Below are 70,258 nucleotides of genomic sequence, written 5' to 3'. Positions count from 1 at the left end.
GGCTTACAGGGTGATAGATATTGAAGAAACCTTTGCATGTTGGGAACTTGTAGTTGGGATCAATTCTTTTCAGTCCTCTGACAGTAAGAAACATGCCAATAGGAGATCCGAAGGCAAAGAATATTTCTGGCTTATAGATGAGGCGGGGGTATTTTACTGACACCTGCAGAGGAGGAAGTCAAAGTTTCTCTCACTGCTCAGTCCCATCTCTTGCTGCCACGCCAAGGACAGACAGTAGAGCCCCCTGCCCCGAGGATGTGCGGGTACCTGCCCAATGCTGACGTCCGGACAGTCGCGGGCTCTGTGGTCAGCAGTGGCACTGCAGGACGCCGCCTCTGCGGGGCTGCTCGGCCCGCAGGCTGCTGACTGTGCAGCGGACCCACTGACACCCTGGAGAATGAGAGAGGTGAGTGAAGTCAATGTGCCGTAAAACAAGCCGAAGACTGCAGCTCGCTACAGGTTTAAAAGAATGCTTAGAAAAGTTTTGTAACGGTAGTCAATTATTCTAAGAGTACCTCGAAAACAAGATAAAGCCAGTAAAAATAAGTTAAACTACTGGCATCCCCGCACACGCTAAAATGACGCAAGTTGTACTAGCAATGGAAACCAGAGAGCCCTTCATGAGAAACCACCCTCACAGGGCAGTCTGGGAAGACGTGTGGGGGAGGCGAAGGTCCTGGGAGTGCTGTGTGCTTGTAACTGAGCAGCCCGGCCCTCCAGAAAGATCTGAGCACATGCTGGGAAGCTGGCACGGGCGCTGTGAGCACAGAGGGAGCGTCGGCGCCCTGCTCCGGCTGGCAGACCTTAAGGACACGGTGCCCATCCTCAGAAGCCGCTGTTCCCTGGGCACAATGCTGCACACCGAGAGGAAATGTGCGAAGCCGCCAGCTCCATAGAGCCAGAAGCAGGGAGTGTGTCACAGGCTGGGAGATGTGAACTGACCACAAGCTGATCTGGGGATCCTCTTGTGGGTGATGGGAAAGTTCGAGAATCTGACCGTGGGAATGCAATGGTTACAAAACTCTATGACTATAAAAACCAGCCAACTGTATATTTTGAATGGGTGAATTTTAAGGTACATGATATGAGTTCTGTTCTAAATAACTGTAACTACTGTTTAAAAAGGGGAAGACTAAAGCTAAGAAAGATTTAAAGAATGTGGGTAGGGCCCGGCAGCGTGCCCTAGTGACTAAAGTCCTCGCCTTGAAAGCCCCAGGATCCCATATGGGCGCCGGTTCTAATCCCGGCAGCTCCACTTCCCATCCAGCTCCCTGCTTGTGGCCTGGGAAAGCAGTCGAGGACGGCCCAATGCTTTGGGACACTGCACCCGGGTGGGAGACCCAGAAGAGGTCCCTGGTTCCCGGCTTCGGATCGGCACAGTACCAGCCGTTGCGCTCACTTGGGGAGTGAATCATCGGACGGAAGATCTTCCTCTCTGTCTCTCCTCCTCTCTGTATATCTGTATTACTTTGTAATAAAATAAATAAATCTTTAAAAAAAAAAACAATGTGGGTAAAGTAAGTGTAGTAAATTTCTACCACATGAGCCCAAGATGAATCGGCCCTGCTCAGCAGCCCCGGAGCAGACATGCACCCAGCACGAGGCGGCGCTGGCCGCTGAGGACCAATATGTGCCAGAACATACCGCCGAGTCGCTCCTGAAATAGTTCAGTATCTTCTTCCTTGGTCCTAAAGGAATTCCCATTTCCTGAAGATCTTTCTCTGTACACAAAGCCTGGGCACAGGAAACCAAGTATCATTTTTAGGTAAAATACAATCCAACATTCCGCCCCCAAGAAGATGACGACTGAAGCACACTGTTCTTTGCTTTATATTGTTGTGGCTTCAACAAAGAATTCAGAAAGCAGTAACCGGAGTGCCAGCGTGACAGTCACCGAGAGAACAGCTCCATCGGAAGCAGGGGTGGGGGCGCAGAGCCATGGCGACGCCCGCTGGACACCTGTGGTCCAGCCCCCGTGGAAGCAGCGGGTGAGGCTCGGGCAGCTGGAGCCCTCGACCCATGGGAGACACTCAGACACTGCGCACCCAATCCCGCCGCTGAGCGCGTTCGGGGAAGGAAACGACATGGGAGTCCTCTTGACTCTACATTTCAAACAAGTTGAATTCACTGTTTTAAAAAGGAGTGCCAGGTGTTGTGACCTAGAGTGTTTAGATGCCACCTGGGCACAGTCCACACGAGCTCTGCTTCAAACCCCAGCTTCTCGCTCAAGGTCCCCGGAGACATACTCGCCCAAATGCTAGAGTTCCTGCCACCCTGCAGGAGACCCGCATGGAACTCCTGGCTCCTGGCTTCCGCTTGGCCCTGCCCTGGCTTTTGGGAGCCTTGTGGAGGTAAATCATGATGGAAATCTGCCCCTCAAATAAATAAATCTTTTAAAAAGAGAAAGGGAACAATGTTGGTATCCAATGACATCATGCCAGAGACAAGCTTTGACTGCCATGCTCGCTTGGCCACCATGGTCCTAGGAGAGCTTACAGCAGGGCAGAGCATAAAGCACCCACAGACACCAGCGACGACTCCAGCACCGGGACTCCGGGAACTGCCTTCGCCTCTGACCAGGCTCGCCCTGCACACGGGTCGCCACCTCCATGTACCTCTCCTATGGCAGTCGTACCGTGACTGTATGACAGCTGTGACACTTCATGTGTCGTGCAGGTGGAAAGAGGCCCAGGACCACATGTCTCCCCGGGACCACTCATTCCAGGGCATGGCACAGGTTCCTCCTCATCTAAGCATTTGCTAAACGTGTCAAATGAATCAGCGCATCACAAATCCGAAAAAGCAGCAACCAAAAATGGGACAGCAGCCATGAACAACCAGCAAGAGCAGAGCTCTTCCACGTGTAACACAAACGGATGCGCATAACCGTCCGTGGTCACTGAGGCCGCCGGAGCCGCGCTGCACGGGGCCAGTGTGACCCTCCCAGGCCCTCCAAGCAAACACTAGTGACATCAAAGCAACACGCAGGCGGGCTCATGGGTATTAATTATGGTGACCGAGTAGCACTGCAGAGCTCTTAGCAAGCGGGCTGACAGCACGCAGCAGGAGACATGAGGCTTGGCACAGCACTTTAAGACTTGTGTCTTTACCAGAGCTTCCTTATCTACTTTCTCCTTCTCAAAGACAGGAAACCATTCAGAAAGGTGAAGTTTCTTCAAGTCCTCCTCCAGTGTTGGTGCATCTCCTTGCTCCATGGTAACATTTAGCACATCCTAAAAAATAGAATCACAAAACTTGCATCTTTAATATCAACCACATTTCTCCAAGTACTATGTTGTGCTGCAATTTCTTCAGAAGTATACCATAGGATGTCTAATGTTGTATAAGTCAATATTACAGCAATTCATACAGAATATAAATTAAGCTTGCGCTCCCAGTGTTTCCGGCCTCACTGAGGCTGCGTTTTGAAGATAAATAAGTAAATTGACGGTGTCCATGTGCCCACCAGCCGCCTCAGCTCTTACCAGGGCAGCAGTGCCCAGGACACCAACCTCCTGTGGCACCTCCCCTGCCCTGGAAGGACTCCTGGCCCAACAGGAGCAACAGGACAGCCAGTGGAAGACACAGTACAACAGAGGATGCTCTGCCTCACGTCAACACTACACAATCTGTGCTCGCAGGAAGGCTGTCCACCTAGACACACCGGAAACATCCTCCCCGCTTCTCCCCTCGGGAGATTCTATAAAGCATATCAATGTGTTCCAACTGCTTCGTTTTCTTACATATCAACCCCAGTGAGCTCCATGATTCTGTGAGTCTACTAACAAACAGGACGTGTATAAACCAGGTAAGACATCCACGGTTGCTTCAGAATATGCGGTTGGCCTTGGGGGCCTATTATTCTACCCTGCTTTTGCCAACTAAGACAGGCAGTACATCAGCACTCTACGAAAACTAACACACGTGCACACGGAATCTCATGAGCCGAAGCTCAGCGGACACCAAAATCCTTGCTGAGGAGCACTACAAACACCCCTGTCTAGATATCTAAATTACCTTGTCACTGTCAATAGCCCCCACAGAATCTTTCTGATTTGTTAGGATATCAAACAATATAAGCGAACCTACAAGTAAAATAGAAGAAAGAGGGATAATTTCTGAGCATTAGCACTAAATGGCCATCTTTTATACAAAAACAAGCTGATCATCTAATTAAGCATATCTACACAGCAGGAAAACCGGGTTCACAATTCACCACCGTCCTCCCAGGCCCTCCCCGATTCTCCACAGACCTCTGAACCTGCTACTGGTAAAAGACACTGTTGTCCTTAAGATGCCACAGTTTTCTCTGGTCCCAGAGAATTCATTTGTTACCTAAACTATGACCAGCAATGGATACACCCCCTTTGAAATCAGGGTTCCTCTGAAGAAAAAGTGTGTAGATGCGGTTCATTTCCGAGGCCACGGTGTCCACGATCGTCTGGCAGTAGGTGGGGCTGTTGTAGAAGAAAACGTCCAGAATCGTGTCGTTGGTGAAGTGGCGGAGCCGGTTGATGCTGGGCAGGGTTATCCGCTGCAGATCCCTGAGGGCAAAGAGGGCAAAGTCAGCAAGCAAGGCCCCTGGAAGCTCTCCCAGCTTCGCCCACAGGCTGAGCCAGCCAGCGCATCAATGCACAACCACCGCTCTGGGGAAAATCAGCGGATAAAAACCATGTTTACAATCTTGTCCTTTTAAGATTTCTTTATTTTTATTGGAAAGGCAGAATTAGAGAGAGAAATCATCTGCTGGTTCACTCCACCAATGGCCAGAATGACTGGAGCTGAGCCAACCTGAAGCAAGCAGGTGCAGTGTCCCAAGGGTTTGGGCCATGCTCTGCTGCTCTCCCGCTCTCCCAGGCCATTAAGAAAGAGCTGGATAGGAAGCAGAACAGCCAGGACACAAACAGGTGCCCATACGGGATGCTGGCACTTGCAGGCAGAGGATTAGCCAGTGGACTCATCAAGCCAGCCCCAAATAACATATTTAATGAAGTCAAAGGTATATGATTAGCAAAATTAAGAATGTTAAGAAACCCTACAAGACAACTCATTTCGTCAATTTGTTAAACTTCAAGAAAATAATGGATAGTGACAGATTGGTGATTGTGAGCCTCGAATAAAAGACATAATGGACTTTACTTGGATCCCTGTCTACTGTGTGTGCTGGGGAACTGGCACTGTGGTACAGTGTGTTAATCCTCAAGCTGTGGTGCTGGCATCCCATAGGTACACTTGAGTCCCATGGGCTCCCTTTTGATCCAGCTCTCTGCTAATTGCCTGGGAAAGCACAGTAAGATGGCCCAAGTGCTCTGGCCTCTGCACACACCTGGGAACCCTGGATGAAATGCTCCTGACCCTGGGGAGTGAACCAGCACTGTGTGTGTGTGTATCTCCTCTAAATCCTTCAAACAAATTTTACAAAGTGTGTATTTGCATGTACGTATAAGCAAATAACTTATTAAAATACAAATCTGGATAGTTGATACTACCAGGAAGCAAAGAGGAGCGAGGACTCAGTGCAGGCCCTCCCTCTTAGCTTTTAGGCCAAACACGGCCTTGTCTGTCGTACCGGAGAGAAGTAGCAGGGTTATCATTGTAACCCTTAAGTACAAAGGCCTAGGCCCAGCACGTCAAGCCACCACTTGCAACACCAACACCCTGTATCTGTTCAAGTCCTGGCTATTCAACTTCCCATCCGGCTCCCTGCCAATGCACCTGGGCAGACAGCCGAGGGCGGCTCAGTGCATGGCCCTGCCACCCAAATGGGGACCAGGAAGAGCTGGTGGCTCCTGCCTTCGATCAGGCCCAGGGCTGGCTCTTGAAGCCGTGGGAGTAGCGAACAAGCAGATGGAAGGTTTCTTTCTCTCTCTCCCCTCACTTTGTCATCCCACCTTTCATATAAATAAATGACTCTTTAAAATACTTCAAAATACACAAACCAGAACATTTATAGATTAAATCATGTCTAATATTTGATTCAAACTAGCATGGGGGTGTGCAATAGGCAAACGCACAGTGAGACACATGTGGTAGAAACTGGCCATTGCAAGGGGCTGGGTAATCAAACAGGAGTCACCATCATTCAACAGGTACAATCTAACATGTGCGAAATTCTAATGGAAAGGTTTAAAGAAAAGATAAAGCAAGGCCCAGTGGCACAGCAAGCTAATCTTATCTGCCTATAGCAACGGCAACCCGTGGGGGTACCAGTTTGTGCCCCAGCTCTCCCACTGCTCCTGGGAAAGCAGCAGAGGACAGATGCTGCCTGGAGGAAGGGAGCTGATCACTTTGTCACCTGACTTGTGATGAGAAAACTTGGGAATTCTAGAAAAAAAAAACCCTGATATGATCTGCTGTCTTTTAAGAAGTATTTATTTATTTAGTTACTTATTTGTTTTAGATTTACTTATTTTATTTGAAAATCAGAGGTAACAGAAAGAGAGAAAGGCAGAGAGAGAGAGAGAATCTTCCATCCTCTGATTCACTCCCCAAGACAGCCATTATGGCCAGAGCTGAGCTAATCCCAAGCCAGAAGTCAGGAGCATCCTCTGGGTCTCCCTGGTGGATGCAGGGGCCCAAGGCCCTGGGCCATCTTCCACTGCTTCCTGCCAGCTGGTGCCCTCAGCTATCCACATGGGAGACCTGGGAGGAACTGCCAACTCCTGGCTTTGGCCAGGCCCACCCCGGCTGTTCTGCGAGTAAGTTAGTAGATGACAGATCCCTGTCCGTCTCTGTCTCCACCTTTCAGTTAAATCAAGTCAACGCCACCTTTTTTGCAGAGGGAAAAGGATGCACTCCTTTCTAGAAAGCTCATAAGTAAACATGCTCCATAAAAATCAACCTGCTCTAGGGGCCCGGCAGCGTGCCCTAGTGGCTAAAGTCCTCACCTTGAACGCCCCAGGATCCCATATGGGCGCCGGTTCTAATCCCAGCAGCTCCACTTCCCATCCTGCTCCCTGCTTGTGGCCTGGGAAAGCAGTCGAGGATGGCCAATGCTTTGGGACCCTGCACCCATGTGGGAGACCCAGAGGAGGTTCCTGGTTCCTGGTTTCGGATTGGCACAGAACCGGCCGTTGCGCTCACTTGGGGAGTCAATCATCGGATGGAAGATCTTCCTCTCTGTCTCTCCTCCTCTCTGTATATCTGACTTTGTACTAAAAATAAATAAATCTTTAAAAAAAAATCAACCTGCTCTCATCATTGTAAAATTTACGAATTACACAGCTTGAAACTTACAAAAGTCATCACTCAGTCATTGTACCAATCACACTTTATGTTAAAAATGCTCATGATTCAATTTTCAGAGATTTCGTCCTTTTTAAACTTTGAAGAAATGTTTAAATGCAATCATAAAAGGAAACCCCACGGTATTTTATACTTCTGGAGTACGGCTGGCTTTTGCCATCTGAGCCACCGTCTGACCTGCAGGCTACAGGAAGCAGGAAGCTGCAGCGAATCCCAACGCCACAGAAACACCCCCGGAAGCTCCCCCACAACGCTGGGTAACACAAGGGACTCCTTAGCACTTAACACAGCTCTAAGTCGTAGTTTCTACATTTCCAATTTTGCCTATTTGGTGTTGTTTGAGAAGCAGCAGGGAAAGCTTTCATTTTCTGGTTCTCTCCCCAAAATACCTACAAAGGCCAGGGGAGGCCAAGCGGAAGCAGGAGGCTGAGAGTTCAACCCAGGGCCCCTGCGCACCACAGGACGGAGCCACGTGGAGCAGCACGCACTGCCTCCTGCAGCTCTCACCAGCACGACGCTGCAACGCGGAACAGCTGGACTTAAACTCAGTCACTCTGACCCAGGACGCAGTGGGGCAAATGCCTGCCCTCTAAAATGTTAAATTCACAATCACCGAATGCAGAAACAGCCATGTACATATTGATCTTACTGGGCAGGCATCTGGCAGTTAAGCTGCAGCTTGGGACACCTGAGCATCACCTCAGAGTGCCAGTGGTTCGAGTCCCAGCTCCGCGGCTGATTCTCGCAGTGTGCTGAGGGGCACCTTAGAGGCACAGGCGATGGCGCAAGCAGCTTCGGCCCAGCCAGGACCTCACTGCTACAGCCTTCGGAGGAGTGAGGTACAGCAGAGAGGATCACACTCTGTCACTCTTGCCTTCAATTAAATTTAAAACAAAATTACAATCACACATCACAGTTCAAAGGTGTAAAGTGCAACTCACACATCCACACCAGTGGAATGCAAAGGACTGTGCCAGTTGACGGGCAGAAATTCCACTCTCCCAATCTGCTGGTTTTCCTGGGCTTTCTTAAAATGTGTCTGTAGCAAGTTCAAGGAAACACTTCGAAAATCATTAACTGGAAGAGAAAACTGATTTAAGCATCAAAATGAAGCAATGAATCTCTATAATTAAAATATAACAAATCATGTCATTATACTCTGACCATATTCGCTTAGAACACACATTGACTTGTGTTAAGCAGCAAATCCGTACTCAGGAAAAGTAAATTATGAGAGCACGGGGGTGCAGATGACCCTTTACCACGAACCTGCTGGGCCTGCCGCTGGGCATGGCAGGGCGGAGCTGCTGCCCGCAGCACTGACACGCCGCGGCAGGGCACCAGCTGCAGTCCCAGATGCCCCGCTTCCAATCGAGCTCCCTGCTAATGCACCTGGGAAGGCAGCAGAGCATACCTAGGTGCTCAGGTCCCTGTTCCTCACACCAGGGACTGGAATGGAGCTCCTGGCTCCTGGCCCGCCCAGCCTCGGCTGTCAGCAATCAACTGGGAAGTCAATCAGAGGACAAAAGATTGATTTCCTCTCTGTCACTCTTTCAAAATACATAGAATAAATATTTAAAAAAAAAAAAAATACATGTAGGCCTGGGATTGTAGCCTACTGGCAAAAGTCATTGCCTGGCATATACCGGGATCCCATATGGGCACCAGTTCGTATCCCAGCTGCTCCACCTTCTATCCAGCTCCTTGCTATAGCCTGGGAAAATAGTGGAGGAGGGCCAAGGCCTTGGGACCCGATGCCCGCATGGGAGACCCGGAAGAAGTTCCTGGCTCCTGGCTTCGGATTGGCACAGCTCCAGCCATTGCAGCTGTTTGGGGAGTGATACATGCAACTTGCTTTTCTACACAAAACATTTCATCAGAAGAAAAATTAACTTCAAAACTGTCATAGCAACTGTCTCCATCAAAAATAAAATAGCACCATTAAAAAAAAACAAAAAACAAAAAACAAAAACAGTACCGTACTCCTCATGAAATCACCTTGCAGCCTGGTTCCTATCCTGACTGCGCCAGCAAACGCATTAAGGAAAAAGGGGCCAGCACTGTGCTACAGTGGGTTAAGGTGTCATCTCTGATGCCAACATCACATATGGGCACATGTTCGTGTCCCAGCTGCTCTGCTTTCAATAGAGCTTGCAGATAATGAGCTTGGAAAGGCAGAAGATGGCCCAAGAACAAGGGGCGGCTGCCCTGCCGGAGACCCAGCCACAACTCCTGTCTCCGGCTTCCCTGGCCAGCAGTCGTGGCCATCTGGGGAGTGAACCAGTGTGTGAAAGATCTCTCTCTTGGTCCTTCCTTCTCTCTGTAACTTTGCCTTTCAAATAAATTAAAATTCTTAAATATTTACTTATTTTTTATTGGAAAGTCAGATATACAGAGAAAAAGATCTTCCATCTGCTGGTTCCCTCAAGTGGTCGCAATGGCCAGAGTTGTGCCAATCTAAAGCCAGGAGCCAGGAGCTTCTTTCAGGTCTCCTATGCAAGTCCAGGGTCCCAAGGCTTTGGGCTGTCTTCGACTGCTTTTCCAGGCCACAAGCAGGGAGCTGGATGGGAAGTGGAACAACCAGGACACAAACTGACATCCTTATGGGATCCTGGCGCAGGCAAGGCAAGGACTTCAGCCACTAGGCAACAGTGCCAGGTGCTCAAATAAATTATTTTCAGAAATAAAAAAAAGTGTTTGAAATTCATACCACACTAATCTTAGGCTTCCGAAATCTAATTTGAACTTAAAACTATGATCCAATAGAACAAGACTCCCTAATCAGACAAATTTGACTTTCAATATGATCAAGTTATAGATAACTAATTTCATTCTTTAATATTTATTTGTATTTATTTGGAAAGCAAAATTATAGAGAGGGAAAGAGAGGTGCTCCTTTTGCTGGTTCTCTCCTCAAATGGCTACAACGACAAGGACTGAGTCAGGTCAGAGCCAGGAGCCAGAAGCTTCTCCCGGGTCTCCCACGTGGGTGCAGGGACCCAAGCACTTGGGACATCTTCCACTGCTTCTCCAAGCACAGTAGCAGACAACCAGACAGGAAGTGGAGCAGCCAGGACTTGAACCAGCACCCATAAGGGCCACCACCATCACAGACAGTGACTTTACCCACTACACCAGAGAAGCCTGCCCTGATGACTTTAACTTTATAAATCAACTTATACCTGTGACTTAAAACTTTAATTATAACATCAAGAGGTGTAATACAGTGTGATCAACCTTCTGCTATCCAATTTAACTCTATCATCTTTATGAGAGTCTCTGAATTTGAAATGGTTAGAAATAAGACAACCACTTCATAAATCACAGAAGGGCCAGCATGCTGGCACAGCCTCTTAGTCCCCCCTCTGCAGCACCAGCATCCCACATGGGTGCTAGTTTGATTCTGGTTGCCCCACTTCTGATCCACTCCCTGCTAATGGGCTGGGAAAGCAGCAGAGGATGGCGCTTGAGCTCCTGAACCGTGTGGGAGACCCACAGGAAACTCTGGCTCCTAGCTTCACACTGGCCCACCCCGACCATGGCAGCCATTTGGGGGAATGAACCAGTAGATGAAAGATTATTCTCTCTCTCTCTCTCTCTCTCTCTCTCTGTAATTCCAATTTTCATCTAAAAAAATTGTCCTCCTCAGTGAAAAAGAAAGAGTAGTGGACAACTGGCCCAGATCCACATGGAGGTATGGCAGCACACTAAGCCCTGCAAGGCACATCCGTATCATTCCAGAGGAAGGACAGAACAAATTGGGCAACGACCCTAGCCAAATGATGACAGCAAATATCTGGGCGACTGGAGACTCAGGTCGACTATGTCAGCCAATGGACACCGCAAGCATTCCCTCATCCTCAGATCAGTGAGAGTGATAACATTTCAGGACTATCGAAGCCAGCTGGGCAGAACCCTCGGGGTATGAGCCACATTGGGACCCTGAGCTCATACGGGGTGGCCGTTCTCTATCCCTGGATACTGGGGTGGTTGGCAGCTGGGTATGGCTTCTCCCCTTATCCCCATCCTACTCTCTCCTGAAACAGGAAGGAGAAACAGAGCATTTGGAAACAATGATCACACCCATTTTTCCCTAATCCTTGATCCATCCCACTCTGATCAGCTATGTTAACATCATCTAAAATAAAAATACATATAAAAAATCTTTAAAACTACTACTACCAATAGAAATAGACAAAACAACAACAACAACAACAAAAAACCACAAAAATAATAGAAAAAAAAATACTACTACCATTAGAGAGACTATTCACTCAGGACACACCAGCCCCTCAGACATCTGGCACAGGGCTAACCCACAGCTGCTGCTGCCCCTGTCCCATCCACGCGGCCGGCTGAGGCCCAGCTTCCCACTGCAGCTCCTGACCCCCCGCACTCCAGAGGCAGCACATAATGCTCAAGAAGCTGAGCTGCTGCTGCCCACACGGGAGGCCCACAAGGAGGCCCACACGGAGGCCCACAAGGAGGCCCACACGAGAGGCCCACACGGAGGCCCACAAGGAGGCCCACATGGAGACCCACACGGGAGGTCCCAGCTCTGGCTACCGCAGGCATCCAAGGAGTAAACCAGCAGATGGCAGATCAGTTTCTGTTCATCTCCACGTCCAATAAATAAAATCAATAAAAAAAAAAACTAAGAAAAGAATTATTAGTTAAGAATTTACTGAACTAGTCTAAGCAGGGAAGCTTTACTGCCTGCCACCTGGCCTAACTCTTTAAATGCAATTACACAACTAAGATAGCAGACCAACGGCCCGGCTTTATCTAAGCCCACAGGAGCGCAAACATCTGCCTCCTGTTATCTGCCATGCTTTGCCAACCTACCGCACTGCACGATGCTCCGGAAGCGGAGATCACAGGCTGGCCCGATTCCGTGCACCACAAAAACCAAGTGGTCGATTTGTGAAGGCTCCCCTGTCACAGAGAAAAGTATGACACAGACTTACTCACGAGTCCCGAGACCAGACACAAGGAGCAGACTTTCAACAAGGAGGAGTTAGAAAGAAACAGCAAATTACAAACAACACTGAAGTCCTGTACTGACTCGGCTTTATTCCACAGAATTAAACCTGTGGAAAAAAAAATCTGGGAGTAATTGAAAATGCACAGAAGAGGGAGCCTCTTGCTCGGATCCCGATCCCAGCCACCATGTGCTCATGATGAGCTGGGCCCGGGCAGCCAGGGCGCCATTTTGCGCCAGGCTATGCCTGCTGGCCACCCAGCAGGGGAGCTCTGGGTATTGGTTGTCCGAATAGCTGCTTTGGTAGCTCCAGGCTGATCCCACTGTTTCTGGGATCTGAGTCAATCCTAAAGATCCCCAATGCCAGTAACTCTTCCTTTGAAGAACTTCTAATCACTTAACAATGCTGAGCTGTGAACACCTATCATGCAAAAGATAAGGCTCAGGGCTTGTCTAGCAGGTTATTGTTTCGCCTGACATGATGATGGTTCAGGAGACTGGTCACATTAGGCAGGGCCATAATATTAACTAGCACTCTAGAACCTATCCTGGGGTAGATTCTGTGCAGGATGTGTGGGCCACACCCTGTAGAAAGTTTAGCCTCACTGGTAAACCTAAAAGTTTGGGTGGTTATGGATTAAGCTAGGTGTGACCAAGGAGCCTGCCATCAATCACAGGTAAAGGGACCCGCAACAGTCTGGACTGGACAAGGCAGCAGCACCCAAATGTGCATCCTGAATAGGGTGTGGGGTGGGCTGGGCTGCAACATTCACCAGCTCATACAAGGCCAAATGGAAGGCCAGAGTACGCCGGGCACTGGCCTAAAACCCAATGGCATGTATGTGAATTGGATCTGGGAGTGGATCAAGTGGAAGAACTTGGGAAACTCCCCTGGCGAGTCATAGCTCTCACTGGTGAACACGTGGTCCAGATCTGGGGGTCGGACAAGCAGGGCATAGTAGCTCCAAGATGTGTAAATTGGTAATGGAACGGAATGTACTGGGCAGGACTGAGCAAGCCTTAGCCTACAAGCAAAACTAGAAACCAGCATGGAGCACATACCGAGCTAGGCTCTTGCACCTACTGGTCCTCAGAGCAACCACGTGCAGGTGCGTGATTTATGGCTAGGAACAGGTCCAATTGGGGAGGTAAGGGGACACCCTAACTGGGTTGAGGTTCCCACCAAGGGGCACATGTGCTGGAATGGGGGCTGCGTTCTATCTAGGAAACAGTTGCAGTCACCCGAGGCACTGGTGTGGGCTGGGATTGAATACACCAGGCCAGTTCAGACCCCAACACCATCTGGTGTCATGGAGAACCAGGGGGTAGATGTGGGACTGACTAGGCTAGGTCTCAATCCCCTACTGAGCCATGTGTGAGCTGTATGTGGGTATGGACGAGCCATGGCTAGGCTGAAACATCCAACAAGAACCAGAATGGGGTGAAAGCCAGCTGGGAAAAGCCACTGTTCCTGCTAGGACAGGAGGTGAACTGAGTAGGGTTGGCTCAAGGACCCCCTGGTATGCGCAAAATCTGGCATTGGGAGGGGTTCTGATGGAGGAGCCTGGGCAACTCCTCTGGCAGGACACAGTCCCTGCAGGTAAGCGCAAGAAGCATGATAGGAAACAGCCCAGAATAGGCCATGGAAAGTTTCCCACTGGCACACATTTGGCATGGGTCGGGGGCAGACCAGACTGAATCAGTTCATGTCATCCACTGGCAAATCCGAACACCAGAACAGAGTGTGGGTTGAGCCGGGTTTGGTTGCGACGAAACCAGTACACATTATGGAATGCCAGGGTGTGGTTGCCTGTACTGGATTTGACTGCAGCACCCAACCAGCACAAGTGAGATCCAGGAAGGGAGGGGCAGAGCTGGCAGGGGGAATAAGGGGCTGGTCCCATCGCCAGACAGCTACTCCCACTGGAGAGTGTGGGCTGGGATGGGGACAGACCAGACTAAGCAAGGCTGTAACACCTGTGCGCTGCATGTGGACTAGATCAGGGAAAAGCCAGGCTGGGCTGACTATTCCTACTGGTGCAGCAAGCATAAATTAGAGTGGGTGAGGGATGTTTGGGCTTAGCCGCAGCATCAGCTGGCAGAAGCTGGCACTGGGGACTAATTCTGTCAAGTCAAATCACAGAACCACCCGAAGAGTGCATAAACCGGGACTGAGAGAGACCTGGGAGGGAAAAAGTGGGTTCCCCCTTCCTGGGTCACTAGTCCCGCGGAAGGGCATGAAAACTAGGATGGGGGCTGGGGTGGCTAGATAGAGAGGCACTCAACAACACCCGTGAGGGCTGGATGGTTGAGTTGGTTAGATGCAACTAAGCTTTAATACCCATTGACAAGTACAAGAGCCAAATGGGATGGGGGACAGACTGGTCTACTGCTACACATACTGGCAAATCAGGGTAGGGGGCGGGCCTGGTGGGAGTTATTGTGGGTCGCCCCGACTAGGCTGCAGCTCCCACTGGTTGATGTAAGGGCCGAGTATGTGCTGGGCAGAACCAGACTGCACTGCAACACCCATTGGTTCCAGTGCAACTCGGGACTGAAAACAGAAGCAACCCAGCTATTGAAACCACCAGCTGATCGGGGTGATGGACTGTGCCGGGCCCTGTGCTTGCTAGAACATACAAGAATCTGGTTTGGGAATACCTCAAGGTTTCTTTGGAGATCTCCCCAATCGAACTACTGGACTCAGAACTCTAACCAAGAAAAGAAAGAAGACAGAACAGGTCAATCATTCATCTCAGCTATATGTTGGCAGCGAAATATGGGGCAAACGGAGACTTTATGATGGACCATATCAATCAGTGGACGACCTCATCGAGCGAAACTGGCAGTGATTCATAACTGGAGAACTATTAAAACCACTTGAGCAAATATCTCAGAGCATGCCCCACATCCGGGACTTGGGGGAGGTGGGAAACCGGGTGGGGCTTCTCCCTCAATATCCCCCTTTACCTCAGATACATAATGGAAACAATATGGACATAATAGTATTACCCACTTCCCTATACCCCCTGAACCCTTTTTTTTAAACCGTAATTAACTATGTAAAGATTGTCAACAACAATACAATAAAATATATTTAAAAAAAAAAAAAAAAGAAAATGCACAGAAAACTAGAAGGAAACTGCAGAAGTTCCCATGTGCCTTTTACAGATACAGGTTCTGCAATAGCTACATTTTCTCTATTGTCCTCTGCCACCACATTTTTCCAAACCAGCTCAAAAAATGGAGCACACACTTGACCTCTTCAGCGTTTGAAAATACGACTACACTCTTCTAAGAGCGTTTCTTTACATAATGAAAAGCCAGGAACTTCTTTCAATCCTCCCACGTGGGTACAGGGTTCCAAGGCTGTGTTCACTGCTTTCCCAGGTCCTAAGCAGGGAGCTGGCTGGGAACTGGAGCAGCTAATACACAAACAGGCACCCATACAGACACTTGCAGGCAGAGTATTTAGCCACTGAGCCTTTACTCCAGCCTTTGAAATGTAATCATCTTTTTAAATTACAGTAAATTGGGCCAGGCACGATGGCTCAGTGGCTAAATCCTCGCCTTGAAAGCACTAGGATTGTATGTAGGTACCAGTTCATATCCAGACTGCTCCACTTCCCATCCAGCTCCCTGCTTATGGCCCGGGAAAGCAGTAGAGGGATGGCCAAGAGTCTTGGGACCCTGCATCCATTTGGGAGACCCAGAACAGGTTCAGGGCTCCTCACTCCTGGGTTCGGATTGGCTTAGCTCCAACCACTGCGGCCACTTGGGAGTGAACCAGTAGATGGAAGATCTTTATCTCTGTTTCTCTTTCCCTCCATAAATCTGATCTGCCTTTCCAATAAAAATAAATCTTTAAAAAAATTACAGTGAGAGCTCAGCGCGATAGCGTAATGGTTAAAGTCCTTGCCTTGCACGCACCGGGATCCCATATGGTCGCTGGTTCTAATCCTGGTGGCCCTACTTCCCTTCTAGCTCCCTCCTTGTAGCCTGGGACAGCAGTTGAGGACGGCCCAAAGCTTTGGGACCCTGCACCTGTGTGGGGGACTTAGAAGAGCTCCTGGCTCCTGGCTCCGGATTGGCTCAGTTCTGGCCTGTTGCGGCTCACTTGGGGAGTGAATCATCGGATGGAAGATCTTCCTCTCTGTCTCTCCTCCTCTCTGTATATCTGCCTTTTCAATAACAATAAATAAATCTTTAAAAAAAATACAGTGACTCTAAGGCTTTCCAATAGTCATCTTCTCTGTAAAAGGAATGTTGTAATCCAGTTAAATATATCGTAAAACCAATCACAAGCGACCTAAACTAGACAGCAGGGGACTAACCACACAGTTCTTTCTGAAACTCTCCAAGGGCAGGAAAACAACCAGGAAGCGATGTCTAGTCAGGCAGGTACAGTCACATTGGTTAGAATTTGGACTAAATCAAACCACCTGCACTTTGCTCCTTCTAATCAGCAATGCCAAACCTTTCCCAGCCTACCACATACTTAGCACTTAATTTAAAAGAGATTTTCACACTCTTAGTACATGAAGTAATTCTAACCCTAACTCAGAATAAAGCCATACAGTTAAAGACGATTTTTTTAAGACCTCAGGTGAACAAAATTCATACAAAAGGCCACCATTTAAGGAAGAAACAAGCATATCAAAAAAGAAAATATAAATGATTAACATTACCACAATGAATGTCTACTGAGATGTTCTCCACCCCTCTCTTCACTGTCCTTGGTCGCCCCTGCTCCACAGGCGTTGCGCCCCATTCATCAGAGCCCGCCACTGGCTGGTAATGGACCATGAGCTAAAACACAGGAGACCGAAGCTGGAGCCACCGCGTCCTGCAGGCGCCTCTCCACACACCATGAACAGCATTAGCGTGTCTTGCAAAGCAGTCTCTTCTCCACGGGAGTTTTCCCAAGCAGCTTCCACAGTGTGAGACACAAGCCCTGACCACTCAAGACAGTAGACATCTCAACACTGCCTCCCCGACCCGCGCGCCCGTGGGACCTGTGTGGATGGAGCATGCTGCTGCTTTCCCTCACCTGAGATGCACAGTCTTCATGAACACTCGGCTGCAGCAGCAGCTGGGACCGAGAGCGGGTAAGCTGAGGGCTCCTGCCTGCAAGCTGAGCCCCGCAAAGGCCGCCGGAACAGCTCAGCCAGCCCAGCCCCCGGGCCCCTCACCTTGGGATTGTGTAATATGATGATTTCTCTGTTGGGAGACTCCAGCTTCTTCTTCCACTCGTCCAGAGTGACAGCGAGCATGTACGTCTCCTGCCAGAAAGCGCACTGCATTAGACTGCCCCAACAGTTCCACTGAACACTGCACGTTTACAAAAACACTGTTGAATTTAGCAATTTCCCAGAAGATCATGTACTCCAATCAATCTATCACATTTATTTTAAAAATCTTTTCAAATTACAAAAGATAAACAGCACAGGACAATGAAAAAAAAATCACTTGTAAATTCTATCATCTAAACCAATTAGCATTCACATTTCTATGTATTTCTGTCAATAAAATATTCTACTTCAATTTAAAACACATTCCAATTTTGCAGTAAGAAAAATTAAGTTTTTAAAAAGACCACGGTCTTTTTTTTTTTCAGCAGTCAGATCCCCAGACTGGGGCTCACAGTCTACATAGTGACAATAATTTGCTCATTAAAGGAAAAAGTCTTGATTTACATTCAAAGGGAGCAGCATGGTGGCAGCGCAGGGTACGTGCAAGCAGGTACCCCGTGTTTGAGTGCTGCTGAGTCCAGCTGCTCCAAGCTCCCCACTGATGCACCAGGGAGGGCAGACGGCAGCCCAGCGCGTGGAGCCGGCCACCCAGGGAGGGCAGACGGCAGCCCAGCGCGTGAAGCCCACCACCCAGAAAGGAGACCAACACACAGTCCTGGCTTCAGGCTTGGGCCTGGCCCAGATCTGGCTGTCTGGCCATTTGGAGACCAAACTGGCTGATGCCACATTTTCCTTTCTGTCACTCTTTCAAATAAAAAACTTATGTTTTTTCTTTTTAAAGATTTATCTATTTTTATTGGAAAAACGGATATACAGAGAGGAGGAGAGACAGAGAGGAAGAGCTTCCACCCGATGGTTCACTTCCCAAGTGACCACAATGGCTGGAGCTGAGCCAACTGAAGCCAGGAGCCTGAGTCTCTGCCAGGTCCCCCATGCAGGTGCAGAGTCCCAAAGCTTTGGGCCGTCCTCAACTGGTTTCCCAGGCCACAAGCAGGGAGCTGGATGGGAAGTGGGACCACCGGGATTAGAACTGGCACCCATATGGGATCCTGGCAAGGACTTTAACTGCTACGCTATCACGCCAGGCCCAACTTCAGTTTTTTCAAAGCATAATACAATTTTCACTGTCTCTTAAAATCTGAAAATAACTTGGGGGAAAAAAAACCCTCTCTCTGATGTGATGCAGATAGAACCACCCCCTGGGGCTATCTGTGAGAGGAGAGGAGGGCGTGAGGAGCGGAGGGGATGGGGATACCTCTAGCTCCTGGCTGAAGCTCTCCGAGTAGGGGACGTACTTGCTGTCCTTGTCGCCCTTGTAGAACCAGGTGCAGCGCCTCACCTCCGACGCCGGCTCGTCCCAGTACACGGCGTAGCGCGTCCTCTCGCCCAGGTGCACGTCGTAGCGGCCCCCGTCGGTGGGCACGATGCCCCCACCGTGGTCCTTCCCTGGCAGCCAAGGGCACGCGAGACCATGTATTTCCAACCTCCATGGCACACGTGAAACAATACCATGGGCCACAAAAAAACGCAGTTTTAACTGCCATCTTTCCTACCAACTACAAACTCAAAACCATTGGAGAGTTTAGTGATACGGAAGACAAAACAAAACAAAACTACCATTGGATTTTTTTGTTTGTTTTTGGTTTTTTTTTTTTTTTTTTTTTTTGAGGAAACAGAGTAGTTCCTCTCTAAAAGATGAAAACCACAAGTGCCGTACGTAACGTCAGCTTTCTGAACTTGGTGCTTAAAGGACCAGAGAGTAAATGTTTCAGAAAAGCCAACAAGTAAATGCCTCATTTTCCAGCCACAGGCCATCTACCCCCCGCCCCACACACATACACACAGGTTAGAACATCAAAAATACTGCACCAACCATTCAGAGACCACAATGACTCTCTTTACTGAGGACTCGATGTCAAACTCCAGTTAAATTGCTGCAAGAAACTACTGGGCTGAAAACTCTAGCCCTCCGCACAAGCACTAAGGCAGGGGTGGAAGCCATGGCCTTCAACACCAGCATCCCACAAGGCCCTGCTCCAGTCCCAGCTGCTCCACTTCCCACCCAGCGCCCTGCTAACGCACCCGGGAGGGCAGCAGAGGACGGCTCAGGTGGTGGGGCTCACGTGTGGGCCAGCCCCGCCACTGTGGTCCCAGATGGAAGATCTCTCTTTCAAACACATGATTTTTTTTCTTTTTCAAGAAAAGTGTCTACTATGGTTTGAGCCATCCTTTTGACCTTACCAGAGCTGTATGCCTCTTCGAGCTGCTGGGAATCGTCCGAGGTGAAAGGGATCCATGTCTCTTTGACATCCACAATCTTACAGTAGAACCAGTGTGGGGAGACGGGCTCGTACAGGCCGCCGGCGTCCATGTCGAGCAGCTCGAAGGAGCTACATGAGTTTGGTGATGGGGACGGGTCCGACTGAGACGCCTGCTCCTGCTGGGATTCCACTGCTGACATTTCGCTCCCTGAAGCAAGATAAACTGTTCTGCTATCTGACAGTGCATCTCTCTCTCTCTCTTTCTCTCTCTCGCTCTCTCACACACACAGACACACACACACAGGCGCGCACGCACAACTGGACAACATAAGCTGCAGTTTCCGCCAAACAGTAAATAAACCCAAGGGGGGAGGGGCTCCCTAATTTATAATAAAAGTCACAGTTGGATCTGACAGAGAAGGGAGCTGGCAGAGTTTAACCAAAATGTAACCTAATGAGAAAATTGCATGGTTGCATTCAGCCAGTTATAAAACAAGCCCGGAGTCAGAGCAGAAATACCAGGTCGGGTTGGAACTGAGACATTTACCCCAATTTCCAATCTAATCCCGAGGTGGCCAAAACGTTAGCACCATCAGCTGACTGCTACCAGCTGGGCTCCCGGTCGGCCAGCACACCACAGCGCCCACACGAAGCTACTGCCAAGCCACCCTCGGTAAGACGCGACACCCCGTCACTGCGACGGAGCCCCAAGCCTGCTGCCTCGGGGATGTGGCACACGCTGCAGCCGCCCTGCGCACGCGCACACCCACTCACCCCGCCAAGGCCGGGGGCCGAAAGTCACCAAGTGACCTCAAAAGCCTGGGCGACCACGTCCCACCGTGCACGTCCCCCGGGGCAGCGCGCTCCGGCCGCCCTGGCCGCCCCCGGCCCCCGCGAGGCGCACGCACCGGGCTCTCCGCACACAGCTGGCGCGCGCCCCGCCAGGCTCGGCCCCAGCGTCCCTCCTGCTCGCAACCACCCCGGGCCGCCCCGAAAGTCATCCCCACCCCGCGACGCGCCGGGCCGCCTCGTCCAGCCCCCGACCCCAAACCCGCGGCCGGCCTCGTCCAGCCCGGCGCGCGGAGCCCCCGCACCTGGCCGCCCCGCCGCCGCTGGCACGCTGCTGGCCCCGCGGCCGAGGGCGCGGCATGTCCCCGCCGCCGGTGCCGCGGGCCGGGACGGAGCCTGCCGGGGCCTGCCGGGGACTGCAGCGAACTGCGGGGAACCCGCCCTGGCCGCCGGGCGCACGGAGGACGCCGGACACAGGTGAGGAGGCGGCGAAGGGGCGGAGCCCGCGGCAGCGGAAAGTGTCGCGAGAAGTGGCGGGCAAGTCGCGCGAGACGGGGCTCGGCCCGCCACCAAGATGTCGGGATGTCGGGCGCCTCGCCCGGGTCACGCGCCATCGTCTCAGGTGTGAGGCGAGGGAGAACGTGGAAACGCTGTTAGAGCTGCGGACGGAGCGGGAGGGGTCTTCGGAACCTCTAGACGGAGACCAAGCCGCCCTGCAACTAGGACCGGCCCCGGGCGGGGATGTCACGCCCCCTTGACCTTGGAAGAAGCCCCCTTGACCTTGGGAGAAGCCCCCTTGACCTTGGGAGAAGCCCCCTTGACCTTGGGAGAAGCCCCCTTGACCTTGGAAGAAGCCCCCTTGACCTTGGGAGCAGCCCCCTTGACCTTGGGAGAAGCCCACTTGACAGGCCCCTGATGCCGGAACGTTCCCAGTCAGGAGGCCACTGCCTCTCCTTGAGCCTGTGCTTCCTGCCTGACCACAATTCCTCTGCCAACAAGGAAACTTTCTGGAGAGTTCAGGGAATGTTTTTGTTTTCGAACTAGTCAAGCCCTCTTGGCGGCACACACACACACACACACACACACACACACACAAAACGCCATCCCCACCGATTTCTTGCAACCTTCCCGGAAGGTGTGCAACACCCGCACAATCCGGGTAAGATGATGAGTTAATACGATTCACTCCCCACTAATATTTCCTGAGCTCTAAGCGTTTTATAGGTCTAATCCCCTTTAATCTCATGGCGACCCGACGAAGGAGGCACACGGTTTATCCCTGTGTACACAGAGGTGAATGACTCCCGGAGCTCCCGCTGCCCTGACGCCACAGCGCACACCCCGCACCTGATCGGGAGTTCACAGAACCCCAGCTTGCCTGCAGGTTCTGTACCTGTGGATCCCACCGCAGCCTCACACAACGGAAGCCCTAAACAGGATGCCTTGCAAAGCTAAATATTTACCACTATCCTCTGTCCTCTCTCTTTACAACTCTGCCTTTAAAAAGAATGCTTAAAAAAAACAATCTTTTTTTTGGGGGGGGGGGCCGGCAGCGTGGCCTAGCGGCTAAAGTCCTCGCCTTGAAAGCCCCGGGATCCCATATGGACTCCGGTTCTAATCCCGGCAGCTCCACTTCCCATCCAGCTCCCTGCTTGTGGCCTGGGAAAGCAGTTGAGGACGGCCCAATGCATTGGGACCCTGCACCCGCGTGGGAGACCTGGAGGAGGTTCCGGGTTCCTGGCTTCGGATCGGCGCGCGTCTGCCCGTTGCGGCTCACTTGGGGAGTGAATCATCAGATGGAAGATCTTCCTCTCTGTCTCTCCTCCTCTGTGTATATCTGGCTGTAATAAAAATGAATAAATCTTTAAAAAAAATCCTTTTTTTTTTAATTAAAAAGTGAAAAAAATTTCTTTCAAAGAAACTTCCTTATTTAAAAGGCCAGATAAATATTTTAGGTTCTGTGACAACTAATCAACTGAAGCATTTGACAAAGGTTATGAGTTTGAGGACAAAATGTGTTATGAAAAACTAGGCATGCAGCTAGAAAATGTTTCGAGGGTCTTTTGTGGTGGGGTGCAGCCGGCTGATGGCGCCCCTAGGCAGTGAGCAGGTGTGGCATTTTAAAGAGGACCAGACGGGCAGGGCACGGTGGCCTAGTGGCTGAAGTCCTCGCCTTGCATAGAGAGGCCTGTTCGCATCTTGGCAGCCCCAATGCCCGTCCAGATCCCTGCTTGTGGCCTGGGAAAGTAGTCAAGGATGGTCCAGGGTCTTGGGACCCTGTACCCACATGGGAGACCGGGAAACAGGCTCTGAGCTCGTGGCTTCGGATCAGCACAGCTCTGGCCATTGCGGCCTTTTGGACAGAAGATCTTCCTCTCTGTCTCTGCTCCTGTCTGTATATCTGCCTTTCCAATAAAAATAAATAAATAAATAAAAATAAAAATTATTTTAAAAAGCAGTCCCAGTTAAACTTGAGTTCTACATAAACAACTTAGTTGAAATATGTTCTAAACATTCCACTGAGTCATACTACTATAGTAAAAAGTATTGCCTGCCTGTCATTTGAAAACTACTGATAATTCTGTACATTATCTGGCAATATAACCCTTGGCTTTGCCCCACTGGCTAAAGATAAAGCACATATTGCCAAACAGGCACATTTAAGGGTTGGCTGAGAAAAAAATGTGCCCAGACAGCAAAAGCCCCTGATTCCTATCAGCGTGTGCTACACAGTTCACCCCTGCAGAGGGGCCCACTACTCGACAGAGTCACACCGACTCTAACATCCACCTGCTTTCCTACCGAATGAAAAGCAATAGCCAGTCTCCCTTTCTCACAGTTCAAGTATCCATTCCGACCCAAAAATTGTGAGACAAATAAACCAGTCAGGGAGCATTTTGACAAGATTTACTTATTTGAAAGAATAACAAAGAGAAGGAAAAACAGGAAGGTCTCCCATCTTCTGGTTCAGTCCCCCAATGGCCAGTGTCGTAAAGTCATACTGTATAAAGTACAGGCAAGAACTAACAGACTTGTGGGAAGTATGTCAAACACAGAAAATATCAAGACTAACAAAGGGAAAAGCAACCTCAAAGGAATTTTGTTGTTTAGAGGAAAACATCATTAAGAAATTGTCATCAATAGACTGGCACAGTGGTGTTACGGGTTAAGCAGCCATCTGCAATGCCAGCACTCCATGTGGGCACTGATTTGAGCTCTGGCTGTTCCACGTCCAATCCAGCTCCCTGCTAATGCTGTATGAATGCTTTGTGGACTCAGGGCTCATTGGAATGTTGCTTGTGCTGCCAACGTTCCTCATCTGAGCACTGGGTTTGTGTCCAGCTCATCAACTTCCCTGCTAATAGACATGGAAACGCAGAGGAGGGGTGATGTGATGGCTCGGTGGCCAAGTCTCCACCTGCAAATGCTGACCTCCTCTGTGGACACCAGTTTGTGTCCCAATTGTCGTACTTCCAATCTAGCTGCCTGTGAATGGACCTGGGAGAGCGGTGGAGGATGGCCCATAGCATTGCGACCCTGGAACCCCACAGGAGACCCAAAGAGGCTCCTGGCTTCAGATCGGCTCAGCTCCAGGTGTCGTGGCCATATAGGGAGTGAACCATCAGATGCCTGATCTTTGTCTCTCCTTCTCTCTGTAAATCTGACTTTCCAATGAAAATAAATCAATCGTTAAAAAAGGGGGGGGGGGACCAAAGAAGGATGTCCCAAAGCCTTGAAGCCCATGCTCCCATGTGGGAAACCCTGAAAGGGCTCCTGGCTCGTCTGGCCCAGGCCCAGATGTGGCCACTTGGGGCGTGAACCAACAGATGAAATATCTTGTTCTCCTTCTCTGTGTGTGTGTCTCTCTCTCTGTCACTCTTTCAAATAACTAAAATAAAATTTTATGAAAAAATATCATTAATAATGTAAGATGTTACAACACAATCAAGCAGAACCCCACATGAGAATACAGAAGACATACACAAAAATCCTTATATGTTTAAAAAAAAATGAGCAAAAAAATTTTTTAAAGTATGAGAGAAATGTAAAATCCAATGAAAAGTTGAAAATCAAACTTGGATAAATGTCCTTACAAGTACAACAGAGGGCCCGGCGCTGTGGCCTAGAAGCTAAACTCCTCGCCTTGAACACACTGGGATCCCATATGGGCACTGGTCCTAATCCCGGCAGCTCTACTTCCCATCCAGCTCCCTGCTTGTGGCCTGGGAAAGCAGTTGAGGACGGCCCAAAGATCTGGGACCCTGCACCCACGTGGGAGACCCGGAAGAGGTTCCTGGTTCCCGGCTTCTGATTGACACAGCACCAGGCATTGCGCTCACTTGGGGAGTGAATCATCAGAAGGAAGATCTTCCTCTCTGTCTCTCCTCCTCTCTGTATATCTGACTTTGTGATAAAAATAAATAAATCTTAAAAAAAAAAAGGTACAATAGGAAGTCTAAACATGGGGGAAAAAGAAAACCATAAAAACATTAAAGAACCAGTCTACATTCAAAACAATGGTAATTCTAGCAAGTACCAAAGGGAGAAAGACACAAAGCTGACAGTTTCAGAGGATTTAAGGATACACATTTCCAGAATTAAAAGTGTTCAGCACAATGGGTAAGCATGAAGCCACAGCTGAACCACGTTAGGAAATGTCAGGACAGAGTGGGAAATAATACCAACATCCAGAAGTAAAAAAACAGGCTGTCCACAAAGGGTCATGCGTCAGAAGGGCCTATGCTTTCTCAGGAGCCACGCTGGAGTCTACAACAGGATAATGCGTTAAAAAGCCTTTGGACATGGGCTCAGTGGTGTGGCCTAGTGGCTAAGGTCCTCGCCTTGATCCCATATGGCTGCTGGTTCTAATCCCAGTAGCTCCACTTCCTCTCTGTCTCTCCTCCTCTCAGTATATCTGACTTTGTAATAAAAATAAATCTTTAAAAAAAAAAAAGCCTTTGGACAATCCTAACACGGAGTTGTACACCCAGCCAAAATGTCAACTCAGTGGCAGGGTAAATTAGACTTTTCAAATAATGCTGTAAAACAATTATGCTTCACGTACCCACGTTCACAGGGCAGCCAGAGAATCTGTCGTATCAACACACACACACACACACACACACACACACACACACACACAAAATACATAAGTAAACTAAGAGGAAGACTAGGAGGCATTAAGACAGGAAAGCAACAGAGGAGAGAGCGTTCCATCCCCAAGCAGACAGTCTGCACATGAACACACCAGTCAGCCCTCCAGTCAGAGGCTGCCACGTGAGCAAACACATATCCGAGCATCTTAGCAGAGCGCATAGACACCAATGGAAAGCTTGAGGTGAATCCAGTCATACATACACACACAAACAAAATAGGTAAGACTAATAATTCATTCCAGGGAAAACAGGAAGCGGTTAGGAAAGAGCAATAATCAGTTCACTGCACATCTGAGATCTGCTTAACATTTGTTTATAGAGACAATAATGGAAATGAGGTGACCCACATTAACCAGACGCAGAAGTTGCCCGGATGGGACTGACAGCAAGGGCAGAAGAATGCTTGTGAATGCTCGTGTGTAACAGATCCAAACGGAACATCGCTAGTTGGCAAATCAAGAAACAAGCAGTACAATCGTGCCACCTAGAAATGTGCAGACGACTGAAAAGGACCGCATGTAGAGAAAGAAAAATAGGAGTGGAATAAGGAAAATGCTTTTATGAAGTCAGTTGGGAACGTCTACAAACTGAAACAAATGCATAGTTTCTTTAAAAAAGGAAAAAGCAGAGGTGAAAACCAAGCTCCCGGGGACTACACTGTGGCATGGCAAGATAAGCAACTGGCTGCAGCGCCAGCATTCCACACGGACACTAGTGAGTTCCCCTCACCCCTCCTGTGCTGCAGCTCCCTGCTAATGTTCTGGGAGGAGCAGCAGGAGTTGGCCCACCTGCTTGGGCCCTGCACCCACGTGGGAGATCTGCAACAAGTTCCCGACTCCTGCTTTCAGTCGTCTGCGGAGTGAACCAATGCATGGAATAGCTCTCTCTCCCTCCCTCTTTAACTCTGTAAATAAATCTAAAACAAACAAAAAAACAAAAACAAAACACAATTCTCTTTTAAGTATCCATACCCCCAAACATGGTTCACAATGCAAATTTTAGCCTTTGTTTTTGACTTTTATATCTGCCTACACTTTAAATTAAAAAATTTTTTTTTTTTTTTGGTGGGGCAGAAACACTGCAGAGCTCCTACCTGCAGCCTCACTACCTGCATGCTCAGGCTGTCGCTGAGCCGGACCAGAGCAAGGAGCAGCAATACAAGTCAGGACTCCAGTGCGGCTGGCAGGGTCTGCATTGATGGACAGGAGCTGAGGGGCTGGAGCAAAAACTGAGGCCCCAAAGCTTTGGGCCGTCCTCGACTGCTTTCCCAGGCCACAAGCAGGGAGCTGGATGGGAAGTGGAGCTGTCGGGATTAGAACCGGCGCCCATATGGGATCCCGGCGCATTCAAGGCGAGGACTTTTAGCCGCTAGGCCACGCCGCCGGACCCAAAATAAATCTTTAAAGAAAAAAAATCTGAGGCCAGGAACTCCCAATTAGACGGAGTTTAAGTGAGCTAGACATCTGTTCCCCTTTGCCTAACTTTGGCAGCACTGTTTACGGCACCACCTCCCAAACCCTGTAATCGGAAGCCTATGAGAGAATTCTGCACTGACGGGCGGATAAGCACAACCCGTCCTCGAAATACCCCATTAGGACCTACTCGCTGAAATATTTCTAATGGTATTTACTTGTGGAAAAATAATTGGCTTATTACAAAGGAAACACAGTTGTATTTATCATGCCAGTTCTTGGTCATTTTATTCAAGATATTCACAAAAAATGATTCTCAAAGTAATATAAATTTAGACATTTTTCAAAAGTTCAGATGTGAGATTTCAAGATTTGAATTACGACTGAGGTTAATATTCCATCGAAAGCTGAGCCCGTTCTACAAGTCACAAGTTCCATTTTTCTTCAGTTCATTCTATTTTCTGAGAAAGTTACCAACTTAATTTTCTCTTCTTTATAATGACATTTGGAATTATTTTAACATGGTTTATATATGTATATAAGTTCTAAGTTTTCAGTTAACCTGAATGATCTTATAACAAAAAAAAATAAATCCTATAAACAATGATTCTCCCTTAGAGAATTCCACTTAATGAATGTAAAAGGAATAAGATTAAAAAAAAAAAATTCCCGAAGCCATTAGAACCCCGCAGCAGCAGCAACCGGCACAGCCAAGGATCCGCCGAGGGGCTGAAGTCTAAGCAGAAACGGGACCCTTGCGTAATCTCATTTGCATAGTCTCAAAGTCTCTCCAGCAACTCTTCAGCAATCGCAAAGCAAAACATGTCCATTTACAGCAGGGCATCCCAGTGGACACCGTCTTAGCACAGGGACTGAGATCAACATCACCTTGCTGGACGGCACTGGTAGCCCTGACGTGACCCCATCGCACTGGCCGACACACAGGGGCAGGAGAACTCAGCGCAGGATCCTGGGACCCAAGGTATGGGGAAAAACACGACGAAAGGCTCTACTTTTGGTGACTGATTCTCCACAGTGTTTTATGGTTACAGAAGAAGATATTAACATAAGGCAAAGGTGGGTGAAGTACATACAGAAACACGAGTCTACAATTACCTTCAAATTTTAAAAAAATAACTGTTAAAAAGATGTACACATGGTGTAAATATGTGCAGAACATTTCCATATAAAAAATCAAGACTTCATGGAAATTGGCATCCTCAGAGCATGAAATATGAGTGTCCTCTTCGGAATTAATCATTGTATCACGGCTAACTTAGCTTAATGGGCCTACCCACCCACAAGGTATAGTTTTGATGGATAAAGATGGACTTTTTAAAAAATATTTCAAAATAAACATTCTAGAATAAAATTATCAGCTCATTATCTTGCAAGATCACACATCTCACAGTAAGACTTCTCCCATATTTTTCTTAGACTGTTTTGATTAGTTTAGCTTGGCTTATCACTGGAGGAGATGGATCACGGGGAATAGTTTAACAGACCGGGTATTGTAGAGGAAAAAAAAATCACTTGGGTGTCTTAAAAGTCATTTTTCTGAACAGAGATGCTGCATACAACTCATCTCAGATGCAGAGAGTTGTTTACCTAAGTCTCTTGCACCAGACAATTCCCGGTTACATAGGCAAGGTCGGAGGAAGTACTGCCAGGGTTTCTTCCCTAAATCTGGCTCTCAAATGACTGCAGGCAGTGGTGATAACATCGCTTATGAAGCGGGAAATTCTACCTAATAAACTCTAGGGACATCATATCTACCTTTTTCTTATCTACTTTTAAAACCAAAATTCCAGGGGGCCTGGTGCAGTAGCCTAGCGGTTGAAGTCCTCAACTTGCACACACCAGGATCTTATAGCGGCACTGGTTCTAATCCTGGCAGCCCCACTTCCCATCCAGCTCCCTGCTTGTAGCCTGGGAAAGCAGTTGAGGACGGCCCAAAGCCTTGGGACCCTGCACCTGTGTGGGAGACCCGGAAGAGGCTTCAGGCTCCTGGCTTCAGTTCAGTTCAACTCCGCCCATTGCGGCCATTTGGGAAGTGAATCAGCGGACAGAAGATCTTCCTCTCTGTATATCTGACTTTCTAATAAAAATAAATAAATCTTTTTTTAAAAAATCGCGCTCTGGCTCTAGCTGACTCATTCCCTGAGCATGAATGCCCTTTTACTGTCAGTGTTTCTGAGTGGAGAGCTGACCTTCTCCTGAGGCTCCTCATGCTGACAGAGACAGAGCCACAGAGACAATAGCTGCCAGCCAATCATCACATGCGTTACTCTTTGCAATCAACACGTCTGCTCGTTACTGAAGCATTTAATTCTCCAGCTGTCCCTATCGGAATCCCCTCTAAGGAAGCAGCAAGAGTGAAAACATAATAACATTTGGCAAAGAAAAAAATGAAGTGAATGAAAAGTTCCCACAGACCTGTCCAGTTTTATGTCAATGCCATTTCCAAATGTACCTTGCACTCCTCTGTCATTCAGAAGTGGTAAAAAAAAATCTAATGATCTGTACAAAAGGGAGACAAACAATTTACCTCAGGAACTCACTATATATTACAATATATTCACATGGTGAAAAGATATAAACTCATCCAGCACTGCCACTCTCTCTGGCTGTCATAGTTTCTTGAACAATTATAGTCAACGTATTACTACAAAATGTACCAAGAAATAGAGAATAATACTCTATTTGTGAACTGCAAATAACAAAACAGAAGTCCACCAAGGCTAATCGTCTAAGCGGTAGTTTTCACATGAACTGTATGCTGTAAGCTGAAAGTCACAATGTACCAACGTGACGAGTACTCTAGGTGTTTACAAAACGAGCCTGTTGGTCTCAGACCGTCTCCAGTTTCACCAGGAGGGCTGTGAGAAGCCCGGCCCCCAAGCTGATTCTCCCGCTGCCAAGCAGCGGCTTGCATCTCTGTCAGGTTTCTGAAGAAGGCATGAGTCCACTTGGCAACATTGGCAACTCCAGTTTCCTATTACATTCATTCGTCTGAAAAAGGAAAACAACTCATAACTAAATATTCTTCCATTCCTTTGCCAGTTTTTCAAGTTTCAGATCGCAGGAAAGCTGGGACACATTGCTTCTTGTCACTGACAGCATTTCAAAGATGGTGTTCAGTAACCAAAATCCAGAGTTCTTTGGTTAAATTAGCAACAGGCTTCCACTCTAGCCTAAATTCTTTCATAATCCTTTCTTCTCCAATTTTTCCAGTATGGCCTGGATCTTACAGACAGCTTCTTTCCTGGCCTGCCGAATGGAGTCCTGGCCCCCAGTCTCAACTGAATCCAGTTCCAAAAGTTCCCTGGTCAACATTTCTTCCAGAAGCCAGTACGCTTTGTCTGTCTTTTTTCCAACAAACTCTTCGACTTCTTGCTCAAGATACTGGACTTTCTCCAGCACATGGATGATTTTTTTGATACTCGGGGGAGTATCTTCATCTGAAGATAAAGACCCTTCAGGCAGTTTCTGACCTTGATCTTGATTGCTGAGAGGTTCCTGGGTGGCACCGCCATACATCTGAGGCTCGGCACTATATTGGACTTGGGAATCCAAAAGGTCTGAATTGTCACTGTTCACTGTCCTGGAGGAGTCGTACTGATGATGGGCGCTGCAAGGAAAGCTGTGCCGGTTCACGCCGTGATCTGACTGGCTGTAGGGGTAAGAGGAATCCTGGGAGGGCAGAGCAAAAAGAAGGAGGGAGCCAATTTAATGGGAAAGCAGCACCAGCAGGTTAGCTAGCCACCTCTTCACCTAACCAGAAAGCTGTGGGACAAGATTCCCCATCGTTACCAGTACTGGAATTCCCTCCTTCACCACCTGAGAAGAACAGAGTTTTGAGGGGATAAAGGAACTGCTTTAGCAGATAAAAAGTAGAGAATTCCAACTCTGTCTGACAACTGGAACCGACCGTCCGGCAGCAGCTCATCATCACAAACACCTCACAATCTACCCAGTGTCTCAGTAACAAGTAAAATCTCAAGACACAGCTTGAAAAGAAGTGCAGCCTGGGCCTGAGCAATGGCCTGTAATGGCTAAATCCTCACCTTGCAAGTACCAGCATCCCATGCGGGAACCGGTTTTTGTCCTAGCTGAGCCACTTCCTACCTAACTCCCTGCTTCTGGGCTGGGAAAGCAGTTGAGGATGGCCCAAAGCCTTGGGACCCTGCTCCCACGTAAGAGACCCGGAGGAGGCTTTAGGCTCCTGGCTTCGGATCGGCTCAGCTCTGGCCATAATGACCATTTGGGGAGTGAACTAGCAGACAGATCTCTCTGTATATCTGCCTTTCCAATTTAAAAAAAAAAATTATACAAGCTAATGCTACAGATATTTCACACTGGTTTTTGTCATATCTCTATACCTTATATGAAGAAGCAAAAACAGAATCATCTTTGCAATTTAACATTCCAACAGCATTATAACAATGAAAATTAGTATTTTTCTTTTTTTTTTTTTAGGAGATGAAACTAAATCTTCAGTACCAAAAACAGTCTATTAACAGAGAAAGCAAAGCGGAGCAGCTGAGCTGCAGTCAGCGGAGGCTCTGGTCACCGCGTTTCCCCCCAGTCCCAGTGCAGCACAGACCAAGGCAGGCAGGCCCACCTACTGCACCCTAGGTGCCCAGGCCGCACAGCGACCCTCTGTAGCTCTCCTACCTTGGGCTGCTGGGGTGGAGAAGGAGCTGGCTGAGGAGAGCCACTGCTAGGCCATGGGGAAGCATTTTCAGTCATGTAGAGATGCCCAGGTGGTGCTGTGGGCACAGCCGAAGAAGGCCAGGGGTGACGGGCACCCATGCCGTAAGCCCCCGGAGAGGCCCAGGCATCCTCCTGTGGCCGGACGCTCGGGAGCGACTGTGGAACACTACGATTACCGTCCCCATAAGCATAGTGGGGCAGAGTCATTCCGGGGTTCTAGATTGAGAGGAAGAAATATGCTGGTCATTGCTAAAAAAAAAGAAAAATTAAAGAAGTAATGAAAATACTCCAGTATACACAGATAATGAGATGCTTACTAACTCTAATTTTAATCAGTTGCAATAGTTTCTCCAAGCCTACAAAGACATTGGGGTGCAGCTGGTCAGGCTGCCACTGGGGACGCCCACCTTGTGGAGGGGCTGGGCAGAGCTCTGGTCACTCTGTGCTCTCAGCTGAGCTCACTGCACTTGGGAGGCAGCTGAGGGTGGCTGAAGAGCTTGAATTCTCAACACCCATGTTGGTTACCTAGGTCAAGGTCATGGAAAATGCCTTTGATGTGGCCCAGCCCTGGCTGCTGCAGGCATTTAGGGAGTGAACCAACACATGGAAGAGCTCTCTCTCAATCAATCAGTCTCTCTCAATCAATCAATTTCTCGGTCTCTATCTTACAAATGAATAACTAAATTTTATTTAAAAAAAAAAAAAAAAACAAAAGAAGAGGTTCCAAGGGCAAGTGCTGGGGTGTCTGGCCAGCACATAAGACAATCCCTGAGTGTCAGTTCTAGCTCCACACCCTGATCCCAGCTGCGTGCTGAGGCAGGTGACTGCAGGCCTGCCACCTACTGCGAGAGAACTGCACTGAGTCGCCAGTTCCCGGCTGTGACAGGCACTACAGAGTAAACCACCAGAGCGGAGCGCTCCCACACTTAAACCGAGGGGCCGGTGCTTGCGGCAGAAGCATCCTGTATGTCCACTGGGCTGAGTACCAACTGCTCCTCTTCCAATCCAACCCCCTGCTACTGTGTCTGGGAAAGGAGTGGGGGATGCACCCAATGCTTGCGCTCCTGCACCCACGAGGGAGACCTGGGAAAAACGCCAGGCTCCATTGTGGCATTTGGGATGTAACTAGCAGATGCAAGCTCTGTCTCTCCCTTTCTTCTGTAACGCTGCCTTTCAGACAAATAGATCATTTTTGAAAAAAAAAAAGCGAAACCTTAATTTTTGAAAAATTGTTTATTTTTTATTGCTAAGCCAGATTTACAGAGAGAAGGAGAGACAGAGAGGAAAATTCTCCATCCACTGGTTCACTCCCAAGTGGCTACAAGGGCCAGAGCTGAGCCAATCCGAAGCCAGTTTCTTCCAGATCTCCCATGCAGGTCCAGGGTCCCAAGGTTTTGGGCCATTGTCAACTGCTTTACCAGGGCACAAGCAGGGTGCTAGAAGGTAAGTGGAGCAGCTGGGATATGAACCAGTGTCCATATGGGAGCCGAGCACATGCAAGGTGAAGACTTTAGCTACTAGGCTAACATGCCGAGCCCCAAATAAATCATTTAAAAAAAATTTTTAAAACACAGGGCCTGGAGTGATAGCGTAATGAAAAATCCTGTCTTGCAACCTCTAGGATCCCATATGGGTACCAGTTCATGTCCTGGCAGCTCCACTTTCCATCAGCGCCCACCTGTGGCCTGGGAAAGCAGTCGAGGACAGCCCAAAGCCTTGGGACCCTGAACCCACGTGGGAGACCCAGAAGAAGCTCCTCACTCCTGGCTCCAGATCAGAGGTCAGCTCTGGCCTTTGCAGCCACTTAGGGAGTGAACCAATAGATGGAAGATCTTCCTGTCTCTCCTCTCTGTATTTCTGCCTTTCTGATATAAAAAAAAAAAAAAAAAAAGCAAAATAAAATAAACGTTAAAAAAATTTAAACACACACAAAATGTCAATTAAGAAAGAACAACCTGGTTCCAAAGCCTCCAAAAGCAAGTTTGCCAAAAGCAAACGTAAATGGACGAAGGCCTAGAACTCAGTGATGAAGCAGACAGTATAAACACTACATATGCTCTGAGGAGGCACAAATCAGGATGTATTACAAGTCAACAGAGAAATGAACATGACACTCAGAATATGAAAAAATAGACATAATAGAGGTAAGGCATAAAAATACTGGAGCAGTGATTCTCTAAATACTCCCTTTAGTATTTAGGAAATAAAATGTATATTTAGGAAATAAAATGCAGAATCCATTTATGGCATCAGTTCCTCAGAGTGTGAAAGGCATCAGCAAGACCAAAGTGCCTGCCTTGGCAGCCACAAGAATGTGAACACCTGCAGGGTATTTTTCAATCTTCAATCCAGCAGAAATGGGGGCCCGGCGGCGTGGCCTAGCGGCTAAAGTCCTCGCCTTGAACGCCCCAGGATCCCATATGGGTGCTGGTTCTAATCCCGGCACCTCCACTTCCCATCCAGCTCCCTACTTGTGGCCTGGGAAATCAGACGAGGGGAGTGAATCATCGGACGGAAGATCTTCCTCTCTGTCTCTCCTCCTCTCTGTACATCTGACTTTATAATAAAATAAATAAATCTTTAAAAAAAAAATCTAGCAGAAACGGTCATCCTTCTACTTCCTGTCACCCAACAGGCCGAGAATTGGCGCTTTTCCCCAACAAGCCACTGCTCACCTGAGAAGCAGGGTACCCGGGAACCTGCCCCCTCAGAGTGGCTGCTTCCGTGGGACAGTCCTGCTGGGGATACATCCACCGCGAGACAGGGGTCGGGCTGCTGCCAGGTGACCGGTAAGTGCTTGGAAGCTCTGTGGAGTAGCTGGCCTGGGTGTAGCCGGGGCTGTAATAAGCCCCAGCATAGGAGGCCGTATTTGCCGCAGGCCCAGGAGGGTACGGTGGACCATATGCTCCATTTGTGTAAGAATTCAAATTCTGAAAGAAAAACAAAGTTGAGAGAAAAAAAAAAAATATGAATGGATAGAAATGAGGTGAAAATTCACAGTCTTAAAGCTCAGTCTGGAAAGCTTTTGAGGGAAAAAAAAGGATCAGTCATGAATGAAAAATATTAAGTACCTGAGCAACTTTTGAAGCACATTCTCTCATTTATTATGATTTTGTGCCCTATGTGAACCCTGGATACATGTGAATAGTAGGCAGGATGAAGGAGGAAATGATGAAGCAACAGCCTTAGGGGGCATCCTGCAGTGTCTCCTCCCCGTCTCTGGCTTCGGCTTGGCACTGCCCTGGCCACTGTGGTCATCTGGTTAGAGAACCAGGAAAGCTCACTTTGATCTCACATTCCCTCTCTGTAATTCTGACTTTCAAATATATAAATAAATATCTTAAAATATAAACACAGCAAATATCACAAACCGATCTTACAGGGTTACTGTCAAAAGTAAAGGACATGACCTCTAAAAGGCGGGATCTGAGGGTGGGCTTTATGGGGCAGCTGGTTAAGCTGCCACTTGCACCATCAGGATGGCATAGCAGAGTGCTAGCCTGAGCCCTGGCTAGTCCCAGTGCCATTCAGCTCTCTACCAAGGCATCCTGGAAAGCACCTGCTGGCTCAGCTGCTCGGGCCCTGGCCAACCAGCTAGGCGACCTGTGGCAACTGTGGGCCCCAGGCTTTGCTGCCAGCCTGCCCTGTTGCAGGCTTTGGACAGGTAACCAGCACGTGGAAGACTTCTCTTTCTGTCTTGGCCATCCAACAGATTCAAACAAATGAAAAACAAGCATTTGAAAATGGCTAATGTCTAGCAAACAGTATGCTCAATAAGCAATATTTATCTTATCACCATCTTTAGTATTTTATGGTGGAGTCAAGAAATAACCTTAAATCTAACTCCAAAGTCTGTGTGCTTTGTACACCACCATGCTGCTTCTGGATCACACCAGCATCAGCTAACAGACACAAATTCCCCTGATACTGCTTACTCTAGTTTAAAAAAATTCATTCTTGTATTGTTGTTGACAATCTTTACATAGTTAACTATAGTTGAAGGAAAATCAAGAAAGAGAAGAAAAAAAAAAAAAATTCATTCTTGGGCCCAGTGCAGTAGCCTATCACACAAAGTCCTCACCTCGCACATGCCAGGATCCCAGACAGGCACTGGTTCTAATCATGGCAGCTCCACTTCCTATCCAGTCCCTTGCTTGTGGTCTGGGAGAGCCATCAAGGATGGCCCAAGGCCTTGGGACCCTGCACCCGCATGAGAGACCCAGAAGAAACTCCTGGCTCCTGGCTTTGGATCGGCTCAGCTCCAGCTGCTGCGGCTGCTTGGGTAGTGAATCAACGGACAGAGGATCTTTAACTCTCCTCCTCTCTATATATCTGACTTTCCAATAAAAATAAATCTTTTTTTTAAAGTCATTCAAGTTTTTATACTGTCATAATGGTAATGTTATTTAAACTTCCTTATATTTTATACATATATGCTTACTTATTTACAAGTGTTACGAAGTCTGGGATAAGGTTCAACACAGCGCAAGGGTGAACAAAGATGGCTGCATGGCGATCTAATACTCACTGAAACAAAGAAAAAGTCACCTCTAGGTTAGCATGTGTTAGAGTCCGGGCTAGAGCTCCCCAGGGACGGTAGGGTGCGAGCTAGTCAACCCCCAAAGAACGAGAGTCTCGCTGGTAATGCAAACAGCAAACAGAGCTTATTGTGTCAGCATGCTGGGGTCAGACTGTACTTGGGGCAAGCAGGCCAGCCAAGGAGGGGTTCAAACTCCAAACCAGGGAAAGGCAGATTATATAGGCCCTTTTGGCTGAGAAATACAGCAAAAGTAACAACTTTAGACCAGGCGCAAGCAGTCTGCTCTGTTCCCATACCCATTATCTTTATGACTCATCCCATTCTCACACCCTTATCTCCCTCCTGTTCCTGGGACCAGAGAAGAATTGCACCTCTGCCCTCCTGCACCTGGGTTAGTTGATAGATCACAAGGTTGCAGGGCAACAAAGAACATATTTATCACTAAAACGGAATCCTCCCAGAGTCCAGGTGCCTCCCGGCCTGGCAAAGTAGCAGTTTTCTCAGCACACTGCCCAACAACATTCCATTTTAGCATACTAACATTTTACCCACACTCTAACACATGCTATGCCACCATTTTTTTAAAGGATTTATCGATCTATTTATCTGAAAATCATAGTGACAGAGAGGAGAAACACAGAAAATGAAGCATCCACCATCACTCTGCTGGCCTATTACCTAAAGAGTCACAAAAGCTGGGCCTGGGCTGACTCAGAGCAAGGGTGCTGGGCTCCACCCGTGTCTGCCACGCGGGTACCAAGGGTGCTGGCCTCCACCCGTGTCTGCCACGCGGGTACCAAGGGTGTTGGGCTCCACCCATGTCTGCGACACGGGTACCAAGGGTGCTGGCCTCCACCCGTGTCTGCCACGTGGGTAGCAAGAGCCAAAGTATTTGAGCCATCTTGCACAGCCTTCTTGGACACATCAGCAAGCAGCTGGGTTAGAAGCAGAGCCAAGTTCAGGACCAACACTCAAATATGTAAAGCAAGCCTTACAAACAGCGGCTTAGGGCCCAGTGGCGTGGCCTATTGGCTAAAGTCCTCACCTTGAACACGCCCCGGGATCCCATATGGGCGCTGGTTCTAATCCCGGCCGACCTGCTTCCCTTCCAGCTCCCTGCTGTGGCCTGGGAAAGCAGTCGAGGACGGCCCAATGCATTGGGACCCTGCACCCGCGTGGGAGACCTGGAAGAGGTTCCTGGTTCCCGGCTTCGGATTGGCACAGCACCGGCAGTTGTAGTCACTTGGGGAGTAAATCATCGGACGGAAGATCTTCCTCTCTGTCTCTCCTCCTCCTCTCTGTATATCTGACTTTGTAATAAAAATAAATAAATCTTAAAAAAAAAAAACAGTAGCTTAACCTGATATATCACAATGCCCACTCTATTACTTTCATGTATGAAAATTTTACTTCGCTAATATTAAGAAAAACAAAAACAAAAAATGTCCATGGGCCAGCACCACAGTATAGTACACTAAAACTCCGTAAGTAGTACCAGTATCTCATACAGGCACCAGTTCAGGTACCAACTGCTCCACTTATAATCTAAACTCCTGCTTGTGGCCTGAGAAGGCAGCAGAGAATGGCTCAAGTCCTTGGGTCACCGCATGCAGAGGAGACCTGGAAAAAGTTCCTGGTTCCGGGATTCAGATGAGTCCAGCTCTGTCCATTGTGACCATTAGGCAATGAACTAGTAGATGGAAGATCTGTCTCTCCTTCTAACTCTGCTTTTCAGACAAAAATAATAAATCCTCACAAAAGCCTCCACTGCTGCATTGTATAACAAAGAAAGTACACTCTAAAGGAGAATGGAAAAAGGATGTGACAAGGACAGTCAATTAAGGGCCTGGTGTGATGGCCCAGTAGCTAAATTTTCACACTGCATGTGTGGAAATCCCATATGGTCGCAGGTTCACATCTCAGCCATCCACTATCCATCCAGCTCCCTGATTGTAGCCTGGGAAAGCAGTACAAGATGGCCCAAAGCCTTGAGACCCTGCACCTTTGAGAGAAACCCGGAAGAAGTTCCTGCCTCCTGGCACTGACTGGCTCAGCTCCAGCCACTGCAGCCCCATGGGGAGTGAACTAGCGACGGGAGATCTTTCTGTCTCTCCACTACGTCTGACGTTAAATAAAAGCAAACAGATATTTTAAAAAACTATTAAAACGTGAATGGCAAGTTTAAAGGTGTGTTAACATAGAGGGAAGAAGCTAAGCAGAAGCTTACGGAAATATGAAGCAGGATGACAGAATCTTAATGTTGCCCCCCCTTCTTTATTTCCCAAATTTGTAATAATAGTTATTCATGGCAAAAGTTTATGGTATTAAAAAAATGTCATCTGGTGTGCCTGGCACAATGGCTCAGAAGCACACTGGGATCCCAGATGCAGGCTGGTTTGCCTCCTGGATGCTCCACTTCCCATCCAGCTCCCTCCTTATGGCTTGGGGAAAGCAGTGGAGGATGGCCCAAAGCCTTGCAACACTGTATCCACGCGGGAGACCTAGAAGAAGCTCCTGGCTCCTGACTTCAGATCAGCTCAGCTCCAGCTGTTGTAGTTATTTTGGAAGTGAACCAGGAGATGGATGGAAGATCTCTGTCTCACCTTCTCTCTATGAATCTCCCACGCAGGTGCAGAGTCCCAAGGCTTTGGGCCGTCCTCGACAGCTTTCCCAGGCCACAAGCAGTGAGCAGCCGGAATACGAACTGGTGCCTATATGGGATCCCAGGAGTGCAAGGTGAGGACTTTAGCCACTAGGCCCAAAGATTAATTTCAAAAAGGAAAGTAACAGCCACTGGCGAGCAAATGGACAAACTGGAACTTTCAGAAAGTGCTGATGGAAGATACAATGCTGCTTTAAAACAGTTTGCTAGAATCTCAAACTGTCAAGCTCCGAGTTATAATACTACCCAGCAATTTCATTTCCAGGAATATGCTCTTGAGAACTGAAAACGTATTTTCACACAAAAATTTGTACTATAACAGCATTACTTACCATAGGCAAAAGTTGGAAACAAGCAATGATTATATCTACTGATGAATATTTATATTAAATGTGGCATGCTGGGGTCCTTGTGATGGGTGTGGAAGACAGGAAGGTGTGAGAACTGTTCCATCACAGGCAGGGCGCAAGGAATTTCCCGCTGTACGGCAGGGACCGGAGGATGTCTCTACAACCACCTGAATGCAGCTCCACCTCCATTTGCATGGCCACCAGACAACCCCGCTGAGACGTCTATAATTTAGGCATTGTCTGCCTCTGTGGAGTTAATGTTTACTACCAATGTGAGCTTGGAAGCTGATGTTGCTGATACTCTTTTAGCCAAAGGGTCTTTTATTATTGCTGCCCCCATTGACCACATACTAATCAAGGGTGTTAAGTCCCTAGATATAGCGGGAATCTATTCTTTCCCTCTTTCTTGGATCTTTGGGTCCTGCCTTCTGTGATGCATTTCCTCCCTTAACTGATTCAAGATTAAGGTGTGGAATGAGGATTGTAGTAGGAATGTGTTACTGATTGATATGCACCATCTATTGAGAACTTCCTGAGCACAGGGTCAGGATGGATAACATCCTGCTTTAAGGTGAAAGAAACGGCAGAATTATCCTTAGAAACACCCACTTGACCATGACGTAAAAAGTCTGAGCCAGAGTTTGACTGCTCCTGTATAAATAAAGTGGACAGCTTTCGTGCATTGTCCACAATGATCATGGAATTGTAGTGGTCCATTTCATCCCTCTTTACGCCTCATCCACGCACCCTTGACTTCCGAACTCAGCTGGAGCTGGACTCCGGCAGTGGCATATCCATAGACTGGTATATTGTTTGGTCACAGAAAGCAGTAAAGCACATTTGGCAATCTGACAGGAATCAGAAGCAAAAGCCACACATGAAAACACTAGAACAGAGGCAAGCATCTAGCACTGATTAACATGCCACCTGGGATGCCCATTTCTTGTCTCAGTGTCCGCTGAGGCCTCTGCCACTGCTTCTTGTTTTATTTTAGAGTTGTCTATTTTCACTGGAACGGCAGAATTAGAGAGAGGAGACAGGGAGAGGTCTTCTACCTGCTGGTTCACTCCCGAGGTGGCTGCAATGGCCAGAGCCGAGCTGATCCAAAGTCAGAAGCCAGGAGCTTCTTCCAGATCTCCTTGATGCATGCAGGCGCCCGAGGACTGAGGCCATCTTCCACTGCTTTTCCTGGCCAGTACCAGGGAGCAGGATGGGGAGTGGAGCAGGTGCCCCACATGGGCTCCCGGGCAGTACTACATCCCATTCACACACACCCTGGAACAGAAGCTGACAGGTCCCTGTCACAGTCACTAGAGTTCCAGGCTTTGGGCTTGGGCTTAGCCCAGCCTTGGCTGCTAAGGACATCTAGGACATGAACCAGCAGAGGGAAAGGCTTGCTCACATCCTCATTTTCACTCTGCCTTTTAAATAAAATGGAAATTTTTAAAATGTATTGAAAAAACTTGGAATGTATGGACAAACCCATAGAGATGGATCTGAGGTTGCCAGATGCCAGAAGGAGGGAAGGATGACAGAGGGATTCTGTCTGAAGTGATGTAAAGGTTCTGGAATTAGACAGTGACGACAGACGTGTAAGTTTAGGAATACACCAACAAATCCTGAATTGCTGCCTATAGAGGGTGAATTTTATTGTAAGTGGCCAAACCGAATGCATACATTTACCATTAAGAATAAGAGGGATCATGACACACTGAAACGAAATTTTGTGGTAAAAAGTAACATTTTTTAAATCTTGTTCATACAATTGATTGGTTTATATTTTTAAAGATTTTATTCTTATTTGAATGACACTTTTACAGGGAGGAGGAGAAACAGAGAGAGAAATCTTCCATGCACTGACCGACTCCAAAAATGGTTGCAGTGGCAGGAGCTGAGCTGATGCAAAGCCAGGAACCAGAAACTTCTTCCAGATCCGCTACACAGTTGCCATCTTCTACTGCTTTCCCAGGCCACAAGCACAGAGCTAGGTCAAAGAGGAGCAGTTACGACATGAACCTGTGCTCATATGGGACACTGACACTGTAAGCGGAGGATTAGCCTACTCTACCACCACTGCAGCCCCATAAAGTTTATTTTTAAAAATATGTTCTTTTGGTGGTGGCATGATAGCTTCGTTGGATAATCTTCCACTTACAAGCACCAGCATATCATGTGGATGCTGGTTCATGTTCAGCTGTCCCACATTCTATCTAGCACCCTGCTTATGGCCTGGGCAGCAGCAAAGGATAGCTCAAAGTCTTGAGACCCTGACGCGTCTCCTGGCTTCAGATTGGCTTAGCTCTGGCCACTGTGATCATGTGAAAAGTAAACCAATGGAAGGAAGATCTTTATTACGGTCTCTCCTCTCTTTTAAAATCCGTCTTAAAAAATTAAAAAATATTTCATTTGTTTTTATTGTATTTAAAAGAGACACAGAAAGAGTTTGTTCCTAAATGCCTCCTTAGCTAGGGCTGGGCTGCGAGTTTCCTTGCGGGTCCTGGGGTGGGAGTGACTGAAAAGAAAATGAGGGGACACAGCTCTGACGGCCACTGACAGGTTTATTTCCAGGGTTCCAGGTTTTACAACCGCAGCAGAGCAACACTTCAAACTTACTTCAAACAGGTCAAACTTAAGTCACGATGACCAGGTTCTAACTAGCAACTCAGGTCGTGTAGGGGAGCAGTTCCAAGAAAGCTAACAGGGCGCCGGCACCAAAGCCCCTCTGAGGTGGAGCACTGATAGGGAGGGACCACTGTCTGTCCTCAGGCGAGTGGCTACCTAGAGCACAGACATTCAGCACCAGTCAGGAAAGCAAGGAAGCCCCCGCCAAGGAGTCACTGGGGGCAAGGGTGGCTGTGGGCGAGGAGGCCCTCTGCCTCCTCCTTCCTGGAGCCTCTTCTCAACAGGTTCCCACAGGCCTCTACCAACCCAGCTATTTTGTTGGATGCATTCCGACACTGGGCTGGGTAGAAGCCAGGAGCCCGGAACTCAGACCGGGTCTCCCACAAAGGGTTGCAGTAATTGAGCCACCACGTGCTGCCTCTCAGGGTGGGGAGCTGCGACCCACCTGTGCACTCCACAGGTGTTGGCTGCACCACATGCACACACTGTAATATTTTTTATTCTCCAGTTCATTACCTAATTCAACTTCATCCAGAAGTTCATAAAATAATTTTGTTTTAAAAGATTTAGTTTAGTGGACGACCTCATCGAGCGAAACTGGCAGCGATTCATAACTGGAGAACTATTAAAACCACTTGAGCAAATATCTCAGAGCATGCCCCATATCCGGGACCTGGGGTGCGTGGGAAACCGGGTGAGGCTTCTCCCTCAATATCCCCCTTTACCTCAGATACATGACGGAAACAATATGGACATAATAGTATTACCCACTTCCCTATACCCCCTGAACCTTTTTTTCTATAACAGTAATTAACTATGTAAAGATTGTCAACAACAATACAATAAAGTAAATTAAAAAAAAATAAAAGATTTAGTTTATTTTTATTGGAAGATCTTCCGTCCGATGATTCACTCCCTAAGCGGCTACAACAGCCAGAGCTAAGCCGATCTGAAGCCAGAAGCCAAGAGCTTCTTCCAGGTCTGCCATGCAGGTGAAGGATCCCAAGGTTTTGGGCCGTCCTCGACTGCTTTCCCAGGCAACAAGCAGGGAGCTGGATGGGAAGCGGGGCTGCTGAGATTAGAACTGGCAGCCATTTGGGATACTGGAACATGTAAGGCAAGAACTATAGCCACTAGGCTCCCCACTGGGCCCCATACATAACTTTAAAATATCTGTTTTTTTGTTTTTTGTTTTTTTTTTTTTTTGCATTTTGCTTATATAAATATGGAAGTCTTCCTCTAATCGTAATAAAATGCTTTGCATGTAAAATCAGCCCTATATAGCAATATATCACCAAATTAATGATGAAAAATACATCATTTTTCTTAATTAATCAGACCGCAAAGAAAAATTGTTTTCATTATTTCAGTTCTATATCACTAGATAAATAAAATAGAACTGAACAAATTGAACTATGGAAATCCCTTAGGACAATCATAATAGAATGATCTTAATATTTAATTCTATAGGACCTGCCACCACAGCATAGCGGCTAAAGTCCTCACCTTGAATGCACCAGGATCCTATATGTAGACCGGTTCTAATCCCAGCAGCTCCACTTCCCATCCAACTCCCTGCTTGTGTCCAGGGAAGGCAGTCAAGGACAGCCCAAAGCCTTGGGACCCTGCACCCACATGGGAGACCTGGAAGAAGTTCCTGGCTCCTGGCTTCAGGTCGGAACAGCACGGGCTGTTGCAGTCACTTGGGCAGGGAATCATCGGAAGGAAGATCTTTCTGTCTCTCCTGCTCTCCGTGTATCTGACTTTGCAATAAAAAAAAATAAAAATAAATATTTAAAAATATTTATTACCACTATAGAGAACATTGTTTTATAGAGATTTCTAATCTACACTTAAAATTGTGGGGCCAGTGCTCTGGTAAGATGGATAAAGCAACTTCGTATGAGCATGGCATCTGTTATGCGTCCTGGTTCATGTCCCAGATTCTCCACTTTTTTTTTTTAAGGTTCATTTATTTTTATTGCAAAGTCAGATATACAGAGAGGTGGAGAGGCAGGGATGAAGATCTTCCATCCGGGGCCCGGCGGCGTGGCCTAGCGGCTAAAGTCCTCGCCTTGAAAGCCCCGGGATCCCATATGGGCGCCGGTTCTAATCCCGGCAGCTCCACTTCCCATCCAGCTCCCTGCTTGTGGCCTGGGAAAGCAGTTGAGGACGGCCCAATGCACTGGGACACTGCACCCGTGTGGGAGACCCGGAAGAGGTTCCTGGTTCCCGGCATCGGATTGGCGCGCACCAGCCCGTTGCGGCTCACTTGGGGAGTGAAACATCGGATGGAAGATCTTCCTCTCTGTCTCTCCTCCTCTCTGTATATCCGGCTTTCCAATAATAATAAAATCTTTAAAAAAAAAAAAAAAAAAAAAAAAAAAAAAAAAAAAAGATCTTCCATCCGATGATTCACTCTCCAAGTGACTGCAACAGTCAGAGCTGAGCCAATCCAAAGCCAGGAACCTGGAGTCTCCTCCAGGTCTCCCACATGGGTACAGGGTCCCAAGGCTTTGGGCTGCCCTTGACTGCTGTCCCAGGTCACAAGCAGGGAGCTGGATGGGCAGTGGGGCTGCCAGGATTAGAATGGGCACCCATATGGGATCCTGGTGCGCTCAAGGACTCTAGCTGCTTGCTAGGTTACCACGCCGGGCCCAATAAATAAATTTTTTTAAAAAATTATATGCATAGGGCCTGCTGTGGTAGCCTAGTGTTTAAAAGTCCTCGCCTTGCACGCACCAGGATCCCATATAGGTGCTAAGTCACAGCACCAGGTGGCAAGTCCCAGCCGCCCGCTTCTCATCCAGCTCCTGCTTGCAACCTGGCAAAGCAGTCGAGGACGGGCCAAAGCCTTGGGACCCTGCATCCACATGGCCAACCTAGAAGAGGCTTATCACTCCTAGCTTCAAACTGGCGCAGTGTGGACTGTTGCGGCCATTTGGGGAGTGAATCATCGGATGGAAGATCTTCATCCCTGCCTCTCCTCCTCTCTGCATATCTGACTTTTCAGTGAAAATAAACAAATATTAAAGAAATAAACTCACCAGAAAATAAGTAATTTTAGAAAATTATATGCACAGAGAAATACAGTTAATAGGAAAAAAAAATGGAAAGACACACCAAATGTGACAGTCCCTTTTCGTCAGGGGATTTATGGACCTGTCTCTGTGGGGCTGCGGCACTCACTGGATTAAGTGGAAACCTGGGCGCGTTGATGGGCTGTGCCAGGCCGGGCCACAGAATTCACCTGACCGAACCCACCTGAAATTCACAGGAGCTGGGGCTGGGAGTGGCCGGGCGGGGGGGGTGGGTTGAGGTTAGAACGCCTACTGCCACATAAAAGTGCCAAGATTGAGGGCATTTAGGGGAGACTATGCCCACTAGAGGCACTGACCCCGCTGGCATGTGTGAGATCCATGGTCTCAGTACAGGCCTGGTAAGGGAACTTGGGAACTCCCCGTTGGGTCACATCTCCCACTGATGATCACTAGAGCCTCTGCTGGCAGCAGGGCAGGCTGAGCTGCAGCACCCATCGGCAGAACAGAGCCAGCATAGGTGTGGGCCAGCTGGACTAAGCCACAGCACCAGTTGCCAAGTGCCAAGACTGGGTCCAAGTCACATCAGGCTGGGCCACAGTACACCCTGGCAGGCACAAGATCTAAGCTGGGAACATGCCTAGAGAATGGTTGGCACACCTCTGCTAAACTAGCTGAGCTAAGGCACTGCACCCACGGGTGTGCATGAGAGCCAGAAGGGAAATAGGCTGGGCTACACCGTAGCAGAAGCTGGCATACACAAAAACCGGATGTAGAGGAGGGCCTGCTGGGTGCTACTGGGGTTGCCCAAACTAGGCCACGGTATCCACTGGTATGCATGAGGGCTAGGTCTGTGGCAGGCTAGCTGGGCTGGGCTGAAGCACACGGGCTGGGGCAGGAGGGATCAGGCAGCTCTATCCACACTTGGTCAAGTGACAAACTGAACCTGATCCTGTACCAGCTGGCACACACAGGAGTCCAATCTGAGATGGCCCAGGCGAGGTTTCCTGGGGGACTCCGTGACTGGACTGCTGCACTCAGACGCTGGCCACAGGGAAAACCATGGACTGCGCAGGCCAACTTCGGAGTGCATACGTCAAACCTGGGCCTCCTCAGTTTCTGATGCCTCAGTTTCTGATGTACATGGGGACATGACACCCAGCTCATCTAGACCAGCGGAGGGTGTCAACTGCCTCGGCAGAGGATGGAAAGCAGAAAAGGTTGGATAATTCTCCTGGCCACGATTTGCAGCATGTTCCTGACACTGTGGATTCACTACGGTGGATTTGGCCAACCAATGGGCTTTGGAAAGATTTTCTCAACTCTGGAACAAAAAAATCAACAACGTCTCAGAACTATCAAAAACACTCATTTAACACCCTTAGAACATTCTTCCCCATATCAACGATGAGGGGACACCAATCAAATGACCGCCCTCCATCCACAATGTCGATGTAGTTTGGCAGCAAAGAGAATCCTCCTCCCATGCAGATTCAGGAAGAAGAAGAAGAAGAAAAACCAAACCTGCAACACATGTGCTTTACCCACAATCCCCGTACCTGAATCTCTCCGCCCTAATCAGACAGGGACATGATTCCCTCTTAGCTATGTGAACAATATTAAAAAGAAAATTAAAGCTTACAAAAAAAAAAAAACCAGAAGAACATGTTAAGCAACACTATGTAATAGATAACCCAATTACCCTGATCTGATTGGTACAGATTACATACATGTACTGAAATGTCACCCCAACCCAAAAACATACATGATTGTTAGGTGTCAATTTCTTTAAAATTTTTAGTAATACATTTTACGTCTGTCGTCTTCCTGGTCCCCTGAGGAATAATCTATTATGCCTCAAGTTACCTCTACTATAGGTAATACCTGCCCACGTATTTCTTTACCTCAGATAAAAACATGGAGACTAAAAGAGCCCATTAAGATTTGAAAAAAAAAAAAAAAAGGAGCATCCTACACATCATTAGTATGAAATCTCAGTAAGTCTAAAAAGTAAGTCACTTCATTAAGTCATTAAGAAAATATTTAAAAATTCTGTCAATTTTAACCCATACCTGGCCTTGCAATTCTGGTCTTACAGGATATGTACTTGGGTAAGGAGCCCTGGGGCGTGCAGCAGAATTCCAATAGTTTGAGTTGTAGCTAGGATACTGTGGCTGCTCCTAAAAGGAAAAGGAAAATAAAGTAAAATTTAATTCTTGTACCATTCTTGGATCAAGTGACAGAGGCAAGTTACAAGAGTGTGTATATATCTATAGTCTCGTATATGTATATACACATATACAGGAGCTCGGGGTGGGCATTACGGGAGCAGTGGTGCAGCATTATGGCGCCCACGTGCTGTATTAGTGCACAGGCTCCTCCATTTCCAATTCAGTTTTCTACTAATGAGGTGAGCAGGCTGCAGATGATGAGCAACTCACTTGGTTGGGGCCTTTTTACCCACGAGATCCAGTGAAGTCCCTAACTGCTACCTTTTGGATGGCCCAGCACTGGCTAATGCAGGCCTCCAGGGGCCAACGAGCAAGTGGATTCTATATCCCATATGGGCGCCAGTTCATGTCCCTGCTGCTCCACTTCCCATCCAGCTCCCTGCTTGTGGCCTGGGAAAGCAGTCGAGGACGGCCCAAAGCTTTGGGACCCTGCACCCATGTGGGAGACCCAGAAGCAGCTCCTGGCTCTGGATCGGCTCAGCTTCCGCTACTACAGCCATTTGTGGAGTGAACCAGCAGATGGAAGATCTGTCTCTCTGTCTCTCGTTCTTTTGGTAAAATCTGCCTTTCAAACAAAACCAAATAAAAATCCTTAAAAAAAAAAAAAAGAGTAAAACTAGGCCTGGCGCAGTAGCCTAGCAGCTAAAGTCCTCACTTTGCACACACCAGGATCCCATATGAGTACCTGTTCTTTTTTTTTTTTCTTTTTTTCATTTTTTAAATTATATTTTTGACAATCTTTACATAGTTAATTAGGGCAAAAAGGTTCAAGGGCTACAGGAAAGTGGGTAAGACTATTATTTCCATATTGATAGTTTCCTTCATGTATCTGAGGTAAAGGGGAATGTTAAGGGAGAAGGCCCACCCAGTCTACCACCCACCCCAGGTCCCGGATGTGGGGCATGCTCCGAGGTTCTTGCTCAAGTGGTTTGATAGTTCACCAGTTATGAATCGCTGCCATTCTTGCCACTCCAAGCACGATAAGGTCATTGAAGAATCCACTGACTGACATAGTCCTTCATAGAGTCTCCATTTGCCCAGTATTTCGCTGCCAACATATGGCTGAGGTGGTTGATTGACTTGTTCTGTCTTCTGTCTTTTCATGCTTAGGGTTCTGAGTCCAGCAGTTCGATTGGGGAGATCCCCAAAGAAATTTTGTCTGACGTGTTCCCAGACTAGATTCTTGTATGTAGCAGGTACAGGGCCCGGCACAGTCCATTGCCCCAATCAGCTGGTTGTTGCAATTGCTGGGTTGCTTCTGTTTCCAGCCCTGACTTCCACTGGAACTAATGGGTGTTGCAGTGTTACAGTCTAGCCTCATTCTGCCCAACACACACTTGGCCCTCACATAAACCAGTGGGAGCTGCAGCCTAGTCAGAGCAACCCACAATAACCCCCACCAGGCCCGCCCCCTACCCTGATTTGCCAGTATGTGTAGCAGACTAGTCCAGTCTGTCCCATATCCCATTCGGCTCTCAGACATGTCAATGGGTATTAAAGCTTAGTTCCATCTAATCAGCTCCACTATCCAGCCCTCACGGATGTTGTTGGGTGCCTCTCTGTCAGCCACCTCAGCCCCTGTCCTAGTTTTTGTGCCCTCCAGTGGGAGTGGCAACCCAAGAGGGAGGAGCCCACGATTTCCCTCCCAGGCCGCTCCCACTCCTGGATTATGCACTCTCCAGGTGGTTCTGTGGTTTGACTTGACAGAATTAGCCCCCAGTGCCAGCTTCTGCCAGCTGATGCTGCGGCTAAGCCCTAACAACCCTCACCCACTCTAATTTTGTTTGCACCAGTAGGAATAATCCGCCCAGCCTGGCTTTTCCCTGATCTAGTACACATGAGGCCCACAGGTGTTGCAGCCCTGCTTAGTCTGGTCTGCCCCCATCCCAGTTCACGCTCTCCACTGGGAGTAGCTGTCCAGCAAGGGAACCCCCTCCTTATTCCCCCTGCCGGCTCTGCCTTCCTGGTTCTCACATGTGCTGGTTGGGCACTGCAGTCACATCCAGTACAGGCAACCTCACATGATCCTGCTAGACAAGCCCTGAGCCTTAGCTTTTGCATGGACAAGTGTTCGGTGGTCAGCATTATTCAGTGATTACAAGTTCTTCAAAGGAAGAGTTACTGTCATTGGAAATCTCTAGGATTGATTCACATCCCAGAAGCACAGTGGGTTCAACGTGGAGCTACCTAAGTAGCGATTCAAAGAACCAAAATCCCAGAGCCTCCGGCCAGGCGGCCAGCAGGCAGAGCCTGGCACCAAATGGCACACTGGCCGCCCGGGGACAGCTCACCAATGTACGCAGTGGCTGGAGTCAGGGATTTGAGCATGGAGATGCCCCCGACTGACACCCACCAGCCTATGGCCTGGAAAAGTAATCGAGGACGGGCCAAAGCCCTGGGACCCTGCACCCACGTGGGAGACCTGGAAGAGACTCCAGGCTCCTGGCTTCAGATCGAATCAGCTCTGGCCATGGCGGCCACTTGGGGAGCAAATCAATCGATGGAAGATCTTCCTCTCGGTCTCTCCTCCTCTCTGTACATCTGACTTTCCAATAAAAATAAAAATCAAACTTTAAAAAAAAAAGGTAAAACTTTCATGTAAAAAGCACTAGTTGAAAGGCAACAGATTTAAAAAAATAAATTGCATATTTGTAACAATATGTACAGCCTTTTATTCTAGTCTTCATTGCTAATTAGAACATGATCTCTCCAGCTCTAGGCAACTACCCAGGCAAGCGTTACAAAGCAGTCATCACCCAGCCGGCCTTCTGGCCAGATTAATGCAAATCTGGGCTAACTATACCAGCATGCCAACATAGTCCAGTTATATATATATATATATATATTTAATTTATTTTTATTGGAAAGATGGATATACAAAGAAGAGGAGAGACAGAGAGGAAGATCTTCTGTCCAATGACTCACTCCCTAAGAGGCCGCAAAGGCTGGAGTTGAGCCCATCTGAAGGCAGGAGCCAGGAGCTTCTTCTGGGTCTCCCACACAAGTGCAGGATCCCAAGACTTTGGGCTGTCCTTGACTGCTTTCCCAGGCCACAGGCAGGGAGCTGGATGGGAGTGGGGCTGCCGGGATTAGAACCAGCACCCATATGGGATCTCGGCGCGTTCAGGGTGAGGACTTTAACCACTACGCTATCGTGCCGGGCCCATTTATATATTTTTTTAATTGGAAAGGTCAACCCACAGAGAGAAGGCGATACAGAAATATCTTTCATCCTCTGGTTAACTCCCCAAGTGGCCACAGCAGCTGGAGCTGAGCTGATCCAAAGCCAATCTGGAGCCAGGAGCCTCTTCTAAGTCTCCCATGTGAGTGCAGGGTCCCAAGGCTTTGGGCTGTCCTCAACCGCTTTCCCAGGCCACAAACTTCAAACTGGATGGGAAGCAGGGCCACCAGAATTAGAAGTGGAGCCACCGGGATTAGAACCAGCACTTACATGGGATCCCAGGTGTGCAAGGTGAGGACTTGAGCCATTAGGCTACTGTGCCAGATCCATAGTTGATTATTTAAAAAAAAAAAAAAAAAAAAAAAAAGATAAGTGGGAAAGGCAGGAAACTCTAGACTCGGACATGCCACCCCAGCCCTTAGGTTGGGGGATAGCGGACTGCCCAGAGATGTTGGGCAGAAAATGGCTAAGGACTGGGAACAAGCCCAACTAGCCTCCATCCATTCCCACTGTCATCACTGGGCGCTACAGCCTAGCCTATCCCGTCCCATATGCATGCTGGCTCTTGCAATCAGCAGCAGATACTGGAGCCTAGGCCCGTCCCACCTAGCACCAGACCCAGCCCACACACATGCCTACAGGTCCTGCAGCTGGGACTGGAAACATGCCTGGCAGGGGAATGGTGAGCACTTCCCTGCTAGGTTGTATGTGTCACTGGTGAGCACAAGAACCAGGACTAGGGGGCAGCCAGGCTGGACAAGGCAGTAGCACCTGTTGCATGTATGAGTGCCAGGTCTGGCAGCTGGTCAAGCTGTGCGAAGATGCAGCACCCATGGGTGTGCAGGAGAGCTGGAAGGGTTCTGGCTGAGCCAGGCTACATTACAGGAGAGGCTGGCAAACGCAAAAACCAAGGCTGAAGGTGGGCCTAGTGAGGGTTATCGGGGGTTGCCCTGACAAGACCACGGCATCTGCTGGTTTGCCTGAGGATCAGTCTGTGCTGGGCTGGCTGGGCTGTTGACGTGAGGTTGAAGGCTCTGCAGAACTGACCAAGCTGCAGCCACTGGTATGAGTGCTGGCTGATGCAGGTGACAGACCACACCTGATCCTGCACAGGCTGGTGCACACAAGAGTCAAGAATCAAGTCTGAGGTCACCACAGGCGAGGTTTCTTGGGGGAACTCGCCAACTAGACTGCTGGACCAGACCCTGGTGTTGCAGGAAAAACATCACAGGATGTGGAATCCAACCTTGGAGTACTTGTACCGGAAGTGAGCCTCCTCAGTTGATGATATCAAAGGATGGAAAGCAAAACAGGCAGAATTCTCCTGGCCAAGTGTTGCAGAAGCCGGAGCCATGCCCCATCTGGCCACCGCCACACCCAGCTCACACATGCTGATGGGCCCTACAGCTTTACCCAGCTTGGGGTGCCCACAGCCCTGGCTCTTGCATTCCCCAGCGGGAGCAGCAGTCCCCAGGGTTCTCCTATCAGACTACTAAACTTCTGATCCAGCTCCCTGCTAATGCACCCGGGAAAGCAGCAGAGGATGGCCCAAGTGCTTGGACCCTGCACCCGCATGGGAGACCGGGATGAAGCTCCTGGCTCCTGGCTTCGGCCTGGCCTAGTCCACGCCATGACAGCCACCTGGAGAGAGTAAGGCTCCGGGCTCTTGGCTTCACATTGGCTCAGCTCCAGTCGCTGTGGCCGTTTATAGAGTGAACCACTGGATGGAAGATCTTTCTCTCCTCCTGTCTGTATACTTGCCTTTCCAATAAAAAATAAATCTTAAGAAAAACAAAAATGATCAATCTAGACATCTACAATTTGAGTCATCAACCTGAAATGTCAGGTACAAAGTCTTAAATGGCTTTCAAATGCCAACTACACATCTTCAGTGTTGTCTCCAACTACTCCAGCATCATCGCCCACCTATGGGCACAACCGTCTGTACCATACCTAACAACTTCCTCCACAACACCAAAAATGCTACCTTTCTCACTGATTCAACATGTTCCCAACTCAGCCCCCCAAAACACACTTTTAGGGTGGGTATTGGGCACAGAAGTGAAGATGCCTGCATTCCAAGTCTGGGTTCCAGCTCCACTTAATTCCAACTTCCTGCTAATGTAGAACCTGGGCGGCAGCAGTGACAGCTCAAGTACTTGGGTCCTGGTCACCCACAAGGAGGCCTGGACTGAATTTTAGGCTCCCGGCCTCAGCTTAGTTCATCCCTCTCTACTGTGGGCTTTGAAGAGAAAACCAGAACATCGACAATCTCCACCTACCTTGCTACCTTTCAAGTTAAAGAATTTTTTTTTCAGAGTTGGTGCTGTGGCGTAACATGTAAAACCACCATCTGTGGCAGCAGCACTCTTTATAGGTGCTGGTTCAAGTCCCAGCTGCTCTACTTCCCATCCAATTCCCTGTTAATGCCCCTGGGAAGGCAGCAGAAGATGGCTGAGGTGCTTGGGCCCTTGCACCCACCAGGGAAACAAGAAGCTCCTGGATCCCGGCTCTGGCCACCGTGGTCATCTGAGGAGTGGGCCATTGGCTGGAAAAACTCTCACTGTCTCTCCCTCTCTCTAACTGCGCCTTTCAAATGCTTTTTAAGATTTATTTATTTTTATTGGAAAGGCAGATATACAGAGAGGACGAAGGACAGAGAGGGAGATCTTCTGTCCGATGATTCACTGCCAAAGTGACCGCAATGGCTGGTACTAGCTGATCTGGAGCCAGGAGCCAGGAACCTCCTCCAAGTCTCCCATATGGGTGCAGGGTCCCAAGGCTTTGGGCCGTCCTCGACTGCTTTCCCAGGCCACAAGCAGGGAGCTGGATGGGAAGCAGGGCCACTGGGGATTAGAACCAGCGTACATATGGGATCCCGCCATGAACAAGGCGAGGACTTTAACCACTACGCTATTGCGCCAGGCCTTTTTTTTTTAAATTCAAGCAATCGATACGTCCGCTTTGCTAGCACAGCAAGCCCAGCAGCAGTCTATCACTAGCCTGAGGTCCTCTCTTCTTTGCCTTCACTTACCTTTCATCTAATTTGGCTGCTTCTACGGCAAGCATTTCCTCACTGAATCATGAAAGTTCCAAGGCAGCTCACTCGTTCCAGATTTAGGCACAGACAATATGGATCTTCTTGGACAACTAACTTCTAACTGTGACACATTTTTTTTCTCATAAAAACTTTATTGAGACATAATTAACACATCATAAAGCTCACTCTTTTTACGGCATGCCATTCTATGACGGTCAGTCTACTCAGAGTTTTGCAATCATCACCACCAAGTTCAAACATTTTACCAACCTCAAAAAGAAGCCCTGGGGGCAGGCGGGCGAGCAGGCAGGCAGGCACCTGGCGCAGCAGTTAGCACACTGCTTGAGACGCCCACATCCCCTCTCTGGGCTTGCATTCCAGCTCTGCTCCCAATCTCAGCTTCCCACTGGTGGGCACCATGGCAGGCGGCAGGTGGAGGCCCAGATTGAGCCCCTAGCTTTGGCCTGGCCCAGCCCAGCTTCACAGGCATCTGGTAATGGTTCAGCAGGTGGGAGACCTCTGCCTGCTTTGCAGACAAACACAAAGGAATTGCAAGGGCAGGTGGCTTGGAACAGTGGGCTGAGGCTCTGCTGAGGACACCCCCACGCCATCAGAGTGCCTGTGATCCAGCCCAGTTTCCTGTGGCACACGCTCTGCGGGGCATGACTGCTCGGGTCCCTGCCTGTCACCCTTTCAGGAGACCCTGACTGGGTTCTGGGTTTCCAGCTGAGGCCAGCCCAGGCTTAGCTACTGTGGGAATTTGGAGAGTGAGCCAATGAGTGGAAGCTATTTCTTTCTCTGTCACTGCCTTTCAAATAAATCAAAATAAATAAACCACAAAAAAATTTCATATGTTCCCCAATGCCTCCAGTCCCCTAAGCCCATTATGAATTAGGTTACAACATACAAATTCACACATTATCATGATTCAATCATGTTATAACACATATTAGGATGTCATTCCTTTATATGGCCAATAATATTCCATTCTACCAATATGCTACATCTTGCTTATCCGTTCATCAGCTGAGGGGACATTAAGTGACTTCCCATTTGGCTACTTTGAACAACAGTGTTGCAAACACACCCAGCCTAATGTCTACAGGTGTCTATGTTTTCAGTTTTTCAAGCATTGACCTATGAGAGGTCGTGCTGGGTCACATATATCTCTGCTACTAATGTTCTGGGGAATCGTCAAACAATTTGCAAAAGCACTGTACCACTTCATGTATTTTTTAAAGATGTGGGGTTTGAAGCTTGTGGTGTGGCAAGTTTATCCTGCAACACCTGCCTCAAGGTCTCTGCTAATGCTCCTGGGTGCTTGTGCCCCTGCACCCAACATGGGGGACCCAGAAGCTCCTGGCTCTGACTACCTGCCAAGGGAGTCAGCTGATGGAAGCTTCTCATTCCTCCTCTCTCTGAGACTCTACCTTTCAAATAAATAAAAATAAATATTTTCAAGAGATTTACTTCTTATTATTGGAAAGTCAGATTTACTGAGAGAAGGAAAAGATCTTCCATCTGCTGGTTCATTTCCCTGGCCTGCCAGGGCTGAGCCAGGCTGCATCAGTGCCAGGAACTCGTGAGCGGCCAGAGCTCAACCCCTTGGGTCATCTCCAGCTGCCCTCCAAGGCTGACTAGCAGGGAGCACGCAGGCAGGAATCAGAGTGTGGGTTTGCAAGCTACGACGTAACCGGCAAGCACCCGGCATTCTCACCAGCAATATGCTACATTTTCAACAACAGAGGATGCTACAATTTCTGCAGAAGAGAGGCATGACTCCGACAGCCCTCCATCCCACCCCCACCCCTCACCAAGACTATAGCAATCACGAAAACAGAAGCGCTTTTCCGGACGAACTAGATAGCAAAGAATACAGTTAACCGCTCAGCCAGTTAACCGCTCAGACTCCGGGTTCCAGATTCGACAACACCGACGTTGTCAACGTCCTTTACCTTGCAAGTCCTTACAACGACCAAATCAGACAAGTAGTCAGCAGTGACCGGACAAAGCTTTAAGGGCAAAGGGCTAAATGCCCACGCCCACACCGTGCCCCGAGGATCGGGTCCTGTTCGGCGCGAGGGGCCGCTTGCAGGACCCTCCATTCCCCCCTCTTCCCCAACAGCCACCAGGCACACTGATTTCTGCGATGGACGCAGCCATGGAGGGGGCGAAACAACGCCAAGGCATCCCACCACCTGGGGTTCCCGTCTGCGTCACCCCAAACCCGCCCCTCCTCCACCCAGACCATCAACCAGGAAAACCCAACACGTTGGGGACCCGAGAGGTCCATGGACGTCCCCCCGACCCTCCCCCCCCCCACACACGCTGTCACCCGCCGACGACCCCACCCCCGAGCCCCTGAGCAGGTGTCCCCCGAGACCCACGAAGCCGAGCTAACCTGGTGGCTTCCTCCGGGCCGCCCCGAGTCCGGCCAGCCGCCCGCCGTGGAGTAGTAGCCATCGCCTCCTCCGCCTTCCCCAGGCCAGGGGGTCTCCCCAGGGCCGCCCCCGCGCCCCCGCCAGGAAACGGGAGGCTGAGGCGGCTCGGGCCGCACCGGAGGATACAAGGGCGGAGGGGCCGCGTGCACCGGCACGTCGCCGCCCCCGGGCCCATAGTAGCGGCCATAGGACGGCCCGTCACTGGGGCCGCAGCCCGGGCGCCTCAGGGCCGACATGGCCGCCACTGCCCCGAAGCCCTTCCCGCCCCCCACGGCCGGCCCAGCGCGCAGGAGCCCGCGGGCGGAGCTGAGGGGGCGTGTCGGGCGGCAGCAGCCAATCGCAGGCCGGCCCCGCCCCTCGGCGGCGGCACCGCTTGGTGATCCCGCCTCTTCCTGGGAAGGCAGGGCGCGTGAGGCCGGAAGCGGGTGGGAGTGGAATGGAGGCGTTTCCGGCGTGCCCGGCGCGACTGGCAGCCGGTGCGGAGCTGCTGCTGCTGCCGGCCCGGTTCGGGCTGTGTGCGTCCCGGTCCGACCGAGACGGCGACTGCGGTGTGAGGAAGGAGGTGCTGCGCTGCCGCTGTCGCTGCCGTCGCCGCCCAAGATGAACTACATGCCCGGCACCGCCAGCCTCATTGAGGACATCGACAGTGAGTAGGAAAGGAGCCCCTCTTGCTCCCGGGAGCCGGGGCGGCCGCGGCTGTGCAGTCCCTGCTGGCCGGCGTGTCCGCAAGGCATGGGTGGCCAAGCTTCTAAGTTAGCGGGTTCCGGGTTCCAGGCAGGAGGAGGAGGAGGTCTGGCGGCTCTTGGGGGACCCTCGCTGCATCTTGGTCGTGGGTTGTTGGGTTTTTTTTTTTTTTTTCTCACCAAAGAAAGCAGCTGCAGGTGTGCGAGGAGCTGGGCGTGTTTATCCCTGATGGGACCGCTGCACACGTGTGCATAAGTAGCTGTAACATCCTACCCAGAACGCGTGTGCATCACTTCAGAATCGAAGCGGCAGGGCCAAGAGCACGGCTGTTGGAGTGAGTTAGCAGTGATGTTTAGTTAGCTTGGTGCCGGGTGGTGCACACTTGGAGGGTTAGGTTTTTCTTGTCAACCACTCTGGAAATATCTATATCTATATATCTATGTAGATAGATACACATATATATATACGTATATATATAACAAAAACCACGTGCCCTTCGTTTTCTGAAAAGGCTAAGTCACTGCACACTGCTTTTTTTTCCCCGCATTAGACAATTTTCTTTTCTTTTGCTAAGAATGCCCTTGTGAGGATAACGCAGCTCATTAGTTTTGTAATTGCTGCAGGGCAGGCGGCATGCCTTTTCCAACAGTCATCCCCACAGGGACTCCCTCGGGAGACCATGGTTACTACAGTAGCATTTTATGGTGGAGCTCGCGTTTTTCAACCCAAACTGCCAATTCTGTTACTGTAGGGAAATGTAGTGTAAATGGGGCGGGATGCGTGTACAATGCACAGGTATAATGAAATGATGTTTCAGTGGCTTGGGCAGTGGCCTTTGCTCCCACCTCTCCATGTTTACCTAAGTTATTCAAAGCCCTGACCACACTCTGCCATTTGACCTAAAACTGCTTTTTGTTTTCAAGCCCTCCAGTCCCCTTTCTCTATGTAGTTTTCAGGCCTCCTCCTTTGCTGAAAAGATGCTTTTTTTTTTTTTTAAGATTTATTTTTATTACAAAGTCAGATATACAGAGAGGAAGATCTTCCATCCGATGACTCACTCCCCAAGTGACCGCAACAGCCAGTGCTGCGCTGATCCAAAGCCAGGGACCAGGAACCTCCTCCGGGTCTCCCAAGCGGGTGCAGGATCGCAAGGCATTGGGTTGTCCTCGACTGCTTTCCCAGGCCACAAGCAGGGAGCTGGATGGGAAGTGGAGCTGCCGGGATTAGAACCGGCACCCATATAGGATCCCGGCATATTCAAGGCAAGGACTTAAGCTGCTAGGCCACTGTGCCCGGCCCTGCTAAAAAGTTTGACAGTGTTTGGCATATACCCTTTCCCTGTGTCATCCCGGCGCACACAGTCACTCACACACACTGTCTCTTTGGGCGTTGTGTATTTTGATTCTCTCTCCACTTTTGAGTAGAAAGTCCAGCACCCCTGATGTCTTGTGGGTTAAGCCAGCACTTGGAGAATGCATTCTGGCTGCTCCTCTTCAGTCCAGCTGCCTGCTGCTCATGGGCCTGGGAAAGCAGTAGCGGATGGCTCCCCATGCCAGGATGCCAGCCAGCCATGTGGGAGACTGGTGAGGCTCCAGACTTCAGCCCAGCCCAGCCCTGGCCATTGCAACCTCTCTAGGAGCAGCCCAGCAAAGGGAAGACCTCCCTGTCTCACTTTCTCTGTCTGTTACTGCTCCAAGTAAATAAATCAATCGTTTTTTTTTTTTTCTAAGGGAAAATGTATTGCTGTCTGTTTATGGCTTGATACTATTTTTTATTCCAATTGCTTCTGGAACTTTTTGCTCTTCCCTTTTTCTTCCATATTCTCTCTCCCCTCTCCCTCTCGTCCACCTCTCAGCATTGCCGTCATATGTTTCCTATTCATCTTCCACTTTTTTCTGTTTTGTCTCCCTCCCTCGCACTGCTGTGTGTTCTTTCTACATCTTCCTCTGTAGACGTCCTGCATCGTCCTCATTTTGACTCTACTTCCTGCACGGCCTCCGTGGACCACCACTGCAAACCTGCACCTCCATCTTCTGGACCTTAGTCACTGTAGCACTTCCTTGTAGGTCCCTCTCTCTGATTCTGCATTCCAGTCTTTACTGCTAGCATTTCTGTTGGAGACACTTTGCTGTTTTTAAAGATTTATTCATTTTTATTGCAAAGACAAATTCACGGTGGGGAGAGACATTGAGAAGAGAGATCTTGTACCCACTGGTTCACTGCCCAAATGATGACAAAGGCTGACGCTCAGCTGATCCAGAGCCAGAAGCCAGGAGCCTCTGCCAGATCTTCCATGTGGATGCAAGGTCCCAAGGCTTTGGGCCGTCCTCTGCTGCTCTCCCAGGCCACAAGCAGGGAGCTGGATGGGAAGTGGAACAGTGGAAGATGGGCCACAAACCAGCACCCACATGGGATCCCGGCACATGCAAGGCGAGGACTTGAGCTGCTAGACTGCTGCTCGGGGCCCTGGAGATATATGATGGCACTCCAGGATCGTGGTAGGCTAATAATTCTCTCCACCGTCGGCTTTTGTTCCGCACATTTGGCAAATTGGCTAGCCTGCATGATGATTCCACACGCCCTCATCAGCAGCCCACGCTCTCTCGCGTACCCATGTGTCGGCAGAATCCGTCCACAAGCCCCGCAAATTACGGCTGCTCTTGGCCAGTTCATCCCCCTTCTCGTCGCTAGCTCTGTACGGTTCCCTTCTGTCTCAGCACTGCTCTTGCTTTTCTGTTAGATTGCTTGTTTTTAAGGAAGTTAAATGTGTCTCTTCCTCTTTGCCTTCCTGCCCTCAGCCTTTCCAGGCAAGCACACGGATGTGGAGTCCTTCCCCTGCCCCTCTCATCTGATTTGCAGATCACCCTCCCCTTTCGAATCACTCTTCCCGCAAGCAAAACTCAACTACCTTTCAGGGTCCAACTTGGATACCTTCTCCAGGCAAATGGAGTTTCACTCTTCCTCCCTGAACTCTCATATAATTGAGATTTGTGCCCTTAGTTATAGCCCAAGCAAGGTTCTAACTTCTGTCGGGGCCGTTGTCTTCTCTGTTCTTGGTTTAGAAACTACTGCTACGCATCGTATCAAAGAAGTGAATGAATCAAATCTACTGGCCTTCCTAGAAGCTGGTAGTCACATTCCCCAACATCAGCTCCAAGTGCCCTCCTCATAGAGGCGTCTCTTGCCCAACCTCGTACATAGCCGTCCCTCCCCATTGGTTGCACCAGCTTGCTGTCTACTCATCGCAACAGGCGTCTTTGCTTTTCGTTGTCTCCTCCCCCCATCAACGTAAGCTCACGAGGCTGCTGACCTGTCAGGTCTGTCAGGATCCCAGAATAACACATCCTTCTCCATAAACGTTCATTGAATTTTTGCTTCAGCTTATTATCAAGGCCTTTGTTTTACATGTCAAAGCAGTGCGTGGTTTTTTTGGTTTGTTTTTTAGGATTTATTTATTTTAGTGGAAAAGCAGATTTACAGAGAGAAGGACAACAGAAAGATCTTCCATGGGCTCACGCACTCTCCAAATGGCTGTGATAGTCGGAACTGAGCTGGTATGAAACCAGATTGGATTTTTTTTTAGATTTATTTATTTTTATTACAAAGTCAGTTATAGGGCCCGGCGGCGTGGCCTAGCGGCTAAAGTCCTCGCCTTGAACACACCGGGATCCCATATGGGCGCCGGTTCTAATCCCGGCAGCTCCCTGCTTCCCATCCAGCTCCCTGCTTGTGGCCTGGGAAAGCAGTCGAGGACGGCCCAAAGCTTTGGGACCCTGTACCCGTGTGGGAGACCCGGAAGAGGTTCCAGGTTCCTGGCTTCGGACTGGCGCAGCACCGGCCCTTGTGGTCGACTTTTTTTTTTTTTTTTTTTTTTTTTATAGATTTATTATTATTGGAAAGCCGGATATACAGAGAGGAGGAGAGACAGAGAGGAAGATCCTCCGTCCGATGATTCACTCCCCAAGTGAGCCACAACGGGCCAGTGCGCGCCGATCCGAAGCCTGGAACCAGGAACCTCTTCCGGGTCTCCCACGTGGGTGCAGGGTCCCACTGCATTGGGCCGTCCTCAACTGCTTTCCCAGGCCACAAGCAGGGAGCTGGATGGGAAGTGGAGCTGCCAAGAATGCCAGCCCTGAGATGTATTTATTACTTGGAAGGTGGACTTAGAGATGCTCCCAGATGAATGCAGTGGCCGTGGGCTGGGGCAGACTGCAACCAGGAGGCCTGGCTTCACCAGGATCTCCCTCAAGGCCATCTCCCTCTGCTTGCAGGATGCCTTAGCAGGTTGCTGGGTCAGAAGAAGAGTAGATGTGACCCACACTGGCACCTGTATGGGATGCTGGCATCGCAGGCAGCAGCGGAACTTGGCTAGGTCACAACCCTAGCCCTATGCTGTGAGTCTTCTCTGAGCTCCTCCAAATGGGAGGCTGCCCTGGTCCACCGTCCATTTTCCAGTGAACTCCACCTGAAATACCAAGATCCTTCAACAAGTTTGTGAAGTGATACAGTAAAAAAGAACTTGTTTTCCGTGAACTTTCTGAAAATTCCCTCAAATGTGCTGCTTCAGCCGTTGTTAGCTTGGCTGCCGCCCTGTGAACTCACAGTCGTGTTAAAGGTCTTTTCTCCTCTCCTCAGAAAAGCACTTGGTCCTGCTTCGAGATGGAAGGACACTGATAGGCTTTCTTAGAAGCATTGATCAGTTTGGTACGTATCTGCTGCGCCTGCCTCTGCGCGTCCTGGGGCCCAGGAGCCGCCTGGTCCGCTTTCTGTGTTCAGACTGAAATTTAGCTGCAGCCTTTTCACGTGTGTGTGCCACAGAGGAGCTGGAGGAAGCATTGCTGCCCGTGGTAGGGTTAGGTGGCTCAGAAGCGTGCGTGCTGCAGGCCTGTGCATCACGGGCCTAGCCCTGGTTTTCTCCCGGCCCTCTGATAGTGCTGTGGACGATCCCGAGTTCCCCCATTAGAGGGAGCCAGATGATAGCAATGAACTTGGTCCACTGACCCGGCCACTTACTGCCCACTGGCTTGGATGCCATTACTCTTCAAACCCCTTCCTGCCCTGAAGAGAATCACTCCCTGTCCAGTGATACTGTGTGAAAGGCATGTCCAGAAGCTTCTTTAGAGAGAACACACACACACACACACACGAAGCTCGGTGTTGCCATGGAGAGGTACATCACACCCAGCAGCTGTGGGCTGCACTTGTCTGAAGGAAGAAGTTGTGTTCTCTTGTGCATCCAGGAGCTTGTCAGTTCACTGGCAGCTGTGCTGGCCGTCTGCTGGATCACAGGACCGGGCGTGAAGACGAGGAAGAACAACCTAATGGAAGCGTTAGAACTGTAGACAAGTATGAGCACAGATTTCTACTTCAGACAAGACAGTAGTGCTACTAGAAATAAGAACAATTAGTAACTTCTTAGCAGCTTGGAGTTTATCTTCCAATTCCTCGGAGTATTTTGAGAACCAAGAGCTGACTACCTGAGGCACTCTTAGATTCTAGGTTCTAATCATCTGAGAAAGATGAGAGAACAGGTTTTTGATAGATCTACATCTGGATACCTGCCTTGGATTAGACGAGTTCTAAATATTCTTTTTAAAAAGTTTAACTTTTTAGTAAAGCGTCTCACACACATAACTACATGGCAAAGAAAAATGGTTTCCCTCCAAAAACTGAAGTTTTCATCTTTGTGGATAATTACATTTCTGTTTTTCAAATTTCTTATTGGTTTATGTTGTTTTGTAAATGTACTGGTACTAGCAGTTAGCCAATAAGTGAATTTACTTTTTGTAACTTAGTCCTACCATCATCCCTGTATTAACACAACATCGTTATCCCAGATGTGCTTTCTGGTTGTAGCTGTGTAAGAATCTCTTAAGTGAAATTTGCTACTCAGCAAGAGATAGTTTGAAATTTCAGCTTTTCCCCAAATTAGAAGGTTTGGAAACCATGTTTAGCTAAATCGGTTCTACTCAAAAAAAAAAAAAGTAACTGATTGATTCATAGATCTTTATTCAATAATTAAAACTAAATATCTTTGTTTCTTCCCTGTATACTTATAGCTAACTTAGTGCTACATCAGACTGTGGAGCGTATTCATGTGGGCAAAAAATACGGTGATATTCCTCGAGGGATTTTTGTGGTCAGAGGAGAGAATGTGGTGCTACTAGGAGAAATAGTAAGTGACAACTCCAGCTGGGAAGGAACTTGGGACTGGCGCCAGGCAGGGTTCTTCCCGTCTTTTCAGGGGGGGAAATGTGTTTCCTACTTTCCCTCTGTCAGCCACCAGATGAGCTTCCGGAAGCTGTAATTGGCCTGTGTCCGTGCCTGGGGGCATTTTAAAGATTTTGTCCCCGTAGGCAGTTTTGTCTGATACCATAAGATGCTGCCCTACATACACGTGTCTGTTAATTATTTCTATCTAATAGCAGAAAAAATGAAGAGTTTGATACATATGCACTGATTTCTAGTGCGGTTTCTACACGTGAGAATTTTTGCAGTCATTTACACAGTTAGCTACAAGGAACTTTTCCTGACTTAACGTTGCTTAGCAGTGGTTGGGGAGGACACATTCCGTATGCAGAGTGATCACGCTCCCACCGGGCACAGGAGGAAAAGCTGTGCAAGTGTTTGGGAGGAGCTTGGCTGCTCAGAGTTCCTCAGATCCCGCCAGGGACCAGGGGCCCACGCTTGTGTGTGCGTGCACGCGTCGGCCAGTCAGGCTAACTAGTGGTGTTACTACAGGCCTCCTGCGTGAGCGTGTAAAGTTTCTTCATGGTCCACCTTTTCTGTGGCCTTGTTCAAGCTCCCACCTCTAGAAGGGTTGCCCAATGTTTTCCGCCACAATATATATTTTTCATTCTACCAGTTTCTTCGAAAAATATATAATTTCTCCACCAGTTTCTTTCAAAAAAAAATGTAGATTTGTTTTCTATCTGCTTAAGAGGCAGAAGGACAAAGAACAAAAGTGAGAGAGAGAACACGTTCCTATCCACTGGTTCCCTTCCCAGGGCCTGCCAGCTCAGGGCTAGGAATTCCACCCAAGTTTCCTGCGCAGGTGGCAGGACTACACCCAATCACTTGAGCCCTCATACGCTTTCCCAGGCCGTGTTAGCCACAAGGTGGGCAAGCTGGAACTGGAACTGATACTCCGATAGGCATCCTAATAGGCAGCAGCTTGGCCTGCTTTACCACAGCACCTGACCAGTTCAAAGACAATGCCCTGGGTGTTTTTGTTTCTTTGTTTTTTCCTTTTGCTTGAAAAGCAGAGCGTCATTGTGTTTCCATGCACTGGTTCACTGTCCGAATGCGCACCCTAGCTGGGGCAAACCAGACCGAAGCCAGGAGCCCAGAACTCGTACCAGGGCTCCAGTGTGTATGTGGCAAGGTGCCATCTGCTGCTTGAGTCCATCTCGCAGGATGCATGTTCACAAAAAGCTGAACACAGGGCAGCCAGGATGCCAGCAGGTGCTCAGAGGTGGCGGGCCCAAGCGGCAGCCTCACTGGTGGACCAGATGCCTGGCCATCAGACATTTGACACAACACTGTTCTGAAGACTTCTGTATCTTTATTGGAAACACAAATAGATGTACAGAGAGGAGGAGAGAGAAAGGTCTTCCGTGCACTGGTTCTTTCCCGAATGGTTGCAGTGTCTACAGAAGAGCCAAGCCAAAACCAGGAACTACTAGGACAAGCACCAGTGTGGCCATGGGGGGCTGGCGCTTGGAGGTGGGGGCCTGGCCGCTTGAGCCATCCTGCCAGTCTACGTGCCTTCTTAGAACCTTCGGCTGCAGCCTACCGCCTGTGATTATTTGCCTTACCAGTAAAGTCAAAAGCAAGATCTCTTCCAAAGAGTCAGTTGAACTGAAGAGCGGGACCATCACTGTTTTCCTGTTACTCACCAAAGACTTTGGTTTTTCTGTTAAAGTTTCCCATACTTCACATCTTTTTTTTTTTTTTTTTAAGATTTATTTATTTTTATTGGGAAGGCAGATATACAGAGAGAAGGAGAGACAGAGAGGAAGATCTTCCATCTGATGGTTCACTCCCCAAGTGACTGCAACAACTGGAGCTGAGCCAATCCAAAGCCAGGAGCCAGGAGCCTCTTGCGTGTCGCCCACACGGGTGCAGGGTCCCAAGGCTTTGGGCCGTCCTCAAGTGCTTTCCTAGGCCACAAGCAGGGAGCTGGATGGGAATTGGAGCTGCCGGGATTAGAACCAGTGCCCATATGGGATCCTGGCGTGTTCAAGGCGAGGACTTTAACTGCTACACTATCACAGCAGCCTCATTCACCACATCTTCTATCAGTCTCCACTGGTTGTGTGAGTTCATTGGTCTGTGGCTACTCAAACGCTAAGCCATTTGAGAAACTAAAGAGGAATTTGTGTCAGATTCAGCTGGGTTCCGAAGCCTGCTGGCCATGAGCAGGCACTGTGGTGCGGCAGGTGGAACTGCAGCCTCCCCTGTAGAAGTCCAACTCAGGTCCTGGCTGTTCAGCTTCCCATTCAGCAGCTCTCACTGTCCAGAAGTGCCACCACATCCAAGACCCGGCCCAGCCCCGGCTGTTGGACACTAGGGGAGTGAGCCGGAGGATGGAGGAGCTCTCCTTTGTTCTCAGCCCCTCTGCGTTCAAGTGTGTGACAACAGTGTGGGGAGGACCCCTCATGGAGGACACAGAAATTATTGCCCACTGCCATCGACAAACGTGACAAACTTGGTTTGTTGTATTTGGGCCCTAGCAGCTAAAGTCCTCACCTTGAACACACCCAGGATCCCATATCAGTGCCGGTTCTAATCCCGGCATCCCCACTACCCATCCAGCTCCCTGCTTGTGGCCTGGGAAAGCAGTCGAGGATGGCCCAAAGCTTTGGGACCCTGCACCCACATCGGAGACTCAGAAGAGGCTCTGGGCTCGTGGCTTCAGATTGGCTCAGCTCCAGCTATTGCATCTGTTGGGGAGTAAATCACTGGATGGAAAATCTTCGTCTCTGTCTCTCCTCTCTTTATATCTGACTTTGCAATTCAAATAAATCTTTAAAAAAAAAAAGATGCTTTATTTTTATTTGAAAGGCAGAGTTACAGAGAGGAGAGACCAGAGAGATCTTAGATGTGCTGGTTCACTCCCCAAATGGCCACAACAGCTGGAGCTGAGTTGAGCTGAAGCCAGGAGCTTCTCCTGGGGTCTCCCTTGTGGGTTCAGGGGCCCAAGGAATTAGGCCATCCTCTGCTGCTTTTTCAGGCTGTAAGCAGAAGTGGAGCAGCCAGCGCTCCAGCTGACACCCATGTGGAATGTTAGCAGTCCCCAAATGCCCACCACCACTGAGACTGGGCCAGGCTGAAGCCAGGAGCCAGGAACTCCCTCCCATGTGGGGGGCAGGGCATCAGGCACTTAAACCATCCTCTGCTGCCTCCCAGGTGTGTAAGCAAAGTGGAGAAGCCAGGACTCTGATACGGGATATGGGCATTGCTAATGGCATCTTAACTGGCTATACCACAAAGCGCCTCCCCCACCTCCCATGGGATTCCAGGGAAAGACTTACTTAAAAGACGACGCATTCTGCTTCAGAGTCGCAGTACTAAGCACAACAGACCTGCCTTACAGGGTCAGGAGGATGGGTCTGCTTACATGTGTAGAAGACAAAAGTATAGGTGCATATATTCTTGAAGATTCGTTGTTTCCAAAGGTCCCCTTTGATGGGGACAAGTTTGTGTATGTGTGAAGTGTCAAATAGGTAGTGGCTTGATGCTGGAGGAGTTTCACAGAGGCCCCAATAAGAACCATGCCTTCCAGGAAGCAGCAGTTGGAAGAGGTTATGTACCAACCTGAGGGACACACATGCCAGGAAACCATGTGGCTTCCATCAGGGTGACATTGCCGAAGAAGCTTCTGGACTCTGGCTCAAGGATGATGATACACGCAGTGTCATAAGCATATGAACACTGAGTGAGGCCGGAACCCCAGCAGGCAGAACACAGGCTAGGCTAGGCTAGGCTAGGCGTGGGGCCGCCCTGCAGCTGTTCCCCTGGGGCTGAGGGGGCAGGTGTTAATTGGTAATTGGCTGAGTGCTCTTGACCCTGGGCAGGCCTTGGCTTATGTAATGCGTGTGGTTTCACACCAAGCACCAGGGTGAGAGAGCGCTCTGACAACGGCCAGTCTGCGGCTCTGAGACCTTGGCAGAAGGTACCGACTGGTCCAGGCTGGAACAGCTGGAGTTCACACACGTGCCAGTGCCTTCCACGACTTTATCCCTGAAAGTCCCAGGGGAGGATGGGACACAGGAACACTTGTTCTGCATAGTCTGTCCTTGTAACAGAAGCACAGGCCTGCAGACAGAAGACAGAGCATCCGTCAGCTCCCCCATGTCTACTAGGGGTTCGAAGGTAAAACAGGAAAGATACATTGCACCCTGTGCAGTGAAAACAGCTGGCATTGTAGTTTTTGTAGTCAGTATATGCCCAGGAAACTTGTCCAGAGAAGATGTCATGATGCAGTGCGATGCGTGGAATCAAGTCTCGACATGAGTCTGACCCACTTCCTGCCGAGGGACTGCAAAAAATGGCCTGAGTAGTTGTGTCCCTGCCACCTGCGTGGGAGAGCTCCTTGGAGTTGGCGGTTCCTGGCTTGGGCCTGACCCATCCTTGGCCGCTGTGGGCTTCAGGGAAGTGAGCCAGTGAGTAGATCTGTTACTCCGCCTTGGGAGACTCGGGTGGAGCTCCGGCCTGGCCCTGGCCCTGGCCCTGTCCTTCCTGTTGTAGGCATTTGGGGAACCCAACACATGGACAGTCTCGGTCTCCGTATCTGTCACTCTGCCTTTCACAGAAATGATGTATGTTTGTTTCAATTTCCTGTGAACCTTCACCTGAGATAAATTTTATTCCGGGGCCTGTGTTGTGGAACAGGTTAGATGCTCGCTCGACAGTCCCAGTTTCCATGTGAACGCTGGTTCGGGGCTCCCTGCCAGTGTACTGGAGAAGGCAGCAGACGCTGGCTAAAGGGCCTGGGCTCCCACAGGCCTGCGTGGGGCTCTGAGTGGGGCTCCTGGCTCCTGGCTTCGGCCTGGCCCAGCTGTTGCAGCTATTTGGAGAATGAATCATCAGATGGAACACCAGCCTCATTTTCTCTCTGTCCCTCTTTCCCTGGAATTCTGCCTTTCAGTTAAATATTTTTTTAAAAATAAATAAAATATCCTTACTTGTGAAGAATTTGGGATAACCTGAAGCTTTGTTGCACACACTGATACTTATACCTATTCATAGCAATGTTGATTCTTTAAAAGTGGTTGGCAGCCATTTCTTTCTTTTGTTTTAAATTTAATTTTTAAAAATTTATTAGGTTTACAGAGAGAAAGAATAATAGATTTTCCATCTGCTGGTTCACTCTCTAAATGGCCCCAGTTGCCAGTCCCAAACCAGGAGCCTCCTCCAGGTCTCCTACATGATCTGTCGGGTCTCAAGGAGTTGGGCCATATTCCACTGCTTTCCCAGGGCACAAGCAGGAAGCTGGATCAGAAGTGGAAAAGCCGGGACACAAACCAGCACCCCTATGGGATGCTGGTGCTTGAAGGTAAAGGGTTAGCTTGTTCAGCCACAGTGCCAGCCCCAATTTAATTTTTTTATTTCATCTGAAAGAGAAAAAGGTCTTCCATCAAGTGGTTTACTCCCACATGCCTGTAACAGTTGGATCTGAATGCTGGCAAAGTCAGGTACCTGGAACTCCATCGGGTCTTTCACGTGAAGCGTGGGGATCCCACTACCTAAGCCATTTCCTTCTGCCTCCCAAGGTACACTTTAGCCTGGATTGTAAGCGGAAGAACCAGGACACAGACCAGACTGCCCCTATTTCCTTTTAAAAACGTATCTGCCCCAAAGAGACAGTTTCAATCCTCTGCTGGTTCTAAAAAAGAGGCCAAGCCCGATCGGAGAATCACCATGCCTTCAGGTGTGCAGGTGTCCTCGTGGTAAAGTTGTCCTGCCCTGCTTGCCTTGTAGGACTTGGAAAGGGAGAGTGACACACCGCTGCAACAGGTGTCCATTGAAGAGATCCTGGAGGAGCAGAGGGTGGAGCAGCAGGCCAGGCTGGAGGCCGAGCGGCTCAAAGTGCAGGCGCTCAAGGAACGCGGGCTCTCCATGCCACGGGCAGACACGCTGGAGGAGTATTAGGGCCCATCGCAGGGAGCGGGCGCCATCCTGACCCCAACCCCACCGGATGCAGCCCAGAGACCTCGGAGCTCAGGAGAGCCACCTTTATTTTTGTAATTCTTTGACATAAGCACACATGAACTATCATGTGAGTTTGATTTGTTTTTTTGGACTCTTTAATAACAAAATCATTGTTTGGGGAAACAGTGACATGGAACACGTCACTGCAGAGCCAGCAGCCACTGCTTGACAATGCCCCAACCCCTAGGTAGACCTGCCAAAGGACACTGTTCATTTCTGTGTAAATAAAACAGGATCTCAAAGCTGTCGTGTTGTCATCTGTCCAATCTGATTTGCCTGCTACCACTGAGGCTGTGCTGCGACCCACGGTCAGCTCCCACGGAACCTCTGCCCTCACCGCTTCGTGGGCTTGCAGAGGACGATGGCGGGCAGGCCCTCCCGGCCCCAGCCTCACCACAGCACTGCTTCCCCACCGCTTTGGCAGGCCAGACCCCTGCAGACCCAGCATCCTCCTGAGCTGGCCGTCCACACTGCATTACTTAGGGTTGGTTGGTTTTTAAGTTTTTCTCCATCTCTGTCCTTCAAATACAATGGAAAAACATGTTCCCGTAAGTAATATGGTAAGGAGGCCTTTGCCATAATAGTTGAGATGCTACAGAGAGGCCTGCCTCCCTTCTGAGAATCCCTGGTTCAAATCCTGGCTGCTCTACTTCCCATCCAGCTTCCAGCCAACACACTCCCTGGGGTCACTACTGGGATGCAATCCTTTTATCAGACTTCAAAGTTGATCCCAATTCATACTCTGCTATCAGCTTTTCTAAGATTTATTTATTTTTATTAGAAAGATTTACAAAGAAAAGGAGAGGCAGAGAGATCTTCCATCTGCTGATACGCTGCCCAGATAGCTGCAATGGCCAGAGCTGATCCAAAGCCAGGAGCTTCTTCCAGGGTCCCAAGGCTTTGGGCCATCCTCCACTGCTTCCTCAGGCCACGGGCAGAGGGCTGGGTGGAAAATGCACAGGGCGGGTGTGGGTGCTTGAAGGCTGAGAATTAGCCTGTTGATCCATGTTGCTGGCCCCTCATTTCATCTTGCACAGTTTCTTCCACATGGGGTTTACAGGAGACTGCTTTCAAAGGAGAAAAGCAAACGAGGAAGAGCTACTAAATACTCTCAGGGCCATCATTAGTTAATAACAGCACAGCAGCAAACTCCGCTTTTCCCAAAGTTCCTTGCTCCTCCTCCTGTGGCCCTCCGGGTTAAGTGGGCAGATGTTAGCAAGAGAAACTAGAAGACGGGACAGCCCAAAGCCTTGGACCCAGCACCCACATTGGAGACCTGGAGGAGGTTCCAGACTCCTGGCTTCGGGTCATCTTGGCACCAGCAGTTGCAGCTGCTTGCAGAGTGAACCATCAGATAGAAGATCTGTCTCCTTTCAGTAAATCTGACTCCCCCCCCCCCAAAACAAATAGATCTTCGAAAAAAGATGTAGTAATTTATTTG

General features: G+C 49.1%; 3 protein-coding genes across 5 annotated transcripts in view; 1 reads left to right on the top strand and 2 right to left on the bottom strand.

The window, feature by feature from the left end:
* DDHD2 (DDHD domain containing 2) overlaps window positions 1-20,935 on the bottom strand; it is a 24,301-nt gene extending 3,366 nt beyond the window's left edge. The window contains exons 1-13 of one of the 2 annotated variants that reach the window (XM_058669778.1): window positions 20,834-20,935; window positions 19,720-19,947; window positions 18,734-18,924; window positions 17,419-17,508; window positions 16,915-17,035; window positions 12,091-12,180; window positions 8,187-8,322; window positions 4,336-4,544; window positions 4,018-4,085; window positions 3,111-3,233; window positions 1,645-1,734; window positions 268-390; window positions 8-163 (exon numbers count right to left, since the gene is read on the bottom strand). In XM_058669778.1, coding sequence (XP_058525761.1) covers window positions 8-163; window positions 268-390; window positions 1,645-1,734; window positions 3,111-3,233; window positions 4,018-4,085; window positions 4,336-4,544; window positions 8,187-8,322; window positions 12,091-12,180; window positions 16,915-17,035; window positions 17,419-17,508; window positions 18,734-18,924; window positions 19,720-19,939 — 1,617 coding nt within the window. In that variant the 5' untranslated portion in view covers window positions 19,940-19,947; window positions 20,834-20,935. Of the gene's footprint in view, window positions 1-7; window positions 164-267; window positions 391-1,644; window positions 1,735-3,110; window positions 3,234-4,017; window positions 4,086-4,335; window positions 4,545-8,186; window positions 8,323-12,090; window positions 12,181-16,914; window positions 17,036-17,418; window positions 17,509-18,733; window positions 18,925-19,719; window positions 19,948-20,833 lie in introns of those variants that run through there. The other variant, XM_058669779.1, reaches the window with a different exon arrangement.
* A 9,074-nt stretch (window positions 20,936-30,009) lies between these two features.
* BAG4 (BAG cochaperone 4) lies at window positions 30,010-56,153 on the bottom strand. The gene is made up of 5 exons (XM_004598511.2): window positions 55,878-56,153; window positions 47,097-47,204; window positions 34,488-34,742; window positions 31,774-32,028; window positions 30,010-30,789 (listed from the first exon to the last, which is right to left on the bottom strand). Exons 1-5 carry the CDS (start codon window positions 56,151-56,153, stop codon window positions 30,301-30,303), a joined length of 1,383 nt encoding a protein of 460 aa, XP_004598568.2. The 3' UTR covers window positions 30,010-30,300.
* On the top strand, window positions 56,152-68,912 carry LSM1 (LSM1 homolog, mRNA degradation associated). Of its 2 annotated transcripts, XM_004598510.2 has the most exons (4): window positions 56,362-56,563; window positions 61,237-61,305; window positions 62,661-62,776; window positions 68,587-68,912. In XM_004598510.2, the coding sequence occupies exons 1-4, from the start codon at window positions 56,518-56,520 to the stop codon at window positions 68,755-68,757; spliced, it is 402 nt and encodes a 133-aa protein (XP_004598567.1). In that variant the 5' UTR covers window positions 56,362-56,517; the 3' UTR covers window positions 68,758-68,912. The 2 variants fall into 2 exon arrangements, with proteins under 2 accessions (XP_058525766.1, XP_004598567.1); XM_058669783.1 differs by lacking the exons at window positions 61,237-61,305; window positions 62,661-62,776 and having other exon boundaries at window positions 56,152-56,563; window positions 68,587-68,727.
* The last annotated feature ends 1,346 nt before the right edge of the window (window positions 68,913-70,258 follow it).

This window comes from Ochotona princeps, chromosome 11 (assembly GCF_030435755.1).
Source record: "Ochotona princeps isolate mOchPri1 chromosome 11, mOchPri1.hap1, whole genome shotgun sequence".
NCBI classification, from domain to species: domain Eukaryota; kingdom Metazoa; phylum Chordata; class Mammalia; order Lagomorpha; family Ochotonidae; genus Ochotona; species Ochotona princeps.
Note: the sequence above shows the minus strand (reverse complement) of the source record. Positions and strands in the feature narration are given on the sequence as shown.

Bases quoted from the DNA above. Each gene is read 5' to 3' on its own strand.
- LSM1 (XM_058669783.1), top strand. From the start codon at position 56,152: ATGGCCGCCACTGCCCCGAAGCCCTTCCCGCCCCCCACGGCCGGCCCA. The intron at 56,564-68,586 runs GTGAGTAGGAAA...CTTGCCTTGTAG, and splicing joins CCTCATTGAGGACATCGACA to GACTTGGAAAGGGAGAGTGA.
- BAG4 (XM_004598511.2), bottom strand. From the start codon at position 56,153: ATGTCGGCCCTGAGGCGCCCGGGCTGCGGCCCCAGTGACGGGCCGTCC. The intron at 34,743-47,096 runs GTATGGGTTAAA...TTTTTCTTTCAG, and splicing joins GACCAGAATTGCAAGGCCAG to AATTTGAATTCTTACACAAA. The intron at 32,029-34,487 runs GTGAGCAGTGGC...CTCTCAATCTAG, and splicing joins CCGGGTACCCTGCTTCTCAG to AACCCCGGAATGACTCTGCC.